General features: G+C 44.8%; 1 protein-coding gene across 1 annotated transcript; it reads right to left on the reverse strand.

The window, feature by feature from the left end:
- Positions 1-12,553: 12,553 nt before the first annotated feature.
- Positions 12,554-52,909, reverse strand: LOC310798960 (arginase-1-like). Its single transcript, XM_083661518.1, has 8 exons — positions 52,722-52,909; positions 51,100-51,172; positions 35,175-35,349; positions 33,419-33,581; positions 27,914-28,008; positions 25,153-25,257; positions 16,564-16,700; positions 12,554-13,191 (listed from the first exon to the last, which is right to left on the reverse strand). The coding sequence occupies exons 1-8, from the start codon at positions 52,854-52,856 to the stop codon at positions 13,028-13,030; spliced, it is 1,047 nt and encodes a 348-aa protein (XP_083517644.1). The 5' UTR covers positions 52,857-52,909; the 3' UTR covers positions 12,554-13,027.
- Positions 52,910-72,089: the final 19,180 nt, after the last annotated feature.

Below are 72,089 nucleotides of genomic sequence, written 5' to 3' on the forward strand. Positions count from 1 at the left end.
AGTTGTTATACCGTACATAGTATAACAACATGACAGTTTTTTCTAACATGACAGTTTTGAGCCTGTGACATTCAGAGACTGTTGCATCATCCTACCTGTGCAGTGAAGGCGTGAGAAAACGAGATCATTCTGGCCAAACATTCACTGCCTGGCTGCCCTGCAACAGCCACACGTGAAATCTCCCAGCATGCATTGGGCTAATACATTTTGATAATAAATCGCATCCAAATTAGCCTAAATAGATAGAAAGGTACATCGAAATAGATCAAAATAATGTGTAATGGTCCACAACATGCAATTGCAGCACATTTCAATATTGGACAAAATAAAATCGCAAAATCCAAACACAGCCATATGTGAAACATATTAACGTGATTTAGATAAGTGACAGTGTAACGCGGTTCTACTGTCATGTGCTATACTGTGATGTCTGCTCCAATAAATTGGCCCTACTTCACATTTAGTTTTACCAAAAAAAACACATTTCTGCAATGACTATACATAATGTAGGCTATATTTATATGCATCATCCTACCTGTGCAGCAGGGGAGAGAAAACTATATCATTCTGGACAAACTTTCACCAATCTAATCTCATCATAGGGATAGGCTACACTATTTTTCTTCTAGCCGATGCGTTTAGAACATTCTTTTCACTTTGATCTTGCTATAGTGTAGCGTATTTACATGCTTGCAGTATTTAAACTGCAGTTAGATTGGTTTGAGAAGCATAATAATATGGAATAATAGCCTATATATTTAGAGACAGACAGAGGGGGATGAAAGGGAGGGGGGGAGCAGAGCGCTTGGGGATGAAAGGGAGGGGGGGAGCAGAGCGCTTGGCTTTGACCGGACTGGATCGCTCCGTGGAATTGGAGCTTAAAAGGCAAGCTGGGGACTGGTTTACTGCACTTGTCCAATGAGCAGACTGTGCATAATTTTACGCTTAAAAGGCGTGGTTGTAATGCTAAGGCTGCGTGTAGCGCCGATACCAAAATATTGAGTGCGCTGGTCCACGCCCACTACTCTGGGCTGCGTCTGGCGTTGGGCGCAGTTCATAGGCCGATGCAACGATAGAGCCCCTTGTATCCAGCAGTTAAAGTTGTCTAACTATTTGCACATTCATATATCATGGAAATATTAATGAGGGAGGACTAGATGTGATTTTAATGGGGGGGTTTTTGTGTGGAAAAAACATAGCACACTATTTATAGAGTTTTAAGATGTGTAAAACATTTGTAGGGGGTCATTTATCCTCAAATTATATTCTATGATGTGAGGTTCAGTCATTCAGAAAGATACGGTAAAAATACTTTTACTTTTACTTTTACTCGTTGGGTACATTTCAGAGCCTGTACTTTTTTACTTTTACTTGAATAAAATAATTGAATCAGTGCTTCTACTTTTACCAGAGTAGTTTTTTACACAAATAACTGTACTTCTACTCAAGTACAAGTAGTAGTGTAGGGTTAGCACCCCTGGTAAAGAAAAAAAAAAAAAAAATTTAGAACTTCCTCAAAAGGGATACTTCCGCTTTTTTGAAAAGGGGAAGTGGTTTCTTTTTGGGTAAAAATCAATTTCTCAGTACTTCTGCAAAGTGTACTTCTCCATTTTTTTGTCTTGTGCTTAAAGTCATTTTGCGCAAAAAATGCTTTATTCCACTTGTTCTCCAAAGGGTACTTCTGTTTTTAAATCACTTTTCTTTTTGAAAAAGTGATTATTTCAAAAAAGCCCTCCAAAGGCTACTTCCCCATTTTACCCCATAACACAGCTCACGACAAATACCACCGTTTTTTTTTGATCTCGGGGGAAATACATTTGAGCAATCATTATGCAAACCCAGCTGGATCATTTATACTGTCTACAAAACACCTCTCTTTTGCTCGCTGTTGTTATGGACGCGGCTTGTGAAACACCAACGACTTCCGCAGCACGCACCACGTCTCTTCGTGACAAGAGACGTGCAGCACGCAGCACGTCTCTTGTCACGAAGAGGCGTGCTGCGTGCTGAACGCCTCTATGACGCAACTCCACGACAGGAAGCACCTCCCTTTTATAAGCAGGAGGGCGATCAGCTGAGTACAATCACAAAGCCATAGCTGTTAGTTTTTTGAGAGAAGCAGTGAAGGCAGAGCGCAGCAACAGCAGCATTTTTGATCCCAACTAACAACAATTTTTTGGTCTCGGCCAAAATGCATTTTGGGCCCATTTTAGGAGCTACTAAACTAATATTTGTTAACAGCGGCGACCATTTTTTTGATCTCAATCAATCTCTATCTCACCCCACCCCAGGTTGTCCCTCCCATCCCATCTCACCCCCAACACCAACGACAGATTCCACTGTCTGTTGATGTTTTCTCTGACTCAACCGGCCCCCAGGTTCCCCTTTCCACCCCCTCCCCCACATGACATTGTCTATTACCACAGCCGGTGTTCTGTCGATTTCACAATCTCACCCCCACCCCCAGGCTTCCCCTGCCACCCCATCCCACCCCATCCCCCACGTTTTTTATCACTTCTGTTTTAAATAAACTTGTTTGTTTTTTGACCGTCAGGTGGGGGGCGTTCCCGGCAGCACGTAACGCCCCTTGAAAGCTACGAATAGCTGCGAGATCAGGTGGGCGTTCCCTGCAACACGTAACACCCCTTGAAAGCTACGAATAGCGGCGAGATCAGGTGGGCGTTCCCGGCAGCACGTAACGCCCCCTTGAAAGCTATGAATAGCTGCTTGCTCACGTATTTCTCTGACTCACCCATAGAGGCCCCACAGTTTTTTCCTCCCATGCCCCGCTTATATGTATGTACAATACAATGTACAATGTATCCACCATTCAAATATTCCATATTTGCATGTTGTACATGCAAATATTCCATAATTGCATGTTGAGCAGGCTATCTTAGCTAGTATAGCCTACTAATGTATAGCAAAGCATTCTGGGTATTCCCAAGGCTATTCTGTAGATTCCATCGGGCAACACACACACACACACACACACACACACACACACACACACACACCCACCCACCCACCCACTCACACACATATTCACAGCCAGCCACAAACACACGCACCCACAAATTCACAGGTAAACATGACACACTGAAACATTCCAGTCAACTTCATCATTCATGTGTGATATTATGTATTTTCCCATGTTTTTCCCACTCCGGATCCAATTGTGACATCACCATTATGTTTTTTTTTGATAGGCTATAAGCCTATTAAGCTTTGAATATGATCAATACAGATTGAGGTTTCAATTTCAGGTTTGAATTGAAAACGATTGAATACAGACTATGGTGTATGACTATGCCGTTTGCCCTGTCTCCCTTATCGCCGTAATGCATTATGGGTAGTCAGATACTACCGGTACTTTGGCTAATGTATCAGCTAACGCTACTTACTTTGCATTACAGTAAAACGACACTGAATGATCAAATTGATTTATCTTGATTTTTGATTTAACCCCAGCGCTGGTTAGCTGTTTATAACGTGACTATATTTATAACGCTATAATGTACTCTGTTTTCTGGGGCTGAATCCAATGGTCTGAATACAGAGTTAAATCTGAATACGTTAAATGGTCCACCATGTTATGCACGTTAGGTGTGTGGTATATATATATATATAGTGACGTGTGTCTACTAACATAAGATAACATATGATAATTTGCTCGAGTATTACTTGTTACCTGATGACTTGCGGTGTTCTTACTGTTCTTACTGTTCTTATTATCCGATGTTTGTCGTCAATTTTACTCGAAATGGGGAGGGGCCCGTTGACAGAAGAGGTCCTTTTGGCTGATGGGGAGGAGTTTGAGTGTGAATAAGTAGCCATACCCCTATACGATTTCTGCACGTTACTAAGCATGGCATGCATGGAAGGACACGGTTGTAACTATGAAAAACGCCACATGCATAGCTTCTACGTTAAGGCGGAGAATAGCGTCATTAGATGGTCGCGTTCGTGCGGAAAACCCTGTACCATCGAGAAATCGATACAGCAGCTGAGAATCGGCGCCAATCCCTCTGGGTTGTATCCTCTGATTACCAGAGAGGATGGAAGCATGCTAGCGCCACATGCTCCTTGTGGTGTAGTCAATGTTGACGAAACGCTCACCATCAAGCTGATTAAGTTCGATGACATACCAAAGCATTCTGACAAGCTGCTGTACCCCGACGAGCCGTTGGATAGTTACAGCGCATTCTTTGTGAATGTAACGTGGAAAGACAAGGGGCGCCAAATGCTAAACAGCAAGGTGCTGAGGAAGATGTCCCAGCGGGAAAAGCTGACTCTGCAAGTGTATGCGCTAAAGGGAGAAGAGCTTCAAGAGGCATTGAATCGGGATGGCCGGTTCACCGACCAGGTGAACCATAGCGGGTGTTATCTGGTGAAGGAGGAGCGAAGAGACGGTTCATGTTTCATGGGACGTTTTGCCGACTTTTACCAGGACCGGCACTTCCGATTCCGGTACGAGCGGAAAAAAAGAAAAAGAAAAGAGCTGACGCAGGCTGACGCAGGCTCTGTGGCGACGGCGACCGATGAGCAAGGAGAAGAAGCTCAACGTAACTGTATATGCCCATGGTGTATTTGAAGACGTAGGTTTGCACCTGTGGTGGCAATATTTTTATATGCAATATATTTTTATTGTATACGGTCCCTGTTCAAATAAACAATAAAGATAATAAAAAGAAATAACTCTTTTTCACGTTGTTTTCACGTCGATACCCCAAACCTCTGGAAATCCCTGACCCAAACCCTGACTCAAACCCCAACCCTAGCCCGTGACCAGTTCCCAAGGGTAAATGGAGGCTGTGTACGTACAATGTTGAACAATGAGAGTCTGCAACTTATATATTAGAGGAGCAATATTTAGATATTTAGAGGAATATTTAATTTTAAATTAACATTAGGATTATATTGTGTAATAATGTTATTCATTATTTCATTACAACAGACATTTGTACAACATTATTATTAAGGAAAAACCAGATTATGATGAGAATCAATTTTATTTTTATTGGCACAGTATACAAGTTACATACAAGGAATTTGTATTTATATTTCCCTCAGTTCATACAGAAAAGCTTCCGAAGCATCCTGCACTCTTGAAGGGGTAGCATGCTGGTGCAGGCTTTTATAATGTTCAGAAAAGTAAAACTGAGCAGTCCATCTGGCTGGTCCAGAGTCAGGGGCGAGTTCGGAGGAGAAGGAAGGTCTTCCGGTGAGTTAGGTGGGGTGGGGAAGAACATTGGTGACGACGACGGGGAACATCCGTACATCAGACGGTTCAACTCTTCAAGGTCTACCTGTGAGGAAGGAGGTGAGGTAGGTGGGGTAATGAAGAACAAGGGTGATGACGACGCGGAACATCCGTACATCAGACGGTTCAACTCTTCTTCCTCCGATTCAGAGTGGCTGTGAGTTGTAATGAAGGACAATGGTGACGGCGACGGGGTCTCCATGATGATATCTGTCTTTTTTATTGTGTAAAATGGTATGAGTCTCTTTTGAACCCGTCTCTTTTATCCTTATGTTGTAATGAGGAGGAGGAGCTAGGTCTAGGGGAGGGCGTAGCGTAGGGATATGGGAGGAGATCATCAAAAATGGCGCTGACCGGAATTTGTTAGAGAACAAATGTGAACAAATGTGAAGAAAAAAGTAAGATGGAGGGCGTGGCTTTTTAAAAATTGGGTCCTGTTAAACGTTCGGCTAAATCGCCCCTCCCGATCTTCCGTAAAATGTGTGCGGTTATGTCCATGGCGTATTTCTCGCCGTAGGTTTGTTGTATTTGATCTATTGTGGCCAGGATGGCTGCCTTCTTCAAACATCTTCTAGGGATGGTTTGAATTATGTCGATATCATCAGGTAACATTGCGATAGCAGCTGCCTCATCACAGTCCTCAGGATTCCTTTCTGTATTGCCATCTACAGCTACAGCTGCAGTAGCATGGCAGGGAGGCCTACGAAAACACTGAATGAGTGTCGTTTGAGTCGTTTGCTTTCGCTTCATTGTGTACCTATCAAATACGGCATCTCCTCCCCTGAGCAACTGTTTTGGTTGGCAGCAAGCAACGTCACAGTTACGTCACGCTCGTCATGTTCGAGTCGGCTCGACGGAAGCCGCTAGGGTTCAAAAGTCCGCATTTTGTAACACCGAGCGCACAGGGTGAATTTTTCTTTTCTCTTTTTTCTTTCTCAAAATCTCACTTGAGATTTTATATGTGGTTGTGTGTTTCAAAAACACATTAAATTAACACACAGTACAACTTAGCATGTTTTAGTTTAGTTTATTTACAGTATTTACAGTATTTTCAGGTTTTTGAATAATAATAATTAACAATTAACAATACTTTGAATATATTATACAATTATATTTACTATATATATATATATATATATATATATATATATATATATATATATATATATATATATATATATATATATATATTGTCTGTAATATTTTTGATCAAGTCATTACAAGGACTGATCTTGGGCCACATCCAATGTGCCAAGTCTGGGTATACACCAGTGATAACAAGGTCCTCATTACAATGTCTGATCTGGGTCACACCAAATGTGCCAAGTCTGGCTATACACCAGTGAAGGTCTTCGTTACAAGGACTGATCTGGGTCACACCAAATGTTTTGACCAAAATTATTGAGAAAAAGGCATTACATGTTGAATTTGTGGTAATTTGGTCATTTGTATCAGTAAAACATACATTTGTTTGATACATCTGTGGATCATTGAGTCCAATGTAGTATGTACCTTGTACAGGATGTGCCTTGTACAGGATGTACCTTGTACAGGATGTACACATACAAGGAAACTGGATCCGGTTTGCTTAAAAACCGGGATCACATAAAACAAACAAGAATCACTATGAATCACAATACGAAAGAGTGTCTATTTTGAAAAGTGTGTGTGTGTGTGAAAGGAATATATGTACAGTTATAGACAGTTACGTATATATGAGAGGGGTCAATGTGTGGGTGTGTGTGTTTCAAAAAAAAACACGTTAAAGCTAAATTAATTGACATTAAGACCTGTTGGATTTGACTTGACTTGACTTTATTTAAAACTTTAACATGCTGTACATTTGTTTTGATAAGGCAACCAAATAAGGTGGGCAAAACAATCATCTATACTTTAATATGTATAGCTAATAACCCCTAATAATAATAATAATATAATAATATAATAATAATTAGAATAATAGTAGATAATAATTAGAATAATAATAATTAGAATAATAATAATAGAATAATAATATAAATAATAAGTTAATATAACCAAATCTCAGAAAATATCTTGTAAAATACATCTTACAAAACTACATTGCAAAAGCATTACTTGCTTTGCTTAACCAATTTACCAATTTCATTGTCACAATATTTATGCCAATGCTTGTGATCACCACACCTTGCCTCAGGCCCGTTGACAGAAGAGGCCCTCTGAGGTCAGGGGCAGGTAGAGTGTGTTGAGTTAAATACAGACTGTATAGTGTGAGGGGCAGAATGATAAACAAAGTTGTATCATACACACAATGGACAATAATCATATAATTTCCCCCGGTCATTACCGACCTGACTGATAATAGTTTGGCCTAACTGATTCAGTTATATTATATCCAGTTTTTTTATTCCCGGTTGAAGATTTCACAACCTCAATCTTGTTACTTTTGTACATCAGTACAGAGACTAACAGTTCATTATAGTTCTCAAAATCAAATGTAAAAATAATGACAGAGTAGAACTCTGACAGAGTTCTTCAGATTATTACACGCTACATATTATTTATGTACCATAACACATCTTGTGTAGTAGCATAGCATGCTGCCACCACTTGTCATAAACTGTTTACTGTTTAGACATTGCTTCTAAGCCTGACAAAGACAATGCTGACGCACCAAGAGGTACAGAAAATCATTGGCACAGCCAACTGATATGGTGGCTTGTAGGTATGTATGACACACTTACAATCACCTGACATCACAATCACCTTACACAATTGACAATTGACAATTGACAATTGACAATCACCTTACACATTGGTTAATTAGTACCGCAAATCACATGCCATTAAAAACAACCCACTTGTAAGTATGCAGGTATGAAAGATTGCGACTATGCAATAACTTACAATAACCTGAAATAACACATTGTGTAGGCTAATTAACTGTTTTAAAAACTGTTTTACGTGACGTGTAAAACATTTCAGCACATCAGAACATGAAAAACCATGTTTGGCTATTATGTGTAAACTAACATGTATATATGCAACACACATTTCACCAAGTCAGAACATGAAAAAACATGTTTGACTATTATGATAAACCCATACGGTAGAGGCATATATGTATATATGCAGCACACATATATGTGATGCATGTACTTTTGGGCCAGGTCTATGACACCAGCCCAATATTGTAACACATAGTGGCTGACATTAGTGGTACAGACGACCCTTGCAGGCACCAGGATAAGGGTTTGGTAAACAAATCTGACAATCTGCGTTCATTCAATCACAGTCCCTATAGGTACTATGAATTTCACTCAAGTGCTTGTGTAAATTCACTGTCTAGAAATTGTTAGAAATGGTCAAAGTTACAACTGATCCAAATTATGTTTGAAGCAAAGAACAAATGGTGGAACTAAAGTTACTTCTGTGTAGTAATCACTACTTCTGGATATTGGATGTTGGATATTTTGCATGAGAGAACGCCAAATTAGTGAATCAAATCAATCTAGATTCTAGATTGATATTGACCCCACTTTCGAGACTGCTTAACGATTAGAGTCTTTATCGATACAACTACTTAGTTTACAACTACTAAGTTTCGTTTAACGATGGTTGACAACCAAATTAATTGATTTGTAAAACTTTATTAGACAACCAATGTATGTTTGTACACCGGAGTGATCTGATTTAAAGTAGGCTACATAGCTCTTGTCTTTCGAGACATAACATTATGTATGCAGTTAACATTTGGAAAGTGTAGTAAGAAAGAGTTGTTGTGTTTGATGTGTGTTAATGTTTGGAAAGTGTAGTAAGAAAGAGTTGTTGTGTTTGATGTGTGTTAATGTTTGGAAAGTGTAGTAAGAAAGAGTTGTTGTGTTTGATGTGTGTTAATGTTTGGAAAGTGTAGTAAGAAAAGAGTTGTTGTGTTAATGTTTGGAATGTGTAGTAAGAAAAGTTGAATTAAGTTGTAATACATACAACAAACATATTGTAACAATGGACACATTGTCTGAAATCCCTCATCTATAGGCTTGTAAGGAGAGGAGAAGAGAGGAGAGGGGAGAGGTGAGGAGACGAGAGGAGACGTGAGGTGAGGAGAGGGGAGGAAAGGAGAAGAGGGGGAGGGGGAGGAGTAGAGGTGAGTTGATGAGAGGAGAGAAGAGAAGAGGTGAGGGGAGGTGGGGAGAGGAGACGAGAGGAGACGTGAGGTGAGGAGAGGTGGGGAGAGGAGAGGAGAGGAGAGGAGAGGAGAGGAGAGGAGAGGAGAGGAGAGGAGAGGAGAGGAGAGGGGTTGGGAGGGGAGGAGAGGAGAGACAAAGTTGAATTAAGTTGTAATACATACAACAAACATATTGTAAGTGTGATATACATTTTAATTTTATAACAATTGTATTACAAAGATTATTATTATTATTATATACCATTATTATTATTATTATTATTATATATATATATATATATATACTTGGTGCTTGTCTACAAAACATAAAGTCTCACAGTAAATTAACCAATTCTGTGAGGAGGACTAGTTAGTTATATAATAATATAGTTAGTAACTATTAAAATAATCATATAAAATACAGATACATAAAACTAAGATGTTTGTTCACGTTCCAAGATTCATATTCAATCCATATTTTGAAATAATACCTGTAGGTCACGGATATCCGGGGTCTGGGTTGTAATAAGATTGAGAGTGGTTGAGATTTGTGAAATCTTCAACTGTAATAAAAAACGAGAGGGGTCCATGCTACTGTAACGTTATATCAATTTTTGGTCATATCGACCAAGACCAGGCCAATTCTACAGATCGTAGTGTATGCTAGCTAGCTAGCGCTAAGCTAACACTGATTCAATGTCGCCATATGTTTGAATCAAATGCTGTACAACACAAACAAGTTGTAAACCATTAATACTTACGCTCACACGTATAGTGATGCAGCTGTGTTTGAACCAAATGCTGTACAATAACGTAACAAACTCTGATAGGACACATAGGCTGGCGTGTGTATGTATTCCAGTAAATATAATAACGCATCCGTTATTGCATACGCATAAACAACAAACTAACTTTTATCAATGCATCAATTTGGTCATTCAGTGGCATTTTACTGCCATATAACATTTTACAACGTAAAGCAATGTAGTTCACACGGGTACAAACTCTAGTAGTCATCACATAACATTGCAGATAACTAATATCGCGTAGCACATATAATCTCCAAAAACACAGTGTTGAAACACACTAGTGCATGCTGGGTAACTCTGCTCTCGTTGAGAGACGGGCAACCGGCATAGTCATACACCATAGTCTGTATTCAATCGTTTTCAATTCAAACCTGAAATTGAAACCTCAATCTGTATTGATCATATTTAGTTCAAAGCTTAATAGGCTTATAGCCTATCAAAAAAACATCATGGTGATGTCACAATTGGATCCGGAGTGGGGAAAAACATGGGAAAATACATAATATCACACATGAATGATGAAGTTGACTGGAATGTTTCAGTGTGTCATGTTTACCTGTGAATTTGTGGGTGCGTGTGTTTGTGGCTGGCTGTGAATATGTGGGTGGGTGGGTGGGTGTGTGTGTGTGTGTGTGTGTGTGTGTGTGTGTGTGTGTGTGTGTGTTGCCCTGATGGAATCTACAGAATAGCCTTGGGAATACCCAGAATGCTTTGCTATACATTAGTAGGCTATACTAGCTAAGATAGCCTGCTCAACATGCAATTATGGAATATTTGCATGCACAATATGCAATTATGGAATATTTGAATGGTGGATACATTGTACATTGTATTGTACATACATATAAGTGGGGGATGGGAGGAAAAAACTGTGGGGCCTCTATGGGTGAGTCAGAGAAATACGTGAGCAAGCAGCTATTCATAGCTTTCAAGGGGCGTTACGTGTTGCTGGGAACGCCCACTTGATCTCGCCGCTATTCGTAGCTTTCAAGGGGTGTTACGTGTTGCCGGGAACGCCCACCTGATCTCGCAGCTATTCGTAGCTTTCAAGGGGCGTTACGTGCTGCCGGGAACGCCCCCCACCTGACGGTCAAAAAACAAACAAGTTTATTTAAAACAGAAGTGATAAAACGTGGGGGATGGGGTGGGAGGGGCTGGCAGGGGAAGCCTGGTTGAGTCAGAGATTGTGAAATCGACAGAACACCGGCCGTGGTAATAGACAACGTCACGTGGGGGATGGGGTGGAAAGGGGAACCTGGGGGCCGGTTGAGTCAGAGAAAACATCAACAGACAGTGGAATCTGTCGTTGGTGTTGGGGGTGAGATGGGATGGGAGGGACAATTAGTTATAGACATATTAGTTTAGTAGCTCCTAAAATGGGCCAAAAATGCATTTTGGCCGAGATCAAAAAATTGTTGTTAGTTGGGATCAAAAATGCTGCTGCTGCGCTCTGCCTTCACTGCTTCTCTCAAAAAACTAACAGCTATGGCTTTGTGATTGTACTCAGCTGATCGCCCTCGTCCTTATAAAGGGAGGTGCTTCCTGTCGTGGAGTTGCGTCATAGAGGCGTTCAGCACGCAGCACGCCTCTTCGTGACAAGAGACGTGCTGCGTGCTGCACGTCTCTTGTCACGAAGAGACGTGGTGCGTGCTGCGGAAGTCGTTGGTGTTTCACAAGCCGCGTCCATAACAACAGCGAGCAAAAGAGAGGTGTTTTGTAGACAGTATAAATGATCCAGCTGGGTTTGCATAATGATTGCTCAAATGTATTTCCCCCGAGATCAAAAAAAAACGGTGGTATTTGTCGTGAGCTGTGTTATGGGGTAAAATGGGGAAGTAGCCTTTGGAGGGCTTTTTTGAAATAATCACTTTTTCAAAAAGAAAAGTGATTTAAAAACAGAAGTACCCTTTGGAGAACAAGTGGAATAAAGCATTTTTTGCGCAAAATGACTTTAAGCACAAGACAAAAAAAAAATGGAGAAGTACACTTTGCAGAAGTACTGAGAAATTGATTTTTACCCAAAAAGAAACCACTTCCCCTTTTCAAAAAAGCGGAAGTAACCCTTTTGAGGAAGTTCTAAAAATTTATTTATTTTTTCTTTACCAGGGGTGCTAACCCTACACTACTACTAGTACAGAATGTCAGCACTTTTCCCATCTCTGTCTCTCGGTTACCTCTTGTTTAACCAAAAACCATGCACTTTCATGTTGTCTTGCTAATACTGCCAAAAGTTACACCCCGAACGTAAAAGGCTTGTTATGAATAGGTAGGCTAGGATGACCCAGTCTAGGGGTTTGGATCATAACATGAAACTATACACGGACAACCATGAAAATATTTGTGATTTTATTTTCACACATACAAAAAAGCAGGCAAGGACACTGGACTCACTACACTCAATATCTAACAATATCACAGTAAGCTGAAGACTTGTATTCGACATTTTAGACATTTTATTCACTTACAGTAACTGCTACATGGATTACACATTATGTACCTATCCCGAATCGAAGAGTGGCACCTGGTAATCCATTTCATGGTGTAGCATTGTGGATAATCAAAACAGTTTGAATAATTAATCATTAATTTTCATACAGCTTGGTTGCTGCCAGCAAGACAACAGCACGCATCAGGTTTTAATCAGCAGGCACTGGCAGACAGCACAATTGCTGCGCACCAACTCCTAAATAATAGTGGATGGAAACATGCAGACTATATCATTTTGTTTTGCCGATTTTCAGAAAATTCGGTTCAAATTTGCGATACATTTTATGGAAACCCAACTTCTGTCTCCCTGCCTCCCTGTGTGGGTCACTGCTCGGGCAGGCGATAGTCCGGCGCATGGTTCCCCTCTCGCCGGCGGCCGAAGCAGCCCAGCAGCAGATCCACGGCTGTGCTCACCGTGGACCGCACCTCCCGCTCCGTCGGGCCCAGCAGAGGGTTCACCTCCACCAGGTCCACCGCCGACAGGAGGCCTGTGTCGAGGAGAGCACAAGGAATTAATTCACACATCCCTTTATCTGATTGATTGATTGAATAACCGCAACCTTCGTGTGATATCATGAGATCACGATCATCTTGCCCCGCTCCAATCTATTGGTTTAAATCTGAACCACCAGTGGTTTGCACCAATCAGCGTCCGATGAGACACCTACGGGCGGGATTTAGGTGTGACGCCAGCGAGAGCGAGCCCGTGATAGGCGTGATACGTGACAGATGGTTCATCCAATCACCTGTCAGGTATTTGTTGAAAGTGCCTGCCCTTTGAAACGGTTTACTTTTACTTTACTTTACTTTATTGATATTTGGCAGACACCTTTATCCAAAGCGACATACAACCGGGTTATAACACAGTACAGCAATAAAAAGAAAAAATAAATACAAGTTTTAAACGAACAAATGTATAAACAGCAATTAAATTAAAACACATTTACAGACAATAGAGGTGCGGATAAGAAGAATAGGAGGATAGCAAGGTAGAAGAGAGAAGAGATAAAAGTGCATAAGAGTCAAAGTGCATAGGAGCTAGAGAGGGTTTACAGGGGGGCAACATGAAGTCTGAAAAGATGGGTTTTTAACAGTTTTTTGAAAATGGGTAGTGATTCGGCCGTTCTTATTGTAGAGGGGAGCTCGTTCCACCATTTGGGTGCAAGATGGGGAAAAAGTTGTGATCGGGAGCTGTTAAAACCACGTAGGGGGGGAGGGGCAAGGCATCCTGAGCTTGTGGAGGGTCGGAGTGAGCGGTGAGGGATCTAGAAACTGATGTATGGTGGGGCTGTGTGGTGAACTGTGTAGGCCAGAACTAGTGTTTTGAATTTGATCCTTGCAATGATGGGAAGCCAGTGAAGTTCATGAAAGAGGGGGGTGATGTGGGAGAATTTTGGTAGGTTGAAAACAAGGCGGGCTGCAGCATTTTGAATAAGTTGGAGTGGTTGAATGTCAGAAACAGGCAGACCGGCCAGTAGAACATAGTCCAGACGCGATAGGATGAGTGATTGGGTGAGAACTTGCGCTGCTTGTCTGGAAAGGAACGGAGGGATTTTGCGAATATTGAAAAGGGCGAATCTGCAGGACCGGGCTATTGCTGTGATGTGGGTAGTGAAGGACAGTTGGTTCTCAAGAGTGACTCCAAGGTTTCTGGCTGTTTGTGAGGGAAGGACAGTAGTGTTGTTGAGGGAGATGGAGAGGTTGGTTACAGGACAGGCTTTGGGGAAGAGGAGGAGCTCAGTTTTTGCTGATGTTGAGTTTGAGGTGGTGGTTGGACATCCAGGTGCCAATGTCTATGAGGCAAGCCGAGATCCGTGATTCAACTTGAGTGTCAGAGGGGGGGAAGGAAAGGAACAGCTGGGTGTCATCGGCATATGAGTGGTATGAAAAACCATGGGATGTGATGATGTGGCGGAATGAAGTCATGTAGAGAAGGAAGAGAAAAGGACCAAGGACAGAACCCTGAGGGACACCCGTGGAAAGAGTGCAGGGGGTCGAAAGGGATCCTCTCTAGGAGACCTGATAGGAGCGGTGGGAGAGATAGGAAGAGAACCAAGAGAGTGCAGAGCCAGTGATACCCAGGTCGGAGAGAGTAGCGAGGAGGATTTGGTGATTGACGGTATTGAATGCAGCAGATAAGTCGAGAAGTATGAGAACTGAGGAGAGGGATGCAGCTTTGGCGGAATGAAGAGCCCGAGTGACAGAGAGGAGAGCAGTTTCAGTGGAGTGGGCGGGTTTGAAGCCAGATTGAAAAGCATCGGATAGGTTGTTATGGGAGAGATGAATGGAAAGTTGATTGGATACTGCACGTTCGAGTGTTTTGGAAATTAATGACAAGAGAGAGACGGGACGGTAGTTCTGAATGACAGTGGGGTCGAGGGATGGTTTTTTCAGTAGGGGTTTCACCCGTGCAGTCTTCAGTGCCGGAAAAACACCAGAGGATAGAGAGGAATTAATGAGGGAAGTGAGAAAGGGGGAGATGTCGGGGGAGATGGATTGAAGCAGGGAGGAAGGGATAGGGTCAAGAGGGCAGGAGGTGGCACGCTTTGATGATATGAGTTTCAGAACTTCTTCGGAGGAGAGGGGAGAGAAGGAAGAGAGACTGGAAATAGGGGGTGGAGAGATTGGATTGATGATAGGAAAGACTGGGGGTGGGAAGGATGAACTGATGTGTTGGATCTTTTTGGTGAAGAAGTTTGAAAAGTCGTCAGCAGAAAGGGAGGAGGGAGGAGGGGGGGAGGGGGGGTCGAGGAGGGAAGAGAAAATGGAGAACAGTTTGCTGGGGTTGGAGGCAGAAGACTGGATTAGCGAGGTGAAGAAGGAGGTTTTAGCATGAGAGACTGCAGCAGTGAAATTGGAGAGGATGAGGTGGTAGGCTGTGAGGTGGCCAAGTACCAAGGTTTATCGCGTGACTCGTTCCCATATGGTTATGTGAAAACAAACCATATGACAGTGTCAGGTTACACATTTATACAGCCTTCACAAGACAACACTGTAAGAACACATGGACGGCCCGCAAGGCAGCTTGTTGATAGTCTATGCTAGTTTATATTTTCGTTGTGCACTGTTCACCCTCTTTATGTTTTGTCTCATAGGACTATCGGAGCACGTGAGGAGTACCCCGGATCCCTCACGTATCCAACCGTCAGAGCTGTTCCAGGGCTGGGATCACTCCTGGAGACCACGTCAGCTAAAGATAATGAGTGAGTCTGCATCTCAATCCAACAGCCTGATTAATTGTTTCTGTTCACATGTTATACATCATAATGCCAGTCCTAGACTATGAGCAAGAATTTGAGCAAACGACTGTGCCGATCTTGTAACTATATATATATATATATATATATATATATATATATATATATATATATATATATATATATACTGTACTTTTTAAATCAGTGTTTCTCACATTTTCTCCCCAATTGTACTTGGCCACTTTTCCCTGGTGTCCTGGTCATTGCTCCACCCCCTCTGGCGATCTGGGGACAGTTGTAGAGTAGCAGATGCTTCCTCCAATACATGTGCAGTCGCCAGCCGCTTCTTTCCACCTGACTGGCAGAACGCAGCGCATGGGAGGATCATGCTATTCCCCTCAGTTCACCTCCCCGCGAACAGGTGCCCCGATCGACCAGAGGAGGCACTAGTGCTGCGATCAGGACTCATACCCCACCAACTTCCCACCCGCAGACACGGCCAATTGTGTCTGTAGGAACATCTGACCAAGCCGGAAGTACCGCTGCCGGGAATTGAACCCGGGTCTCTGCGGTGGTAGGCGAGTGCTTTTACCTCTACAGTACCCAGCAGACACCCCCCAGAAATGTCACTTTTAATTAAGTATCTTGCTGCTGTGGTCCCACCTGTCTGGCAGAGGGCCTCTGTGATGTAGATTCCCTCCCTGTAGCTCAGCCCGCCCACCACTGGCGTCCCGGTGGCCGGCGTCACCGACGGGTCGATGGCATCGATGTCATAGCTCAGGTGGAGCGGCTTCTTCACTCTGTTATGGAGGTAAACAAGTCAAGTCAAATTTTATTTATATAGCACCTTTCATACACAAAGGCAATTCAAGGTGCTTTACAAAAAAATAATCGAAAAAACAAGCAGCAAAGCAATGCACATATAAAAAAACACATAAAAACACAGCCGATAAGTTACAAGGCATTCTTGAGTATTATTATTACATGTACAGTCCATTTGTTGGAAATGTACAGGAAAAAAAAATAAAAAATTACAGGCCGAGAGAGGCAGTAGTTTAGTAGCAGTTAAAAGCAAGAGTAAACATAAAGGTCTTTAGCTTGGATTTAAAAATAGGCAGAGTAGGGGCAGATCTAATGTGTTCAGGGAGTTTGTTCCAGTTATGAGAGGCATAGTGGGAGAACGCGGCTTCACCATGTTTTGATTTGGTCCTCGGGACAATTAGTAGACCAGTGCCTGAAGATCTCAGGGATCTGGATGGTTCATAGTGTAGAAGCATTTCAGAGATGTAGTGTGGGCCTGACCCGTTGAGAGATTTGTAAACTATTAGCAGAATTTTAAAGTCTATTCTAAGATTTACTGGCAGCCAATGCAGGGATTTGAGAACTGGTGTAATGTGTTCAGCTTTCTTGGTTCTTGTTAGAACTCTAGCAGCCACATTCTGAATGAGCTGTAGTTGTTTAATAGCTTTTTTGGCAAGACCATTGAAAAGACTGTTGCAGTAGTCTAGCCTGCTAGAAATGAAAGCATGAATTAGTTTTTCAAGATCTTGTTTGGACATATAGCCTCTAATCCTTGCTATATTTTTTAGATGATAGAAGGCAGATTTTCTTATAAGCTTGATGTGGGAGTTGAAATTTAGATCAGAGTCAATAATAATGCCAAGATTTTTTACCTGGTCCTTTGGCTTCAAAGATAGGGATTCGAGGTGAGCAGTAACTTTGAGCCTATCTTCTTTTTTGCCGAAGACAATTATCTCTGTTTTGTCTTTATTAAGTTGGAGAAAATTCTGGCACATCCAATCATTAATTTGCGCAAGGCACTGACACAGTGTCTCTATGGGGGCATAGTCATCCGATGAGAGGGCTATGTAGAGTTGGGTGTCATCCGCATAGCTATGATAAGCTATTTTGTTTTTTTGCATAATTAGGCCCAGAGAGAGCATATAAAGGTTAAACAGGACAGGACCTAAAATTGATCCTTGTGGTACCCCACATGTCATTTTGGTTTGGTCAGATGTGTAGTTGCCAATGGAGACAAAGTAGTTCCTGTCTTGCAGATAAGATCTGAACCACTCTAGGACCGTGCCGGAAAGCCCGACCCAGTTTTCCAGTCTGTCCAATAGAATTTCGTGGTCAACCGTATCAAAGGCAGCGCTGAGGTCTAGTAACACTAAGATTGAGATTTTACCTGAATCAGTGTTCATTCGGATGTCATTTATAACTCTGATAAGCGCAGTTTCGGTGCTATGATGGGGTCGGAAGCCTGATTGGAAAGGATCTAGGAGGTCATTGGAGGATAGAAAGGTATTGAGTTGTTGGTAGACAGTTTTTTCGAGTATTTTGCTAATAAAGGGAAGATTTGATATTGGTCTGTAATTGCTGATTATAGAGGGGTCGAGGCTACGCTTCTTTAGCAAGGGCTGAACAACTGCAGTTTTTAGAGATTTTGGAAAAATGCCTGTAAGAAGAGAGGTATTAATTATCTTCAGTATGTCGGTCGCCAGGCAACTGTAGACATTTTTTAGAAAGCTTGTTGGCAGGGTGTCTAGGCAACACGATGAGGATTTAAGGCCTCGTATCGTTTCTTCTAGTTTCTTGTGGTCAATGACATTGAACTGAGTCATGTTAATTAAGCACCTATTCTGTGGGTGCGGCGGAGCCACATTTGTTCTTGATGTGGAAATAGTTAGTCTGATATTTATAATTTTATCCCTAAAGTAGGACTGTAAAGGCCGTGTAATGGCTGGACACAAGGATGCAGAGACAAAAGGTGCGTTTAAAGTCTTGGTAACACTTTATTTGGATAATCCACCTACAGAGTCTACAGAGTATTTGTAACATTTGGTGGTGTTGCCTGGAGACAGTGAGGACGCGTGGTGTTAACTGGAGACAGGAGTCAGTGAGGATGGGTGGTGTTGGAGACAGGAGACAGTGAGGATGCATGGTGTTGACTGGAGACAGGAGACATTGAGGATATGTGGTGTTGACTGGAGACAGGAGACAGTGAGGACACATGGTGTTGACTGGAGACAGGGAGGATGCGTGGTGTTGACAGGAGACAGTGAGGATGCATGGTGTTGACTGGAGACAGGAGTCAGTGAGGATGCGTGGTGTTGACTGGAGACAGGAGACAGTGAGGATGTGTTGTGTTCTTTTTTTTATTTTTTATTTTTATTTTACATTTTCAGAACATAAAGAAAATAAAACAAGAACAGGAAAAAAGAAAAGAAAAAACATATATACATACATTCAACATTACAATGCCACAAAATGGTGCTACCAGTCATAAAAAAAATGTGCTTACAAAACGATAAAAAAAAAAAAAAATGTGCAAAGGATCCAAAAGAAACTCAATTACCGCCCCTAGCCCGATCGAAATAGGTCAGGAACGGGTCCCAAACAACAGAAAATCTCCCTAAAGAATTTGTCCTCTGGAATTTGAGTCTCTCCATACGTATAACTGAGATCATGTCTGTCAGCCACAGCTGAAAAGAAGGTGGAGAGGAGGACTTCCATTCCTTCAAAATTAGTTTCTTGGCAACTGTCATTCCCTGTGTCAGAGATTGAGGCACGGCCGTTGGGAGGAGCAAAGAGGACTCCGAGCAGCCGAAGATGGTGAGTTCCGCCTCCAGTTGGAGGGTTATTTGTAGGCCTTGGAGTACCAGTCAAATATTTTGGCCCAGAATCCTGATAGTGAAGGGCAAAACCAAAAAGCATGGGACAGGGTGCCCTCCGACACCTATCACATAGTGGTGAGACCGAAGGATATATCTTGTGTAACCTATGCTTGGAGTAATGAAGACGGTGAGCAACTTTAAATTGGATAAGTTTATGTCTGTTATTAACTGAGTAGAGCTGGACCACAGACAGACTCCTGTCCCATATGATTTCAGACAGATCCACATCAAGTTCCTCCTGCCATACCTCTCTGATCCTCTCAGTGGGGGCTTTAATGCAATCGTCGAACAAACACACAAACTTAGAAATAAGATGCCTGGAGTTTGGAGGGCTTAACAAAACCTTAAAAAAAACATGTTGATCTGGGAGAACTTCAAAATTGAGAATCTTGGATCGGACATAATGTCTAGCTTGTATATATCTATAAAGATGCCTTTGGGGCAACTCAAATGCTCTCTTCAGAAGATCAAAGGATGCAAATTGGCCATCAATATACAGGTCACTGATGGAGACCAGCCCCTTTTCACTCCAGGCATGGCAAATTCTATCTGACCATGAGGGCAGAAAATAATGATTAAAACAGATTGGTGTGAGGATGTGTGGTGTTGACTGGAGTTAGGAGACAGTGAGGATGGATGGTGTTGACTGGAGATAGCAGACAGTGAGGACACGTGGTCTTGACTGGAGACAGGAGACAGTGAGGATGTGGTGTTGACTGGAGATAGGAGTCAGTGAGGATGCGTGGTGTTGACTGGAGACAGTGAGGACGTGTGGTGTTGAATCAAAACTCAGCACTTACAGTCTGTGGACCAGTGAGGATGTGTGGTGTTGAATCAAGACTCAGCACTGACAGTCTGTGGATAGTCTCGCTGGCCAGCCTCCCCTCCCTACCGTTAGATGAGTCTGGCGGCGCAGGTCTCCATTGTGGGATTGCGATGGGTGGCGCTTGGCGGCAGTGCCCTTGGAAAATAGTTTCCAACAATCCAACTTGCCATTTTCAGCGTGTAGCAACGAGCTAGCGTGTAGGTTTCTGCCATTAGCTTGCTAGCTAGTTAGCGTTGTTGTTTTCACTGATGCGGCAGGGTACTATTTACAGCCACACACAGGGAGGAGGGAGCGGAAGCCGCTCTGATTGACATGGTCAGAGCTCTCCCTTCCGTCCGAGGAGTCTGGCGCTGCAGGTCTCCATTACTGGGATAAACCCTCCCCTGCTCTACTCTGCCCTCCCATTTGAGCGACTGTTTCGGTGGCAGCCGGATGTCCGCTCCCGGCCTATTACAAGCTCTGTCATTGGCTCCGACCATGTCAATCAGAGCTGCTTCCGCTCCCTCCTCCGTGTGTCACTGTAAATAGTGCCCTGCCGCCGCAGTGACGCTAACTAGCTAGCAAGCTAATGGCAGAAACCTACACGCTAGCTCATTGCTACACGCTGAAAACGGCAAGTTGGATTGTTTGAAACTATTTTCCAAGGGCACTGCCGCTAAGCGCTGCCCATCGCAATCCCACTATGGAGACCTGTGGTGCCAGACTCCTCGGACGGAAGGGAGAGGATGCTGGCCAGTGAGACTATTTGCAGACTGATAGCTACCCATCTCCTATAGTCTGCTGACTCTCGCTGGCAGCAAACCAGCAACCTGCCTGGAGATCCTTCAGGTCCCCGGGGGAAAGCTGGCGCAGATTCTGCCCAGCAGTGGACGGGGCTGCCTTCAGCACGTCGGACAGTTCTCATAACCCAGCATGGGTTATGCACCGCAGTGGACATGGCTTCAGCACCTTGGAGAGTTCCCAACCATATAACTGGCTCGGGGCTGGGCAGTTGTAACAAGGACAGCATCAGCCTTGAACACATGCCTGGCATCATGACATCAGGAGGTTATCAAGGTGTTTTAAAGAATGATGTTGGACCCGAGGTCTCGAGGTCACAAGTCTTACAGCGAGACAAAAAAGATCCCAAAAAGCAAACGTTTGAAGGAAAAACTGTCCTGTCGATTATTTTCTCAATTAATTGATTAGTTGTTTGGTCTATAAAATGTCAGAAAATGGTGAAAAATGTCTTTCTGTGTTTCCCAAAGCCCCAAGATGATGTCCTCAAATCTCTTGTTTTGTGCACAACCCAAAGATATTCAGTTTACTATCATAGAGGAGTTGACTAAGGTTGGGGGTGATGGATGGCTTGCCCAGCTGGTATCTTATGGACCCCTTGCGTGGGATCCCTTGTCCATTATCTCCTACGAGCACATAAACACTTTGTACGGCTGTTAGCAGCACTAATGTTGAATGTTCATGATGTATGTTTTTTTTTCCTATCTTATGTACTTTCTTTTTCTGTGTATGAGCCTGTTTGTTTTGTTCGTATATTGTTCTAAAATATATATATATATATATATATATATATATATATATATATATATATATATATATATATATATATATATATATATTCACATTTAAGATGCTGGAATCAGATCATTTAGATTTTTTTTCTTTAAGATTACTCATTCACGCAGTGCCCTCCGAAGCCCTGTTCCTGCGCTATGGTGTCTGCGTCCTTGATCAATGAACCAATTCATAATTAATATAGCGCCAAATTATAACAAGAGCTATCTCAAGGCGGTTGACAGTGTCAAGTTGCCTGGAACTTTTAAGTCCATTTCCATGTCCAAAAGTTTTCTGCTGACAAACTAACGGACACCCTTCTCTCCGTCTTTCCTGAGGATTGTACTCCACTCATTCTTCTGGGTGATTTCAACATCCAGCCAGTAACCTTACAATCTCTGCACTTCCTTAACTTCTTCTCATCCTTCGACCTCTACCTCTCTCAATCTCCTCCAACTCACAAAGCTGGGAATGTGCTTGACCTGGTCTTCACCAGATCCTGCTCCACCTCTAACCTCACTGCGACTCCTCTTCCTGTATCCAACCACCACTTTATCACCTTCTCTCTTCCCATCTCCCTGCCCTCCTCCCCCCTCACTCTACCACCACCCGACGCAACCTAAAAACTTTCTCTACCTAACTCCCTCTCTTCTACAGTCCTCTCCTTGCTTCCCTCAGCCGAGCAGTTTGCGTCCACCACTCTTCTATCCTCTCTCTCCTCCGCTCTTGATTCTCTCTGCCCACTCACCACTAAGCCTGCCCGATCCTCTCCCCCTGCTCCTTGGCTGACCGAATCTCTGCAAACTCATCAAACAGAGCTTCGGGCAGCTGAGAGAAAATGAAGAAAATCACATCACCCTGAAGATCTCTTTTGCTGCACCTTATCCACTCCAACTTCACCTCTGCTGTCTCCAAAGCAAAAACATCCTTCTTCATCTCTGAAATCCAGTCCTCTGCATCCAACTCCAGTAAACTGTTTTCTACCTTCTCCACCCTCCTCAACCCTCCCTCCCCTCCCCCTCCCTCCTCCCTCTCTGCTGATGATTTTGTAACCTTCTTTACCAAAAAGGTGGATGACATCAGCTCCTCCTTCCATCCTCCAGTTACACTCACTAACACTCCTGACTCCAATCCTCCTTCTCTGCCCCCGTCCCCGGATGTACTTCCTTCTCTCCCCTCCCGATGTAGTACTTAAACTCATCAGCTCTAACCGAGCCACTTACTGCCCCCTCGATCCTATCCCTTCCTCTCTCCTCCAAACCATCTCACCTAACATATCTCCCTTCCTCACTACCTTCATAAACTCCTCTCTGTCCTCTGGTCTTGTTCCGCCTGCTCTAAAGACTGCAAGCGTCAAGCCTCTGCTTAAGAAACCCTTCATTGACCCTACTGCTATTCAGAACTACAGACCTGTCTCTCTTCTCTCATTCCTTTCCAAAACCCTCGAACGAGCAGCGTCCGACCAACTTTCTCTCTATCTCTCCCAGAATGACCTCCTGGACCATCTGCAGTCCGGTTTCAAGGCCTCTCACTCTACTGAGACAGCTCTTCTTGCAGTCACAGAGGCCCTTCACACTGCTAAGGCCTCATCCCTCTCCTCTGTCCTTGTCCTCCTTGACCTGTCCGCTGCTTTCGATACAGTCATCCACCAAATCTTTCTTTCCACTCTGTCTGACCTCGGCATCTCAGGTTCTGCACACTCCTGGTTTGCTTCCTATCTCTCTAACCACTCATACCAGGTCTTATGGAGAGGACCCATCTCCAGATCCTGCCCTCTTACCACCGGTGTCCCCCAGGGCTCAGTCCTGGGCCCCTTACTTTTCCTTCTCTATATCAGATCTCTTGCCCATGTGATCTCTCATCTCATGGCTTTTCTTATCACTGCTATGCTGATGACACCCAGCTTTTCCTTTCCTTCCCCCCCTCCGACACCCAAATCGAGGCTCGCATCTCTGCATGCCTCAAAGACATTGGTGACTGGATGTCTGCCCACCTCTAGCTCAATCTTGGTAAAACAGAGCTACTCTTCCTCCCAGGGAAAGACTGCCCTCTCGCAGATCTCTCCATCTCCATTGACAATACCACTGTGCTTCCCTCCCAAACGGCTAAGAACCTTGGGGTGATCCTTGACAACCAGCTGTCTTGCTCGGCCAACATAGCTGCGACAGCACGCTCCTGTAGGTTCTCCCTCTACAACATCCGCAAAATCCATCCCTTTCTCACAAGGGAAGCGACTCAACTCCTGGTCCAGTCACTTATCATCTCCCGACTGGACTACTGCAATGTGCTCCTGGCCGGCCTACCTACCGCCGACATCCGACCACTTCAGCTCATTCAGAAGGCTGCAGCCCGTCTGGTATTCAACCAACCCAAATTATCTCATGTCACTCCCCTCTTCCGGGACCTTCACTGGCTTCCCATCCCGGCACGCATTAAATTCAAGACACTGGTACTGGCCTACAGGGCAGTACACCAGACAGCTCCTCTGTACCTGCAATCTATGGTCAGGTTCCAAACCTCTCACCGCTCCCTTCGCTCCTCCACTAGTGCAGGACGCCTCGCCCCTCCTTCGCTACGGGGGCTAAAAAGTCGCTCATTCCGATCGCGACTCTTCTCGTCCCTGGCACCTCAATGGTGGAATGAGCTTCCACCTTCAGTCAGGACGGCTGAATCACTGCCGATCTTTCGGAAAAGACTAAAGACACACCTTTTCATGCTCCATCTGGGCCCTTCTTGAACTAACTTCTTTCTCTCTCTTAAAAAAAAAAAAAAAAAAAAATGACTAACTTAACTTTACCACTATTCCTTCAGATGTTGTAGTTGTCATAGACTGTGTTGCATAGTTGATCGCTCTATTGCTGACAACATGTGTTATTGTAAGTTGCTTTGGATAAAAGCGTCTGCCAAATGACATAATGTAATGTAATGTAATGTAACGGGATGCTTTTATTTGTGAAGTAACTTTAGGAAGTGAAACGTGTTTTGCTTGCTAGCTTGATTAGCGGTGCAATTAGCTACTTCGCTCACTGAAACAAGTCGAGACAAGAACATTTTTGTGGAGTAATTGGGGGAAAGTAGCAATATTTTTGGACATGACTGATCTGCAGCAGCTCACAAGCTGTTAGAACGTCTGACAGTGACGTTCAGGTCCAGACCACACAGAATGTAATGAGGAACCAGACCAACACGTGGGCCTACTTGTCACAGAGATAGTCACAGGTCTCCTCCATCACTCTGGCTATGCCGAGTCCATCCACCTCCGTCATGGAGAATGCCTTGATGCCCAGGAGCTTCAGGATGTAACTGGAGAAGAACACACACCAGACAGTTCCAATCAACCAAGAGCTGCCGTTCAGAAGATGTCACATATCCATTTGAGAAAAATCTTGCTGCATAAGATTAATCAGTAAATCAAAAACATAAATCCAAATATCGCATAACATACTACGCCAAAGTGTTTTTGCATTTCATCATATTCATCAAAGCTACGAAATAAATGATTTCAAATATCATCATTGGACAGAATATTTATTATTATTTACTTGTCATAGTCTTGGTTTAAAGGAATGCAAAAAAAAGTTTTAGTAAGTAAGTCGTTTATTTTTTGGTGTTATGCACCAAAAGGTGCCCAGCCCACATGGGCTTACAAGACACTATATCATACATACAGGAGCAATAGCATGAAGAAAATAACATAATTACATCTCCATACATGTCAAACAATATCAAATGACTATGAGCAAGCTCAACTGCGCATTCTCAGAAAGGCTGGCTTGAGTGACATTACTGATGATATCAATTTAGGTGGTCATCAACAAATATATCAACCACCCACAGTTTGAGGGCATTTTGTGCTATGGGGCAATACAAATCTTACTTATTGCTGAAGAGCCTGCATCTGCACTGTTGGAATCAGAAACCTCTCTACTGTCTCTCCTGTAGGCTATACCACAGATGTAGGGTAAGCATGCAGATCCAGGATCTGTCCCTTGATCTGGTTTGGCTTAACCAGATCATTGCCATCCAGCATGATTCTAGTTAAGTCATACCACGAATGTAGTTCTCAACTCGTTAAGTGGATCCAGGTTTTTATAATCAAGTTGAGAGCGTGTGCACATGAAAATGCCTTAAAAGCACCAGACACCCCTATTTCCTCATTCATTCAAAGCGCAAATCGTGAAGCTTTACTATGTATGTCAGAATCAAAATCCGCGTTGGATATTATTAGTCTGTTCCCGAATGACTGTCTAAAGTTACTACTTTTATTCACATCAGTAATTTCTTTGAAGAGCGGTTTCTGCCTCCAAATAGGCTATCTACAGCAGCTCAATTCACCCTCTCAATAAACTCAATAAAACCTGCATGTCTTTTTTGCGAGTGGAAGTAATGTGCAATCTATTTCAGTCTAAATTTCCAAAGTCCGTAGGTGTATTTAGACCATTTATAGGCTCAATAAATAATAATGATCTCATGATGTGTCTCAAATTGCCATTTGAGGCAAATTGGAAGAAATTCCGTCAAGGCGCTCATGAGATGTTGCATTACAGAGCTTGGAAATTGGGTGTGTGAGGTCACAGTGACCTTGAACTTTGACCTTTGATAACCAAAATGGAATCAGTTCATCCTTGCGTCCAAGTCGATGTTTGAGCCAAATCAGAAGAAATTCCATCAAGCCATTCTTGAGATATCGTGTTAAGGAACTTGGGAATGGCGTTCGTGAGGTCACAGTGACCTTGAACTTTGACCACCAAAATGTAATCAGTTCATCCTTGAGGCCAAGTTAATGTTGAGGCAAATTTAATGAAGTTCCATCAAGGCATTCCTGAGATATTGCGTTAACAAGCTTGAAAATGGCGTTCGAGAGGTCACAGTGACCTTGGCCTTTGACTTTTGATCACCAAAATCTAATCACTTCATCCTTGAGTCTAAGTCGATGTTTGAGGCAAATTTGATGAAATTCCGTCAAGGCGTTCCTCAGATATCGCATTAACGAACATCGGACGGACGTACGTACGGACAACCCGGATCCATAATGCCTCCGGCCTGGCTATCGCCGGCGGAGGCATAAAAAGGCTGCTGAACTGAATCGACACGGTACGTGCGGGCATGGATTTAATTTATAAAAAAATATATACTATTTTGTGGTCACATATTATTGGCAGCAAAAAGCAACACAGTTGCAGCTGCAAAATGCAGGAGTAGCCTAGATATGAATCATCTGTGTGCAGGCGATCCCATATTAAATTGCTTAGATGTAGTAGGGCCTACTACATCTAAGCAATTTAATATGTACTAATATGTACTAAGTAGGCTATTCTAGCATGTATGACCATGTCCAACCCAACGTCAGCCTCATCTCCATTGCGCACACGGCACAGTGCGCTTTGAAGACATTTATGTAACCTTTTTACGCCGGTTTAGTGATATTTCTCCACTCACCGTTCAGCTGCAATCGATCGGCGGGGTCAAACATATCTAGCCTACTTGGGAGCACAAAAATGAATATATAAAAACATATTCCAAAGTGGTAAGTAGGGCTTAATTTAAATGTGGCCGGCAACAACTGCAAGGCTTCAGTCCTCGATTAATTCAACAGGAGCCATGTTTTTTTTCCTTTTTCCTTTTTTCTTTGAATGCAATGTATTTTTCATATGGGGAGCATATGAATGGGGACTCGCTGTTTCCAGAGAGCTGATTGGTAAGAAGGTGGGTCTTTCATGCGTTTTGATCTTATCCTCTGAACTTAACCTGCTACAAAGCAGGTTAGCCGTAGAGCATAAGTTGCTATGGTGATCTATATCGCTAAGAAGTTAACTAGCGTTGTGGTACGGCAAACCTGGTTAAACCTGAAGTTACCTCGCTAAGCCACTAATCTTGTTTTGTGGTACAGGCATCTGTTCTCTACCATCAACAACAACAACAAATACAACTTTCAGTTGAAACAAATGCAGAAACGTACTGTTCCCCTGGATCCACGTCTCTCAAGCCGATGTAGACGATATCTTTGGCTGCTAGGCAAGGCTTGACCCAGGAGAAGTTTGGCAAGGCAGGAATCTGAAGGCACAGATATTCACAGATAGTCAGTGACATAAGGTCCGCTTTCCCAAAACCATCCTAACATTATAGTCTTTGATATAAAAAAATATATATACATATAATCTTTGTTCTGTTATCTAAAAGCATCCTAACATTATTTATATAATTATATAAATGTAATCTTTGTTGTGTTATCTAATATCTATTAAATCCAGAGCAAATATCTTAATGCAGACACATTTGATTTACCACACTTTGAATGCTTTGTTCTCTGATGGAAGTTTGTTCATTTCTAAACAGAAAGTTCTAAACATAGTGAAATCTGGTGACAGATCGCTCTCTGTCCAAATATTATTAGATTAGAACAGTGGTTCCCAATTTTTTTTTTAAATAGATACATGTATCAGTTTTTACACATAGATGTACACAGTAACCCTCAAGAGTATTGAGACCGATTTTCGGAAATATTGCGATATTCGGGAAATATCATGATTTTGAAAATCTATGTTCAGAGGCTAGCAGGCTCAGTTCTAAAGCCAGAGTGAAGTTTCTGACTGACTGAAGATACTGTACTGGTATCATATGAAACTAGAAGACCTAAGGCGGTATCAACTATGTCATGCTATCTTGTCAGGAAGGTAGCTAAATAATGCTGCAAATTTCGGCTAAATGTTGGGGCCTTGTTTTTCACAGCCTGTGTGTGTGTGTGTGTGTGTGTGTGTGTGTGTGTGTGTGTGTGTGTGTCTTTTGAACCAGTAGCCTTATGTTGTTATTTAGCCTTTCTGATGCCATTGCATGTTAAATCAGAAAATTGTATTTAATGGGGGAAAATAGTTGGTATCCACAGTGGAAGTGCTCCCTGGGAAATTTGGTTTGGTACATAGTTAGCCTGGTAAACCAGCCGGTCACGTGAACTCACATTTCATTTCATTCTTCGTTCCCGTCTGGCCTGAAGCCTTCACCCTGTGTTTTGCAGTGGGCAGAGGTTGGGCGGGTGTACTTGCCTTGACAGACAACTCCTTCAGCCAATCAGCGTTGGATCCAGTCAAACCCAAATCCACTCAGGAGAACGGCAAAAACATATTTTCCGCCGAGAAACTCTGCGGTTGCGGCGATACTTGTTTGATTATTATTGAGTCTATTTCTGCAATAACTGCACTTTATGGGGACAGGCAAGGAGGCGGCCATTATTGTTTTGTTAGTGCAGTGCTGGTGTTCCTGATTGGTCAACTTGCACTGTCAATCACAGTGCAATTGGCTCTTCCACTTTGCCGTTTCTGCTTAAAGCCCTCCCAGGGCTTGAGGCCAGACGGTCCCGCAGAACTAAATGAAATGTGAGTGCACGTGACCAGCTGGTTTACCAGGCTAGTACATAGTGGTACTTGGTCTGAAAAGTGTGGGAACCCCTGTATAATCCGGGCTCTGTGTGATATGAGGGTAGCGTTACCTTGGCATGCAGCTCGTTGAGCAGGTGGGACACGGGCTGTCAGTGTGATATGAGGCTAGCGTGTAGCTCGTGGAGCAGGTAGGACACCCAGTGTGATATGAGGCTAGCAGGACACGGGCTGTCAGTGTGATATGAGGCTAGCATGACCTCGGCATGCAGCTCATGGAGCAGGTAGGACAGGTCAGTGTGATATGAGGCTAGCGTAACCTTGGTGTGCAGCTCGTGGAGCATGTGGGGCACGGGCTTTGAGTGTGATATGAGGCTAGCGTGACCTTGGCGTGCAGCTCGTGGAGCACCTCTGTTGATCCTGTATTTCTTAGCATAGTCAGTCTACAGCGGCAGCTGTAAGCGGCAGCCTCTGGGCACAAAGACAAAGGGAGTCTATCTGCGGGAGTCCATCAAGGGTAGGCCAGAGAATAGGGCTTTGTGTTACTTCTCTTTTACTAACTACCTACTCTTCTACCTATGTGTCTTTCCCCCATCCACGTTATAACATCAGCCCATAGACGGCGTAGATATGGCAGCTTCAGATGTAGTAACCCATGTAATTTTTCCTCCTCAAAGTGCACAAGTCCCTTTACTATTACTGCAGGACTCTGGAACTGTCAGTCAGCTGTTAAGAAAACTGAGACCATCTCAGCTCATGCTCTATCTCAATCCCTCCACTTTCTAACTCTCACAGAGACCTAGATCATATCTGAGAATACTGCTACTCCAGTTGCACTCTCTGTGGCTTACTCTTTCTCCCAAACCCCCAGAGCCTCTGGGCGTGGGGGTGGCACTGGTCTCCTCATTTCACCAAAATGGACCTACACGGTTACTCCTCTCTCTCATCTCTCTATATCCTCTTTTGAGTCCCATGCAGTTGCTGTTTCCCTACCTGTCAAACTCAACATTGTGGTGATCTACCGCCCGCTTGGTCCGCTTGGCAACTTCCTTGATGAGATGGATACCCTCCTCTCCATCTTTCCTGAGGATGGCACTCCACTCATTCTTCTGGGTGACTTCAACATCCAGGCAGTAGCCCTGCAATCCCCCCTCTTCCTTAACTTCTTCTCATCCTTCGATCTCTCCCTCTCTCTATCTCCACCCACTCATAAGGCAGGGAACCTGCTTGACCTGGTCTTCACCCGATCCTGCTGCACTTCCAACCTCACTGTCACTCCTCTCCCTGTATCTGATCATCACTTTATAACGTCCACCACTATATAATCTCCCTCCCAGCTCCCACTCATACTATCACCACCCGACGCAGCCTAAAAACTCTCTCACCGACAGCCCTCTCCTCGGCTGTCCTGTCCCTGCTCCCTTCAGCTGAGCAGTTCTCTCTCCTATCCACTCAGGAGGCTTCCACTACTCTTTTATCCTCTCTCTCCTCTGCTCTTGACTCTCTCTGCCCTCTCACCTCGAAACTTCCTCGATCCTCTCCCCCTGCTCCTTGGTTGTCTGAATCTCTGCGAACTCATCTAACAGAGCTTCGGGCAGCTGAGAGGAAATGGAGAAAAACACAGAACCCCAGGGATCTCTCTGCTTACCACCTTATCCACTCTAACTTTACATCTGCTGTCTCAACAGCAAAAACCTCCTTCTTCATTTCTGAAATCCAGTCCTCTGCCTCCAACCCCAGCAAACTATTTTCCACCTTTTCCTCTCTCCTCAACCCTCCCTCACCTCCCCCACCATCCTCCCTCTCTGCTGATGATTTTGTAACCTTCTTTGCTAAGAAGGTAGATGACATCAGCTCTTCCTTCCCCCCTCCAGTCAATAGCTGCAATACTCCCGACTCCAACTCTCTTACCCCTGCTACTGGGCTCATCTCCTTCTCTCCCCTCTCCCCCAAAGAGGTCCTTGAGCTTGTCAGGTCTAACCGTGCCACCTCCTGCCCCCTTGATTATATCCCTTCCTCTCTTCTATAATCCATCTCCACTGATATATCTCCCTTCCTCACTACCCTTATCAACTCCTCTCTGTCCTCTGGTCTTGTGCCAGCTCCTCTAAAGACTGCTAGAGTCAAGCCACTCCTTAAGAAACCCTCCCTTGACCCTACTGCCATCCAGAACTACCGTCCTGTCTCTCTTCTCTCATTAATTTCCAAAACCCTTGAACGGGCTGCTTCTGAACAACTTTCTCTCTATCTCTCCCAGAATGACCTACTGGATCCTCTACAATCAGGCTTCAAGGCTTCTCACTCTACTGAGACAGCTCTCCTTTCAGTCACCGAGGCCTTACACACTGCTAAGGCTTCATCCCTCTCCTCTGTCCTTGTCCTCCTTGACTTGTCTGCAGCTTTTGATACAGTGAATCACCAGATTATTCTCTCTACTCTCTCTGATCTAGGCATCTCAGGATCTGCACTCTCCTGGTTTGCCTCCTATCTCTCTAACCGCTCATACCAGGTTCGAGGTACCATGGCGAGGATCCCTATCCAGATCCTGTACTCTTAGCACAGGTGTGCCCCAGGGCTCAGTCCTGGGCCCCTTGCTATTCCTTCTCTATATCAGATCTCTTGGCCATGTGATCTCATCGCATGGCTTCTCTTATCACTGCTATGCTGACGACACTCAGCTCTACCTCTCTCCCCCCCCCCCTCAGACACCCAAATCGAGGCACGTATCGCTGCATGCTTCAAAGACATTGGTGCTTGGATGTCTGCCCACCACCTCAAGCTCAATCTTGGTAAGACAGAGCTACTCTTCCTCCCCGGGAAAGACTGTCCCCTCACCGACCTTTCCATCTCCATTGACAACACTACTGTGTTTCCCTCTCAGACAGCTAAGGACCTTGGAGTGATCCTTGACAATCAGCTGTCCAACTCAGCCTACATCGCAGCAACTGCCTGCTCCTGTAGGTTTTCCCTGTACAACATCCGCAAAATCCGTTTCTCACAAGGGAAGCAACACAACTCCTGGTCCATGCATTTGTCATCTCTCGCCTGGACTACTGCAATCTTCTTCTGGCTGGGCTACCTGCTGCAGCCATCCAACCGCTTCAGCTCATTCAGAACACTGCAGCCCGTCTGGTATTCAACCAACCCAAATTCTCTCATGTCACTCCCCTCTTCCGGGACCTTCACTGGCTTCCCATCTCAGCACGCATTAAATTCAAAACACTGGTTCTGGCCTACAGGGCAGTACACCAGACAGCCCCTCTGTACCTACAATCTATGGTCAGGCTCCAAATATCTCACCGTTCCCTCTGCTCCTCCACCAGCGCAGGACGCTTCGCCCCTCCTCCACTACTGGGGCTCACAAGTCGCTCATCCCGTTCGCGACTCTTCTCGTCCCTGGCACCTCAATGGTGGAACGAGCTTCCACCTTCGGCCGAATCACTGCCGATCTTTCGGAAAAGACTAAAGACACACCTTTTCAGGCTCCATCTGGGCCCCTCTTGAACTAACTTTTTTCTCTCTCTCTTAAAAAAAAAAGAAAAAAAGAAAAAAAAGCTAAACTTTTACCACTATTCCTTCAGAAGTTGTAGTTGTCATAGACTGTGTTGCATAGTTGATTGCTCTATTGCTGACAAAAATGTGTTATTGTAAGTCACTTTGGATAAAAGTGTCTGCCAAATGACATAATGTAATGTAATGTGGAGCAGGTAGGACACGGGCTGTCAGTATGATATGAGGCTAGCATGACCTTGGCATGCAGCTCATGGAGCAGGTAGGACATGGGCTGTCAGTGTGATATGAGGCTAGCGTGCAGCTCGTGGAGCAGGTAGGACACGGGCTGTCAGTGTGATATGAGGCTAGCGTGCAGCTCGTGGAGCAGGTGGGACAGGGGCTTTGAGTGTGATATGAGGCTAGCATGACCTTGGCGTGCAGCTCGTGGAGCAGGTAGGACACGGGCTGTCAGTGTGATATGAGGCTAGCGTGCAGCTCATGGAGCAGGTAGGACACGGGCTGTCAGTGTGCTATGAGGCTAGCGTGCAGCTCGTGGAGCAGGTAGGACACGGGCCATCAGTGTTATATGAGGCTAGCATGACCTTGTCGTGCAGCTCGTGGAGCAGGTAGGACATGGGCTGTCCATGCAGGTTTCCTGTGGACGAGGTAAATGCCGTGTTGATGTCAGCGTGAGCGTCCACCCAGACCACGGCCAGCTGCTGCTGCAGCGCCGCCGCGTGACCCAGCACCGAGCCAATCGCCAGGCTGGAGAGAGAGAGACAGAGAGAGAGAGACAGAGGGAGAGAGAGACAGAGGGAGAGAGAAACAGAGGGAGAGACAGAGGGAGAGAGCAAGATGGAGAGCAAGATTGAGAGTGAGATAGACAGAGAGAGAGAGAGACAGAGGGAGAGAGACAGAGAGAGACAGAGGGAGAGAGAAACAGAGGGAGAGACAGAGGGAGAGAGCAAGATGGAGAGTGACTGTGAAAACACACCGCACGCGTCTGTCTTGTGCGCAGCTCCGCGGACGCTCAGGGCGCGCAAGATAGCCTAGATTTCTATTTTTGTGCACGGACCTCTGCGCCCGTGAGCGACTCTGTCAAGCTGAACAGATCAGATCAGGGCAGGCAGGAACTCGGAAATCGGACATTCGTCAAATAAAACCAATTTCAAAGTAAAATAATGTTTATTTACGTTGTTGATTGCCCCTTTGGAAGTGTGAAAAGAGAGAAAGAGCAGTTGGAGAGGGGGAGTTGCTTCTAGGGGCTCGTTGCCTGCGAAGCAACAAGTAGAGAGCTAGGACTCGCCTTCTCTCTACAACAGCACGCACTGGGAAAACAAGAGAACAGACTTAAATATGATGCAATTGCATTTTATAACGCCGAAGGTAGCCACATTAACAGTTATCCCAAACATATTACTTTATATATTTATGTCGTTATTTACTATCCATGATAACGAAGACAGTAGATCTGGGGCAAAATATATAGCGGACGAGCAGAGCGTGCAAGTGTGCTGCGCTCTCTGTGTGGACACAGAGAGCGCCTTCTGCGCGGAGGTGCGCTGCACGGCGCATGCGCGCAAGTTCTGCGTATTGGTGTGTCCCCAGCGTGAGAGAGAGAGACGGAGAGAGAGCAAAAGGGAGAGAGAGACAGAGAGACAGGGAGAGAGAGAGAGAGATGGAGAGAGAGCAAGAGGGAGAGAGAGACAGAGAGCAATAGGGAGAGAGGCAGAGAGAGACAGATGGAGTGGGAGGGAGAAAGCCAAAGAGCCAGACAGACTGAGAGAGACACCTCAAGACAACACACTCTTGACTTACAGATGACCAATTCAACTTTGCTTGAGGCCCAAGTCAATCTCAAGTCTTAAAGGCTCAAGTCTCACCTCTAACATTGACACAGTAGAACAGCAAGTCAAGTCTACTGACATAAAATAATATGGACAAACCATCCACTATTTTTTGGGCTCAGGTTTTGCTGAAAAGTGTTGTCTGTCGCCATCTGAGCGGGCTCCTACTCTGAACCCGTGCCGCGTGCGAAGCCGGCGTCTGGGAGCACGCAACACACACACACACACACACACACACACACACATTTCCCATTCCCTCCCCACCCCATCACTCTCTCACATTCCCCCTGCTCTCCTCCCTTCTCCTGCTCTCTCCTCTGCTCTCTCCTATATTTCTATATTTTCTATATTTCTCTATCAATTGTTCAAAGTGTTAGCTTTATTCTGTAATTTGCTACTGTTGTGTCAGCTAGAATTAGCTAGACATATTCTCTGTGAAGCCCTCTGAGACATGCTTGTGAATTAGGGCTATATGAGTAAACTTGACTTGACTTGACGCACACATACCCACCTGTGGTCGCCTCCCAGCATCACAGCAGTGTGTCCATCTCTCTTCACGGCGCTCACCGCCTCGGCCAGTCTCTGGTTGGCTCCGCCCACCGCTCGCACCCGCTTAGCCCTGCCCACTGGCTCGTCAGCCACCGGCTCCTCAAACTCCAAGTTCCCATAATCCTTCACTGCACAGCCTGTCCACACATACATACACACACACACACACACACACACACACAGCTCGTAAATCACTGAATACACCGGTGCAATCCTGAAATGTGTGTGATTATGTCAGTGGTTCAAAGACTCTTATCCCTGAAATATCTTATCTGGCACTGGGGACAACTGTTGCCAAAAAATTAATTCTGAAAGAATGGAAGTCCCCCTCTTCACCTTCATTCCAACTGTGGTTGACGGACATGATCTCTGTTATAAGGATGGAGAGGCTCAGATCCCTGAGAACCAACTCACTTAAAAAGTTTCTAACTATTTGGGACCCATTTCTATCCTACCTCGACGAGGTTGGGCTTGCCCGGCTGGTTGCCCGGCTGGGTCCTGTTGGGCGCCTTGCATGGGACCCCATGCACGACATCTCTTACAAGTACATAAGCACCCTATATGGATGGGAGCACCCCATTATAATGAATGTTGATATTTCTCTTTCTTTTCCTATCCTGTCTCTGAGCTTGTTTTGTTCATATATTGTTAAAATTGAAAATATAATATTTAAAAAAAAATGTATGTGAATCATTCCCGTCAAGCTTGCAACCGTTGGTTTCCATACAGCCTGACGAAAACCAACGGTTGAAACGCGTTGCGTTTTGTGTTGTTGCCCGTATCAACTATGTGAAGATGTACACTGTTTGTTAATATTCAGTGCCACAGCGCTTCAGTAAAATTGTCTGGAGCCTGTGCCAGATTCACTTCCATTCAGTTGAAAACAGCTATAGAATTTTTTCTATTATGGCTATATTAACGGGGCTGGACTTTAATGAAACATTGAACACTCCTGCTTCTTCCAAAGAAGAAATTTTGTTTCTAGACAGTTCCATTATGAAATTACAGCCTCTCAAAAAAGTGCACTTTCAAGGGTTTTCTGTCGTTTTTTTTTTCTTTCCAAGATATAGCCCCTTTTATGAATACCTTTTGCACCCTAATTTCGAGCACATTCACTGACTCTGGCTGGTGTTTTCTGATGTGGTGGCGTGTGGTGTGGTTTCTGTGCAGCCACACACCCCTCTATTTTTTTTAGGACGTGCACAGACGTCCTTGGCACTGAATGTGTTAACTGTGAAGTACGCAGGTACAAATTACTTCTTATTAAGTTTATTTATCTTTAAACTCTAAGCAGCTCATTTTTTTGCTTGGTCAAATAATGTATACTGTAAATATGCAATTGGCTGATATATTTGCTTCACTCACCACCAGCCAAAAACCAACAAACAATATAATCTATTGAGTGGCTGGTAACATTTGAATTAGGGGTGTGCCACCTTAGGCACCTCACGATTCGATTCGATTACGATTAAGGGTGCTACGATTCGATTATTACGATTATTACGATTAATCACGATTTTCGATGCATCTTTTTCACCAAACAGGATTTTTTTTAAGCAAGGTATATTTGTCAGTATCCATTAATTAAAGTAAACAAACAAATGTACCTCCATTATCTTCAGTTGCGACTGAAGTCCATGCATCACATGTTACAGCCACCCTGCATGCTTTCTTCAGTGATTCCAGTTTCCAGTACTTCGGTTTTGGTCTCGTTTTACAGTTAAGGAACTGCTTTCCGGGCGAAATACCGTATTTTTTGCAAATAAAGCAAAAAAGAAATTGCAAAAAAAATAAAATAAAAAAAAAATATTTGCAAATCGATAATCGAACATTGTGAATCGATTTTAATCGTCACGTGACTCATCGCGATGCATCTAAAAAACGATTAATTAATTTGGCCGGTGGACAAAAAGGTTAATTTTGTACCATGTATGAAAGTCATGAATAGGCTAATGAAATAATGTCCTAGGAACTTGAGGAATTCTAATTATTATGTAATGTCTTTTTTGTTGGTGTCAGGTTATTTATAAAATAATGGCGATGAATGCTGGTTGGAGGGGCCCCCGGGGAATCTTTGCCTAGGGCCCCAACAGACTCTAGAATAGCCACTGGTCTCCCTCTCCTCTCTCTTCCTCTCATCTCTCTCCCTCAGTCTCTCCCTCTCTCTCTCCCCCTCCTCTCCCTCAGTCTCTCTGTGGGTGTGTCACTGATGACATCAGTGATGTCACAATGCCTATGTATGGCATCACTGTAGAAATCATCAGCGATGGTATGACATCATTGATGACTTCACCGATGACATAGGTAATTAGGGCAATCACGTAATAAAAATAATCTGGCCCCCTCAGGTCACCTGCACGCGTGCTCTTTACACCCCCTCAAAGTTTTAGCCCAATCGCACATAAAGTGGCATAGCTGTGGCCGGCACAAACATTTAAACAGCGTCCACATTGAAACTAGCCTGGCTACAGACCTTCAAAGCCACATCCACTCCACGGTTGTGGATTTTGCTCTTCTTGTTCTGGCATCGCCATGTGCAAACAATATTTTTCCGGTTGAAAATCCAATCACGGGCGCTGATTGGCTAATGCTGTTGTCATGCACAACAGAAACACTACTACTAACACTACTACTACTAATGTTAAGCAGCCAAAGTCGTCCGACTTTGTATGTTTGGTTTTAACGATTACCAAGGTACTGCAGCGTACGATAAGACATTCTTGGGGACTGTGGACAACTGTTGCCAAAAAATTGTTGCTAGCTACGGTCGAGAAGCTGGCTAGTATTTGCTAGCTATGTTAGCTTGAGCTTGTGACTAGTAGGTGGGCCAGAGGGGTTGTATGGAACATGTCTCCTAGCAAAGGCTATACAGACAAAAGATAATTAGGACTTGGAGAAGTCAGCAAGTAAGTTGGACCATTGTTACAAGTTCTGAAAATGTGTGCCTTCGTTAGGATTCCAGCTAAATGGCATCGGTTGTTCATATTGTCTATGAAAGGCAGCTGTGCTCGGCTAACGTTAGCATTAGCGAGCACTAACATTAGTGCTTTACAACCGCCGTACAACCGCCGCTGGAATGAGATACATATTTTCAGATCTTACCACTTCAGTCCTACATCCTCGCTCACTCCCAAATCAGTGTTAGCCAGGGAGCCCAGAGAGATTCTGTTCCAGCAGGCAGAGCAAGACTGCTGCGGCTGCCCTAGTGCCCTGCCGGCCGGTTGCCGTAGGCACCTTGGTCTCTAGTGATGCAATCTCAGACTAGAAGAGGAAATGAGTTGACGAGTTGACGATGCAGTCTGAATATCAGGCTACATTGAAACAGAGTCCACATTGAAACAGAGTCCACATTGCCAAATGTATATATAGATAGATGATCTAGCCCTGGAGATCAACATTTTTGGTTTAGGGCTACAATTTGACAATGTCGTTTTAGGAATGTTTACTTTATGCGGATGATATAATCCTGGCAGAGTCTGGAGACACCTTGCAGAAGATGTTGGGCTCTATCTTCCCAAAAGCGCTAATTTAGCGTTTGCGCTTGTTTAACGCCGTGCACAATGCAAATTAGGGGCGGACACAAGCGCATGCCTGTGATAATTGTACTGGGCATTGGCTGCCACAAGCCAAAGCAGGCATTTCAGCACTAAAATGTGGTGATAGATGGCATTATGCTATCGTCAGAAGCGCACAATTACTTTGCGCTAAGAGCTTTGAAAAGGACCTCTTACGCGCAAATACCTCTCTGTGCTGGGTGCGCTGCATGGAGATTACCGTTGCGCTCCCAGCGCAGAGAGGTATTTGCACAGTGGAAACTGGAATTTGTTTTGGATATGTCATTACGCACAGCCTTGCCACGCCAAGACATCAAATTATGCTGCTAAAATTGGGTATTAGCAGATAATTCAGTGAGGCAATCAACTATAACTCACTGAGAAACTTGTATCACATTGCACATTTGAGAAAACTTGTTGGACAATGGACATAGGCTATTTACCTTCATAAGCCGGAGGTTCGTTGGCACCACAGGCGAACTGTCAATAAGCTCTCTCTGTCCTCGCACGAGTGAGTACACTCTATTACGCACTTTGCTGGATCCTGAACAAATATGAACAAATATAAACTTCCGTTTATCGTCTACCTCCTGGATGACTTCCTCACGGTAACACCACCGTCGGCACCCCCATCACATGACCTCTCCACCCTCAAGTCTGCCTTTCTGCAGCTCGGGGTTCCAATGTCCCCGGAGAAGACAGAGGGGCCCTGCATGTCCCTCGAGTTTCTCTGCATCACCTTGGATTCCGTCACCTTCCAGGCCTCCCTCCCGACCGAGAAGCTCCACCGCATTTCATTCTAGATCTCAAACCATCTCCTCGCCCGCTGGTGCACCAAGCGCCAGCTACTTTCACTGCTTGGGCACCTGAATTACGCCATCCACATGATCCCCCAGGGCTGCTCCTTCATTTCCCACTTGTTGTCCCTGTCCGCCGCCGTTCCGTCCCTGCACTGTCACATCACCCTGGACGACAGCTGCAGGACTGAGCTGACTCTGTGGCATGACTTTCTTTCCTCCTGGAATGGAATCCACTTATTCTATGAGGACTCCATCACCCACCCAGAAGACATCCAACTGTTCACTGATGCTGCCCCCTCCATCGGCTTTGGCGGGTACCATGGTGGTTTGCCTCTGCTTGGCCGCCGGAGATTTCCCTTCTCAATCCATCTTCTGCACTCTTCGAGCTTTACCCGATCATCGTTGCAGCTATCCTTTGATTGAGAGATTGAGATTAACTTTATTGTCACTTCATGGTACAAGTATCACGAGCGAAATTCTGCTTGGTTCGCTCTCAGAGTCGGAGAGCAAAACCGGGTCGCCATTGAACAGCGCCAGCAATTTGGATTGGAAAAAAGCATATAAATGAAATAACTCAGAATTCACATTATTACTAATTAGAAAAGTAATAGAGGCACACTTCAATATTATACAATACAGATACATTTGTTGTAAATGTACAGGGTTACCAGCAAAGACAACCCACACCACGACACCAGGGAGGCTGCCATTACGGCGCCGGTTTGGTTCGTCGTGGGAGGGAAGGGGGGGGGGGGGGTTGCAAAGCGGGGGGAAGTTGCTGGAGGCGGGGGGGGGGGGGGGTTTAGGGGGGGGGGTTGGAGACAAGAGCTCAGTTGCAGACGAAATATCAGGAGAGCTGCGTCCTTGGCAGTACGAGAGTCCAGATTAGAGATGTTTTGGTTGCCTGGAATTCCTTTCAGGTCACACAGACCAGAAAGTCAACAGCAGGTGTCAAGTCTCTGATTCTCAACTTAGTTCATTTCTCTTATTGCAGATCGGTGGAATTTCCATGATATATCCAGATATAATCCATTTTTCACAGTTCAAATTCACTGACCGCCCATCTCAATTTTCATGACGCCACAGCCTAGGGTCAATCGCTGTTGTCTTCCCGTATCCCGCGGCGAAAGATCCGTCTGGGCAGAGAGTGGGGGTTCCCCGGACCCAGCAAAGTTTAGTTGATTTGCGTTGAGAGACCAGCTTAGTAAATCCAATAAATCCATATTTGTCATTTCGAGTAGACGAATGCAAGTTTGCTCTGGGTGTTATTGGCTCCAGGTAGCAGAAGCAGAGGGATGAGGGGGAGAGGGGAAGGGAGTAGGAGTAGGGAGACGAGTAGAAAATGCGACCGCCTCCGTTGGTAGCTTGTCCATGTAGGAGTGCCCATGTTTGGGGGCACGAGTGGTCCACCAAAGTAATCCTCCTCCACACAGACAACCGGACCACTGTTGATATCATCAACAAAGGTCGCTCACAATCACTCCACATCATGAAACTCATCCGCAGGCTCACCTTGGTCTCAGCAAAACACCAGTTCGTCTTCCGAGCCGCCCACATTCCCGGGTACCAGAATTCAATAGCTGACTCCCTCTCTCGTTTCTCCTTCCAGAAATTCAGAACCTTGGCACCAGACTCTGACCAGCATCCAACTCCGGTCCCACCGTTTTCAGCAACCATCTTCCACTGAACCTTCAGGTCCTCCACCTTGTCGCCACCAAACATCACATCTTAAACAGCCTGGCCCCAAAAACCCTATCAGCTTACTACTCCGGATGGTGCTCTTTCAAAGCCTTCCACATCACGCACCACCTTCCATTCCCTTCGGTCGACATAATCTCTGTAACCAGCTACATCATCTACGTTCACTCAGTCCTCAGGATTAGATCATCCACCATCCAAGTCTACCTCTGCGGTATCAAATTTTTTGTTAAACTGCTCACCGGCGCTCTGGCCCCCTCTATTTCTCACCCCCATGTAACTAGTTAAAGGCCTTCACAAGGATGAACCTCGGCTTCCACCGAAACGCCTTCCCCTGACAACCGACCTCCTCACCCGGTGCGTCCAAACCAGGGTATTCAACCCCCATCATCAACTCCACCCTGGAATCCATGTTCCTCCTGGGTTTCTTCGGCTTCTTATCTTGCTCAGAATTCACAACCAATTCTTCCACCTATGACCCCTCATGGCACACCAGTCTCTCTGACATCTCCATCCACACCCCAGACACCTTCCAATTCAACCTCAAACTAAGCAAAACCGACCAATCCGGACTGTCTCATCCCATTTTCCTTTTCCGTCTAAAATCATTTCTGAGCCCCTACGAGCCCATTCTAAACTACGTCAACAGGAGACTAGCACAACACTCCTCTCCCCAAGATCCTCTCTTCACCACAGAATCGGGCAAAGTGACTACACGCTTCTGGTTCCACCATCACCTCTGCCAAGTCATCCTCAGATCAAGAATTTCTCCAGATTTGTACTCCGGCCATTCATTCCGCATTGGCGCGGTGACGACCGCTTCCACTCAAGGTCTCCCGGACTGCACCGTCCAAATCCTAGGCCGCTCGTCTTCCCAAGCCTATCACAGCTACATCCGCGACAACCTCAACGACATCCGAAGAGCCCATTCACTTTTATGTTGAAGCACTCTTGGGCTGATGGAGCCAGGACTCCATCAGCCAAACACACTGCCCCCACCCTGAGTTTCAACCCACGGGTTCCTGTCACTGTCACACAACACTCACTTACAATAAATCATATTTTCGTTCAAACTATGGTGTGGTCTGTGTTAGTGAAATGGAGTTAGTGTGATAACTGAAGTTCAGGAACACAAGAGCACACCATGTAATCACCTACGCCTCACTACTTTATTCACCTGCACTCTATCCAATCACCTCACTGATGCTGTGTTCTATCAACTTAATCACCTGTAGCATATATAAACACAACCATTCCATCTTTCCCCCATTTGTCTGAGTCGTCACGACTCTCCCCCCCCAACCCTAAGTTTCTTCCTCCGTTAAGGGCAGCACACGTGGAGTCTGCATGTTCTCCCTGTGCCTGCATGGGTTTTCCCCATGGTACTCCAGTTTTCTCCCACAACATCAACAGACATGCTAATTACGGGCAGCACACGCGGACTTTGCATGTTCTCCCCGTGCCTGCGTAGGTTTTCTCCGGGCACTCCGGTTTCCTCCCACAAAGAGCTAAAGACATGCTAGTTAGGGCTGCATAATCCTGCATCTCTATCTTCTGCTCACAGGAACCACGGTGGCTGATGGAGCTGGGACTCCATCCGTGAAGCCGAGCTGCGCTCAAGAACCGAGCTTCACCCAAAGACGCTACCCCCACCCTGAGTCTCAACCCCCGGGTTCCTGTCACTGCCGTATACATATATAGACACATATATAGACAGAAGATATTTAACATGGCTAAAAGGGTCAACCCAACTTTTCTCTAAGAAAACTAGGACTGATACAGAGAAACATGACTGCAACAATAACACCATCACCTCAGCAGCAGCCGGCGGCAGCAGCAACATTGTTCTCAGTTCGGACGACGAAGATGAGGGGGGAAGCGCGGCGGTGGACGACCGGTGAGTGACAACCACGCAGGCTGCGCCTGTCACACCCCCGGCTCTGACTACCGCAGCAGCCGGGTCTGAGCCCAACGTCAGGGACCCATGCCTCGGTCCGGAGAAGGCACGTGAACATGTGACTTCTGGGCCGTATCAGTGGTTGAGAAACACTATCATGCAGATAGAATAGGCTAAGGAGACAATTATTTTTTCATCATTGTAAAGCCACAGCATACTTAAGAGGATATTAATGTGATGTGTGTAGTTCTTCATATATACTAGCCTCTTCATTTTGCTCTCAGAGTGCCCCAGATTAATGCATTTTATTTTAAAATTTACCAAATTTCTTTATCCGGAAAGCCCCCAATCGGAGTAACATTTGACTTTGGGGTTATGCAACCCCTGTTTGAAAGGTCTAGAATCACCTATGGCTGCAGCCTATACCAGTCGACATGCAGGGCTAGTAAAACAGCCTAGAGCCTACATGCCGACACAGAGGGCTTTTAAAGGTGCACCAAAAGCAATGAACCCAGGTGGTTCTTGACACTTCTCTAACTCTTAGTGGAAGTAACTGGCAGTAAAACAGCAACAGATTGTGACAGGTAATGTTAATATGTCAGTTTACTATAATATCAACTTGATTAGCTACTGTAGCTTGTGTGTGTGTGTGTGTGTGTGGGGGACACCTCGGCATTCCGAAATGTCGGCACTCCGAAATACCGGCATTCCGACAAAATTGAGATCTGCCTCGCCATTGCGAAAGAACCCTCCCCCAGACCCTAACCCTAAACCTAACCTCTCCCACCCCCCATGCCTAAGCCTAACCTCCCCCAGAACCTAACCTCTCGGCGAAACATTTTTTGGAGATAAAAAGGGCCGCCTCTCCGAAAGCATAGAAGTCAATGATCGGAATGCCGACACTTCGGAATGGCGAGCTGACCCCGTGTGTGTGTGTGTGTGTGTGTGTGTGTGTGTGTGTGTGTGTGTGCTTGCATGCGCACAATGGGAGAGAGGTGGGCAGTAGGAAGGAGAGGGTGAAACATGTAAAAATAAAAATTTAAATAGGCTAAAAAGAAGGGCGGATAGAGAAAGAGAGAGCCGGAGAAAGTCAGGGTAGTCGCGCCAAGGCAGCCAAGTAGGCCAAGCCGGGAAGCGCCAAGCTAAACATTAACGTACCAAGATCGAAGGCCCGACCGAGTTGGGAGCGCCAGCCGCAAATAGCTGTAAGTCGCTAAAAAGGTCGAAGGCCGGAAAAGTACAATCGCGAAGCGCCAAGGCGGCCAGGTAGGCCAAGCTGGGAAGCGTTGGGGGGGATAGAGAAAAAGAGAGCCGGAGAAAGTCAGGGTAGTCGCGCCAAGGCAGCCAAGTAGGCCAAGCCGGGAAGCGCCAAGCTAAACATTAATGTACCAAGATCGAAGGCCCGACCGAGTTGGGAGCGCCAGCCGCAAATAGCTGTAAGTCGCTAAAAAGGTCGAAGGCCGGAAAAGTACAATCGCGAAGCGCCAAGGCGGCCAGGTAGGCCAAGCTGGCAAGCGCTATCGCGAGGTGCCCAACCGAGTTGGGAGCGCCAGCCGCAAATAGCTGTAAGTCGCAAAAAAGGTCGAAGGCAGGAAAAGCACGTACCAAGTAAACATTAATGTATCAAGATCGAAGGCCCGACCGAGTTGGGAGCGCCAGCCGCAAATAGCTGTAAGTCGCTAAAAGGTCGAAGGCCAGAAAAGTACAATCAACTACTGGCGCCTGCAGATCTCAATTAACCTCCGGTAATCAGATCTTCCTTTTGGGGGATCTCCTAGGCTATGCAGGTGCCCTCCTCTTGCCTCAAGAGCAGCGCCACTGGCCAATGGAGTCAAGCGCCAAAGTATTTGCCATGCATGCCGATTGCTAAATAAAGTTTGTCTAATCCTACCAACTGGCCTCTCATGATTGAAGTGAGGTCTCCAGACCATATTTCAAGCTGAAGGCCACTCATGCATAATCCGATCATCCCCTGACGACAGTCAAGCCCTAGCATAACGTGGTCAGTCAAAGTCCTAGTATGACGTCTGCTATGACTTCAAATATGACGTCAGTTAATCCTTATATATATAGCAAGGGTTCTACGTCACCTCTCTCTCTCTGGCCGATCATAGCAGCAGTAGCTTCACGGCAGTCCATCTCCCTCGAAGCCGTCCTCTGAAGCGTTGTTTTGCCCCACCCACCTCCCCAGTCCGCCACCAACGAGTCTTGACTCCTGATCCCCCATGGGGGGGGGGGGGGGGGGGATCTCCTAGCCTATGCAGGTGCCCTCCTCTTGCCTCAAGAGCAGCGCCACTGGCCAATGGAGTCAAGCGCCAAAGTATTTGCCATGCATGCCGATTGCTAAATAAAGTTTGTCTAATCCTACCAACTGGCCTCTCATGATTGAAGTACATGTTGCTGTGGATGTGAATTTTTAATTGATTAAATGCATTCCATATAATTATTTCAATCCAGGTGTGTGTGTTCTTTGGATTTATTGATAGTTTACTAATTAAGATCGATTTCATGGCAACTCATGTATATTCATGAGTTTGGGTCCCCAGGAAACATTAAAATTATCTTTTGGATCGAAAGCTGAAAAAGTTTGGGAATCAACCCCTGCCCCAAACAATTTATTTTATGTGCATAATAAACTGAACCTTGCAAGGCAGCTTTATTCGTGCGAGATCATGAGATGAGATCACACTTGTGAAAACAAAACCATGTGTCAGGTTAGAATAAACGTAACCTTAACTGAATGTAGACAGTCCATTAACCATAGTTTGTAAGTTGCCTTAATTTGAGCAGGTATACTTGACAATCAACTTGTAAATTGCATCGTTTGTTGAAAATGTGTTAATTAAAAGTACCTAGCAGATAGTCTGTTGAAATAATTCTTATTGACAGTCTGCTGATACAAAATTTCACAGGCTGGATGCATAACTTTTGCACATAGTGGGAAGCATTGCTAGAGCTTCCTCCTACAGACCACAGCAGTTCCCACACTGACATGCACGGCACTCCCCAGGAACACTATACACAGCAAGTTGCAGACAGCATCCAGACCACAATCACCACTACTGCAGTCAATAACAGGAAACAGACATGAGGCCACGCCCACAGCCATCTTTACTCTTTCTCTTCAGACTTTTCTTAGTGTGTGTGTGTGTGTCTGTGTGTGTGTGTGTGTGTGTGTGTGTGTGTGTGTTTGTGTGTGTGTGTGTGTGTGTGTGTGTGTGTGAGAGAGAGTGACAGCTTGTGCAGATGTCTCGATCCCTCCCGATATGCTATAGTCTCGTCTGACACTTTTCGTAAGACACCTGTCGACACTCTAACCATAAAACAGCCTTAAACCTACTGGGCAGCTAACCACGGTATCCGAACCAGCTATTCTGGACACATAATTAATAAATTACTCAGACATATTCAAACCCAATATGTAAGCTAATGATTAATAGTTGTATGAAATACTTTTTCTAGCCTAATTGTTCGCTACACTTCTCTCTTGTATTACACTTCTACTTTTCGTCTCCTCTCCTCTACTTAGTAATTTTGTGGTGTTTTCATGTGCATGCAATTTCCCATTCACTCATCATCAAATATGTAGCCTACAGAATGTTAACTAGAAATATTACACGCTCATTTCTAGTGTGCTTTGCACGCTTCACGACCTCCCAATAAGTGACCCGACCAATGTCAAACAGGCACACGTGTGCAGCTAAGTCCTCTCTATACTGTAGTGTATAGCGATTGTCAAACCTTTTGTCAAGGACAAAACTGACACAAATTAGAACATGGACCCCCCCATTTGATAAGATTTTAGCCTTTAGATGTTTTATTACAGAAAGTGTAAGGAACCAGTGACCAAAACAGTCATCCTGTCATGGGGTTAGATCTGTCATGTACTTCTAATTGATATTTTGTTTCCTCCCTGTCTGTCATGTGACATGTGTGTGTTTGTGCTGTGGTTTGATCTAGGCAATCACCACAAATAGTGTAGTAGCTGTACTGTACCGTACTGTAGCTGCTACCATTACGTATGTCTAATGTTTAATTAGGTACAGTATATGCTATTTGCACCTGTGCAAACAGAATGTCGAATTTAAAATGTTTAAGTGCGTCTAAAGTATACACATGCCATGTGCAAACACAATGTCGAATTTAAAATGTTTAAGTACGTCTAAAGTATACACATGCCATGTGCACCTATGTGCAGTGAATATGCCACTGTCTCTGACTTGTCTTATCACTCTACTGCCTTATTGCTTGTTGTGTCTCTTGTTGTTTTTGCACTCATATGCCCTGTTATATTTTGTACTATGTTGTAAACGGAGTCCACAGCACAAGAATTTCACACGTGATACTTGTACTACGGAGTGACAATAAAAAATCTTGAATCTTGAATCTTGAGATAGTATGTGACTGTGAGCTCATGTGTCTTGCTGGATTGTCTGATGTGCTTAGCTTGTTGCTAGCTGCCCTTTTCTGACTGCTTTTATCAGCTTGGTCTAACTCTTGCCAGATGCATGCATTTTTATGCGTCTGCCGGTGATAGCCAGGCCGGAGGCATTATGCATCCGGGTTGTCCGTCCGTCCGTACAGTACGTACGTCCGTCCGTATGTCCAATGTTCGTTAGCGTGATATCTGAGGAACGCCTTGATGGAATTTCATCAGATTTGCCTCAAACATCGACCTAGACTCAAGGATGAACTGATTAGATTTTGGTGGTCAAAGGTCAAGGTCACTGTGACCTCTCGAACGCCATTTCCAAGCTTGTTAACGTGATATCTCAGGAATGCCTTGATGGTATTTCATCAAATTTGCCTCAAACATCGACTTGGACTCAAGGATGAACTGATTCGATTTTGGTGGTCAGAGGTCAAAGGCCAAGGTCACTGTGACCTCTCGAATGCCATTTTCAACCTTGTTAACGCAATATCTCAGGAATTCCTTGACGGAATCAAATTTTCCTCAAACATTAACTTGGACTCAAGGATGAACTGATTCGATTTTGATGGTTAACACATTCAGTGCCAAGGACGTCTGTGCACGTCCTAAAAAAAAGTAACGTTCAGTGCCAAGGACGTCTGTGGACGTCCTAAAATCATAATTCATATTATTCCATAATTCTGCTGTTTAAGGTCGTACCCAGCCAGTGAGCATGAATCCCTTCAAGGGATCACACGGCGCCACCTTAAACATCGTCACAGGAGCTGCTCCACCCACCTCAGATCCTTTACTTTGTACAGGAGACAGCGGAGAAAGCCGTGGAAACCGATGCATGCTTTCTGCCAGAGCCGTATATATTGCTCCGTCTACAGCGAGAGTGGGCTCGGCTGCATCCGCGCTCACAACTGAGCTCTTATGCTTCTATCTATCTCCACACGATTTCCTAGAAAGCCAGCATCCGAACGGCCAAGCCTTTTCGTTCAGTCGCGTTTGCCAGCGCGCATCATTTCCTTGATGCCCATCAAGGAAATGATGCGCGCAGCAAAGCTGGGATCTGTCCGGGGCAAAAACAGAGTCGAGAAAGCAAACTCTGTGCGTGTGGGAGGAGCCCGCAGCTCAGAGGTGGAGAGGGGGGGGGGGGGAGAGGGGTGTGTGGCTGCACAGAAACCACACCACACGCCACCACATCAGAAAACACCAGCCAGAGTCAGTGAATGTGCTCGAAATTAGAGTGCAAAAGGTATTCATAAAAGGGGCTATATCTTGGAAAGAAAAAAAAAACGACAGAAAACCCTTGAAAGTGCACTTTTTTGAGAGGCTGTAATTTCATAATGGAACTGTCTAGAAACAAAATTTCTTCTTTGGAAGAAGCAGGAGTGTTCAATGTTTCATTAAAGTCCAGCCCCGTTAATATAGCCATAATAGAAAAAATTCTATAGCTGTTTTCAACTGAATGGAAGTGAATCTGGCACAGGCTCCAGACAATTTTACTGAAGCGCTGTGGCACTGAATGTGTTAAAGGTCATAGTTCAAGGTCACTGTGACCTCACACACACAATTTCCAAGCTCTTTAACGCAACATCTCAGGAGCGCCTTGACAGAATTTCTTCCAATTTGCCTCAAATGGCGATTTGGACTTAAGAATGAACTAATGGCGGAGGCATAAATCCGCTGTGCGGTCGTTCTAGTTTATGTCTGTCTTCTCTTTTTGGATTTGCCTTGTTGGATTGGACTTGTACTACTCTCCATCATTCCAAGTAAATCCTTTGAAACCATCTTCAGTCTCTCAGTCTCTGCATTTGGGTCTCTGTCTGGTTACATTATCACACATACATTCTGTCATTGTGTTACTTATGGATGGGTCATTATAAGACCAGGGACCATGCTGGTGTTTGCACTTTCGCATGTTTTATCCCTTTGATTGTGTTGTCTTTTAAAATCAATAATAAATCAAATCAAATTAAAGTGAAAATCAATTATCCACCTTTTGGCTGAGGACCCCTTGGGACCCCCTCAAAGACCCCAGCGGGTCCCCGCACCCCACTTTGAGAACCACACCACTGCTCTGTTAACAGTCATTCTAAACCTTTTTCATGTCAAGGACCCTAATTTAGTCCACATTTGAGCCACAGACTCCTGTTTGAGATTTTCTCCCCCAGACCCAAATCAGAGAATATGTTTGTATTTTGTCCAGAATACCTGCAAGAATCCCATCAATGAACCCTGGTGGTTCCTGGACCCCACGTGGAGAACCACTGCTCTATAATGCTTTTCCTAGTACCGGCATGACATGAGAGAGGGCATGGTTTCACAGGCATGTAGGTCACACACGCACACACACACACACACACACACACACACACACACACACACACACACACACACACACACACACACACACACAGAGCTATGTTTAGTTTAGTTTAGTTTATTATGTTTATTTGTCAGGGACCATGTGCAAAATATAACATTGATCTCATAGAGAAAATATGCTTTGCACCACATTATAGCAAATTACTATTTTCCATCTGCAGTCCCAGGGCAGGGTTGCCAGCACAAACAAAACAACAATACAATAAATAATAAATTGCATGGTACACAACAGATATCATATTGTTGGTTATTTATAATCCATTTCACGTGAGAAAGTGTTAAAATGTGTACAGACTTTCAGGTCAGTGGGGAGTTTGTTCCAATCCTTTATGGCTTTAAATGAAAAGCAGGATGTGTAGGGGGAGTGGCCCAAGTTCCTCTATTGCCTCATGTCTGCTGTGCTCCATTAATGAGAGAGAGAGAATGTGCATGACTCAGATCTCTCATGAGGTATACACACGCATGCACACGCACACACATCCTGCTCAGTGATCCTCTCTTCTATCCCAGCTCACAGCAACACAGAATGTAAGCGCAGAATGATACCATCATAATGCACTCTAAGTATAGTTATAATAATGCATAAACAGTTAATGTGTTTATAATGTTATAACAGTATGCATGATTATACCTATACTTAGAATGCATTGTGATGGCATTATAAGGTGTACGATCAGAATGTATATTATATAAACTTCATAGAAAGTGTTGCAAACAAAAAAGCTTGTCATCATCAGTTCAAATTTAGTTCAATAACTAAATTTATATATATATAGTGTGTGTGTGTGTGTGTGTGTGTGTGTGTGTGTGTGTGTGTGTGTGTTTGTTGTTGTATGGAGAGTCTGTATATCCTGTACCAGACATTTTCCAATATATTTCAAATGAGAAGCATCGGTCTGGTTTCTACCTGGTGAGAAACATATCCTGTAACATCACATTCAACACACGTGTATCTGCAGCACATATCCCTGCAGACACACACATACACACATGCACGCACGCACGCACGCATGCACACACACACACACACACACCCACACACACACCCCCCCACACACACACACACACACACACACACACACACACACACACACACACTCACACACACACACAGAGACAAAGGGGGGTGTCACCTTGCGCCTGCAGCCTCTCCACCAGCCCTGCAGCTCGGATTAGGTCGGGTCCCCGCTCCACCCCGCCGCGGGGCTACAGAGAGAGATATCAAACACACAGTCTGATTGATTGTTTATTTGGATCTCGTTTAGCCCTATTGGACAATTCTTCCAAGAGTCTATACCATAAAACAACATTTAATATTTATTTAATATAGTATAGAAATATAGAAAAAGCATACATTCAACACATTCACACACATTGATGACATAATACACACAACAACACAGCCTATACAGATAATGCATACAAGCAATACACCCAATCACAAGCCATACCACCCAATCTTGTAGTTACAGAATATCCACACCATAGACACACAAATCTTCAATTCAGGTTAAATTGCATATAAAGGCATTGCGTTTAAAACTACATCACAAAATACAAATATTAGAACACAATTCGCTATGCTTAATGTAGCATGACAAATACCTAGACCTTATATAATTACTATACCCATTACCCACAATTAAAAGTTACACAATCTACTGAGCATAGTTTTAGACTACTTCCAATGTTCTTTAAAATGCCTAATGTTTTGTAAGCTGCTAATGGGACGGGCAAACCATTCCCAGTGGTGTAGTGCCTGGAGAAGTGGGTCAACTTTTTGAAGCGGCAAAGGATAAACACCCTGTTTTATGAATGAGACACTACTCTTGCACTCTTGTAGTTCACACACAAAAAAGGACCAGTAGTATTGTCACTTAACTTCACCTGTACTGCTTGACTTCAGGGAGTAAGGATGATTACATTTCAGATAACCACATGGCTCTGACAGCTTCTTATTACAAGGATGCCAAGTAGGAGATGGGCATCACTTTCATGGCATCAAGAACATATTTAGCAAAACCAGGAAGACACTTATTTTAGCTTTATTAATGTGTCCACATTGAGTCGGCTGAACTGTGGTCTGTCTCCTCTAATAGCCTATGTGACTCCTGCCTCCATTTGGCTCTGTTAAACACACCAGTGCATCTATTCAGAAGTTACATCACTGATGGCCGTCTATAGTGGTTCTCAATGTGGGGACGGGGACCGCCAGGGGTCCTTGAGGGGGTTCCAGGGGGTCCCCCAAAAAATGGTGAATAATTTATTTTCACTAGAATTCCATCCATCCAAGTAACACAATGACACAATGACTATTTTGGTCATGGGTTTCATACACTTTCTGTAATAAATCATCTTAAAGCAAAACATCTTAATCAGATGGGCACCCAACATTTTATCAAATGGGGGCCCGTGGTTTAATTTGAGTCCTTGATGTGAAAACGTCTGAGCAATAGGAGACTTTTTAGGGTATTCAGTTTAACTCAAAGATAATAGGCTCTTGTGCTGCACGTATGCAAATTATCAAACAATATTGCGTCTTCACTCTCCTTGTCCTGAAGTGTATAACTCAATGCTCTACTCTAAGCCATAACACTTAATACAATAAGGGTCACTAAAATAAGTGTTACGTCATGTTTATTAAGCATTAATTAACCTAAGTATTTAGTGACCCTTATTCTACAGTGTTACCCCGCTGCACTACATGAGTCCATGTCCATGCACAGCTTGACAGGCTGCAGACATGATGCCTCACCTGTCCTTTAGAGAAAGGCGCTCCTATGATCCCCACTGAGGTGGACTGATGATGATGATGGCGGTGATGAAGATGATGACCCACACACCGTGTATAAAGAGTCAGCGCGCGCTGTAGCCCTGCGGGGCTCCTCATCTTCACCGTTATTATGATCCGCAAAGAGAGGAAGGCTGTGCCACACGCACAATCTGATTTCACCAACTAACAGTTGTTCCTGGATGATAATGAAACTTGTTTGTCCATGACTCACATTCCAACCACCCAATCAGCAGCAGTGCTCCGATTGTGATGTAATTTATATGGGACTTACAGCATGGAGGAACCGCCCATTTGCAACAGCCTGCAGCATCTTGCAAAAGTGAAAGTAAAATATGCCTAAAGAGTAGCTCTGCACTGCTGAAGCTGAACTGAAGAACCAAAATATAAATTGCAAGTCAATGAAGGAAAATGAAGAGTTCTATCCATTCTCTTCTCCTCTGCCTTCTCTTAAGTTCCCCCTGCCTATCCCTGTGTGTCTGTGTCGTGTTTGTCTATTGTCTGTTACACCTTTGTCGCCCCCGCCCTTTTAGTGTTTAGTGTAAAGCGTCTTTGAGTCCTTGAAAAGTGCTATATAAATTCCATAATTATTATTATTATTATTATTCTGTCTGACTGGCGCTGAAAAGAAACAGAAGAAAAGAAAGAAAGAGGGGAAAGAAAGACAGTGGTAAGTGGAGTAGATCGCTTGATTAAGTAGCCCCTTTCAGGACAGTGTTGTCACTACCTCTACCAATGTCGGTAACGCTTTAGAATACAGGCCGCAAATAACCCTGTAAGTACAGGGTAACAAGATCTGTGTTGTACCCCGTACTTACAGGGTACTTCCGGGGTACAACGTGTTTTTCCCTGTAGTGGACCAAATATGTACTTACAGGGTACTTAAGGGGTACAATGTGTTGTACCCTGTACTTACGGGATACTTACGGGGTACAAGGTGTTTTTCCCTGTAGTGGACCAAATATGTACTTACAGGGTACTTACGGAGTCCAAGGTGTTGTTCCCTGTAGTCGACCAAATATGTACTTACAGGGTACAGGGTACAAGGTGTTGTAGCCTGTATTTACAGGGTACTTATGGGGTACAATGTGTTTTTCCCTGTAGTGGACCAAATATGTATCCTACTTACGGGGTACTTAAGGCAGGGGTGGGCAACTGGGGGCCGAACAAATATTGTCATGCCGTAACCCATGGATGGGCAACTTTGATGATACACATCAAGTTCTGCAGATCATTCCATCTGCATTTCAGTGATACTGTACATTAAGTAATTGTATTGACTGTCCTGCTATTCCATTGAGTTTATGACACAATCTGTGTGTCTGTGGATTTTGTAGGAGTCGGAAGACAGTGATCACGATGTTGACATGGCCAGTTTCCCTGCTGCTGACCTCTTGGTAAGACTTTACTCCATACAGTGATGCATTGGACATCATCTACAACAAACGCTGCAGCTGTGTTTCACTGAATATCTCTCTCTCTCTCTCGTAACGGACAAGCCCGTCTTTTATTGTCACACAAACACCACAATACATGCATGCGGCCACAACACACTCATGCTGACGGTGGCCGGTGAAAAGTGCCCTCTGCATTTAACCCATCCAGGCATGTCCTTTCCTCCGAGGGGCAGGCCAGGACCAGTGGTCGCTTTCTCGTACAGCGCCCGGGGACCAACTTCGGATGTTGTCGTCACTGGTCGGATGACGATGACGATCTGATCTTCTGCATGTTTTTAGTGGGGGGGGGGTTATATACGGAGGAACCCCCTGGGGGGTATGGGGAGAACATGCAAACTCCACACAGAGAGAAAGGCCCTTATGACGAGATAACCCACCTGGGCAGTAGGCACTGAGGATATGGGGGGGAACACAACCACAGCGCCCACAGTGTCCCAGGCGAGGATCGAACCCAGGACCTTCCAACTGTGAGGCGACAGCGCTTACCACTGCGCCACCGTACCCCCAACGGGGTCATCCCTATGTTCCCCGGGTCCTATGTTCCCCGGGTCCTATGTTCCCCGTTTTTAACACTCTCCGTAACATTTGGGGTGTCTATCCACTATGCCGACCACCCGCAATGCCGACCTTAGGTTTAGGCGTGAGGGGTGGGAGAGGTTAGGTTTTGGGTTAGGGTCTGGGGGAGGTTAGGAAGGGTTCTATGTTCCCCGGTCCCACAAAAACGGGGAACATAGGACCCGGGGAATATAGGACCCGGGGAACATAGGTACGCTCCCCCCCCAACAACATTATGTTTCCTGCTTTTGGATTAAAATACCCAATCTTATGTTTTTGTAGGACATCGCTGAGAGACAGACTGATGGGGATAGTGAGAGCCAAACGGTGACTATTACATTTACGGAGAAGTTCTCTCTTCCTCTCACCTTGTTATTGTAACTTCCTTTACTTGTGGCAACTGAACTTTTTTGTAGCTACATAGGCGGTGGGGGGTGATCATCTGGATGGTTATTAAATCATTTCAGCACATGGTGCTACTGTTTTGATTATATGCTATGTTTATATGAAAGCATAGTTGAATCCTGTCATATCACTTAACATCACAAACCAGACCTTAATTTTAATTTACTCTGCTGTCAGGGTGTTTAGTTATTGATTCTCTGATTTCAGGGAAGTCTAGAAGAGCGCCGAAACATCATTGCAGAACAAGACGCAGAATACCACAGAAGCTTGGCGATTGACAGAGAGAGGGTATTGGAACTCAAACTTCAAGAGTGTGTGTGTGTGTGTGTGTGTGTGTGTGTGTGTGTGTGTGTGTATATATAAAATGTGTTGATTGCTGTAACTTTATTTGCTGTGCCTGTAGACACGTCTAAAGGAAGAGGCTCTCCGGACCACCAGATTTGCAGAAGAGGCAGAAAGGAGGCATCTGGATGTAAGTAATGTCTTAAGTGCTTAGATAATTAAAGAGCCATAAAGCTTTTTTGTTCAAAAATGTAATGATGTTTTCCATAGCCTTAAAGCCCCATTCAGCAACTTTTCCAAGTTTTGCAATTGGAGAAACTGCGCCCTCTGGGTACAACAGTATCCGTCTCGATATCGGCGTTCAAAGTCAACAAAACACAGCACCAGAAAGCTCTATGTACATGTGACATCGGGTACTCACTACGTGATGAAATAATAACCCATAGTTACGTGAAACATAATTTTCGTAGCAAATCCAGACAGTTACTTCGTTGTTTTTTCATGAACACGCTTCCGCTTTACAGCGCATGCGCGCATCTTGCCTCCGGGGCGCAGGCACCAAACTGCTTAGTCCCAGGAGAGGCCTTTGGAGGGCGGTGTGTGACCAATAGTGGTGACATTCTCTGTGTTACAAGACAATGTACTATATTCAATGGCTAAAAAGCTCTTTTATTAAGGTGAAAATTTCTGATTGGGGCTTTAACATCCTAATTAATGTACATATTAACCCATATAATTAGTCATACCATTAATGAACAAATTTCATAACGGGATAGCTATTTCAGATCATAGGGATAAATCCCCAAAATTCTTAAATTTCTTTGTCAGCTTCTGTTATGATAGCAATTCAAATCTGTCTCAAACTTTATAGATTGTGAGGCAGAGAATAGCTGAGGCAGAAATGGCGACCCATCCACTGACGGTACACCATTCCAGTTTCGCTATGCAGATGGCAGCCTTCGTAGAAGGGCATTTAGGCTTGATAGCCCTATCCAGGTAAGTCAAAGGTGCTGTAAACAACATGACTGTACTGTGACATGTGGCAAAAGGAAAATAAAACGTCATGACATTTTCTGCTCTAAACTTTGTGTATGTCAACATTTACAATTCGTTCAAATGTATGTATGACACTGTACCAATTCTGTTTTTTATCCTGTTTGAACTAAGCAGGTTTGTACACATCTGCCATGAAGGTCATGTGGCTTGCCAAGTGTCATTGCACAGTACAGTTGGATGCAATAATTAGCCAACTTATTGATAGTAACTAGAGTCATTACTATTAAAATTTGAAGACGACTAAGCCAAGCTTCATAACCTTATTAAGCTACCACTATGTAAAGGCTAACACTGTGTTTCAGTGTGTACTGTGTGTTAACAAGTCCTTGGGCACGCACAGTGATGACAGATAAACATTAGGGGCCCTATTCTCCCACAGGCCATCGGCGCTATTACGGGCCTTAACCGCAAAAAAACGTGCCTAGCGCCTGTTTCGGGAAAATAGCAATAGGCTTTAGGCTGCCAAATGCGCTTTAGGCCGATTGGGCGTGGCGGAGTCCCTGAATGCGCCAAAGTGGGCGTGTCGGCGCTAAATACCGGCGTACTCCTATCTTCCGACCTGCCGTTAATTTAGCGCCTTGCGCCTTTGAAAAGCAGGCCTATTCAATGGGCCAGTCCGTCCCCTCTCTCCTCTGTCACCCTTCTCTGTGTCACTCTCTCCCTCTCTCCTACTGACAGGAGCAGGCATTGGTGTGCGTTTACCAGTTTATTGTGAAATAAATCCTTCCGCGTTGAGTTACTGTCACAAGCCTGTGTGACAACGCTTCCAGCCTGGGTAAAACAACTCCGTCCGTACCGCTTTGAGGCTGCAGGCAGTCTGACAGGCACAATACGACTGTCTCTCTCTGACTGCCTGTGAATGCCCCAGCATGCAATTGGGTACTAAATTTCGCTACTAAATAGCAACCAAATGAGGCGAAATAGATATAAAAGGTCGATCTAAAATAATGTGTAATGGTAACACAGCCTGCAATTGTAGAACATTTCAATATTGGACCAAATAAATCATCGAAATTAAAACACCACCCTAAGTGAAACATATATGTCCTCCTGGGCCTATATATACCCCTTGTCGAGTTAACGTGATTTAGAGAAGTAACAGCGGAACGCGCTTCGGAACGCGCTTCTAATGGCATCTGCTATACTGTGATGTCCCTCCAATAACTTGGCCATATTTCACATTTAGTTTTACAATAAAAACACATTTATGCAATGACTTGACATAATGTAGGGTATATTTATGTGCATCATCCTTCCTGCAGCAGGCGAGAGAAAATTATATCTTTCTGGACAAACTTTCACCAATCTAATAGGCTATATTTTTCTAGCTGATGCATAGAACATTATTTTCACTTTGATCTTGCTATAGTGTAGCGTATTTACATGCTTGCAGTATTGAAACTGCAGTTAGATTGGTTTGAGAAGCATAATAATATGTAATAATAGCCTATAATGCAGACAGACAGGCTGGATGAAGGGAGGGGGGGGGGGGGCAGAGCGTTTGGCTTTCGTCTGGTTTTGCGGGATCACTGGAATTGGAGCTAAAAAGGCAAGCGTGCGATTCGTTTATTGCACTTATCCAATGAGCATGACGGTGCATAATTTTACGCCTAAAAGGCGTGGTTGTAATGCTTTGGGCTGCATCTAGCGCCAGCACGACGATATCAAGTGCGCCTTTCCACGCCCACTGCTTTGATCTGCGCCTGCCGCTCGGCCTAGAAACTGCGCCGATGCAACGATAGGGGCCTAGGAGCTCCCACTGTCAGAGAGCCCCAGTAAAAACAAACTATCACATTTTGGAACAATACAAAAATAACTAATTGCTTTTAAATGAACAGCATCAGATAGAGAAAGTGGCAAAAAAATTAGTATGACTAATCTGCCAACTTTTTCAAACAATATCATTTTCTGTGAATCCACAGCAGATATGGATCTAGCTGCTAAAAGCGAGTTCAGAATAAGAAGCTTCTTTCTGAAAAGTACACAATTATAAAGAGACATTTCAAGATGTGATTTTAATATCACATCGACAACACTTTAATGGTGTCTGTTATGTATGTATGATATGTAACCATGCAGATATAGCCTGACAAGGATGAGGTTTCAAATTATTTTATTTATTTTTTATTTCACACCACCAGCTGGGACTGGGAGGGCCAACTTTGAACCCTGCTTCATCTGTAATGTACTCTGTTGTTCTTCATTTATAGAGTCTAATGTCCTTTGTGGGAGGAGTTTTGTCCGGCACTGAGACGTTTCTCTTAACGTCCACAACTCCACTGGTGCAGCTTCACAGTGAGCAGGTTGGAACCTTACAGGACTGTGGTTTGCTAGATCCAACAACACTGTTTGTTCAGTGGATCGAAGATGAGGTTAGTTCACTTCACTGACGGTTAACAATGACAGTTTTGTGTATTATATTTTGAGTTCATGTTTCAGTCAATGTCATTTATAAATTAATGGTTCATTAGGAGAGACATTTCTTAATAGGGTCATTAATCAAGTTTTGAGGAAATGTCAGTATAGCTCTGTCTATAAACAAACACTGTGTCCACAATGGTAACGTGTGTACTTTAGAGTGTTGTGTAAAGTCATCAGCAACATCAGTGATGTTGGTCAATCAATTCCCCCAAACCATCTTTATGTCCTATTTCAGAATTCTCCCAGAGAGACCGCTGTAACATCAACCATACATTGCTGTGCCTCACCAACTCCAGCCACTGAAACAACACATCGGTCTTCAGCAAGATCAGAAACGGCATCCACCAGTAGCTACCAACCACTATTAGCTGTGTCCCCTCAACGGCAGTTATCTCCTCCAACCTTACCAGCGTCGCCTTCTCCACCTCTGCCTGCTCCTAGAACGCCCACACCTGACCAAACATCTCCAGCATCATCTCCCCCGGTTTCACCATCTTCTTCCAGATCTCCTCCAGGGCCCCAACGTGACCTACGGGCAATATTGAGTACACTACTATTGAATGTAGATTTGGAATCACAGCCACCATCAGCAAACAGCATAAATGTAGTGAGATCTGACATTTTGGGAAGTGCTTTTAGAGCATTTAGAAGAGCCAAATTCGACCCCAAATTCAAGCTAGATGTAGTGTTTGTAGACACCTGTGGTCAGGGAGAAGGAGCAGTGGACCTTGGTGGACCAATGAGGGAGTTTCTCACACTACTGATGAAGTCACTTCTGAACTCACGCTTCTTTGTGGGACCTTCCGGGAGCAAGAATCTTGCACTGGATGCAGTAGGTATGTACATGAGATGACTCCACTTTACACACAGACACACATTGAAGAAAACATGCATTGAAGAAAATTAGTTTACAAATTCTGCACATTCGAATACAGCGACTAGGTGGCAATTTGAAGCAGATACAGTCAATCTAAAAATGTATGCACTAACAGAAGTTAACTGTTTCCAAACTAATCTAAATGGGACATTACATTATGTACTGTAACAACGGTAACTCAGAAAACAAATACAAGTTATCAACCACTGCAACCAGTGTCAAACTGTATTTCTAGCATAACTTGTCATCCTGCAAAACTGCAAATGTCTGTTATACCTTCAGGACTTGCCAGGGGCAACTACAGAGCCATTGGATCCATCATTTCCGTGTGTCTAGTGCATGGAGGAGTGGGGCCGCATGTGTTTTCACAGAGACTACTTTGCCAGCTGACAGGACAACCAACACTGTAGATGATTTGATAATCGCATGTCATATTTGTCTACTATGAGCCGCCGTAGTATTTACATGCTAAGCCAATCAGCGTGCCTCTAGTCCTGTTTGGGTCTGGGTACCGATAGCGGGTAGCCAGTCTGTTATCACATGCCAATGTGTCTGTACGCAGCTCTTGATTTTAAAACCAGTAATCGGTTCACAGTGTGATCATTGACTCACACACAACACAAAGTAGGAGACTTTACAAACACCACCTGTGGAAATATCGGAGCTTGAGGACGACGAGCTGAAGGCCGAGTTGCAAAAGGCAAGTTAAATAGACCAAATAATTGTAAAAAAAAAAAAAAAAAAAAAAAAAATGCAAGTGATCGACGATACTTGCTTGAGGTCATGTGTAAAAGGCGTGATTCACATTTGTATGTTGAACTGACGAAAAGCTGCTTTATGTCTATGCAGTGCACCGACGTAATACAGCTCTCTGACCGTACGATGCAATCAACTTGGTGTCCCTCTCCTGTGATACCTCTTGACAAAGTTGTTTCTCACACTGGTTTTACTTTGTGGTCAGAGGAAAAACAGTACATCACAAGGCTAACTTTATTTATGGAATTGAAAGGTTTATCTTCCATTGCAAGGAGCCAACAGAATATGGAAATGTTACATTAGCTCTCAAGTGCAACAACTAATTTTTGGATTCATTACAGATACAACAAGCAGACACTATGGAGGGAATCCGTGCTGCTGTGGAAGAGGCAGCCAAACACATGTCCCTGTTAGGCGGTTGCAGCACCGTGATCCGGACACAGAGCGATAGAGATGAACTATTATGTTCATCACTGGAGTACTACTTTGATGGCAGACTGAATTTGCCTCTGCAACAGTAAGTGTGTGTAGTACGCTTGTGCCTGTGGAACAGGAAATTACACCTCTATTCTATTTTGAAGATTGTAGTAAATATTTGGTAATTATGTTGTTCAGTGTGTTCATTCACTAGAAGAATACAAGTTACACAAAGCAATACAAAACATTTACATGCACTGTAGTTACATGGTTCAGGGCTTAAAATTCACTTAGCAAACAGGGTGGGGAATTACCCTCTTATGTTCTTCAGATAGGGGGATTTATAGATTTTGGCGGGGGGGGGGTCTATTAGTCTCAACGCCAGACTCATGAGAGTTATTACGCTGGTACACTACGTTACTGCATGCTGCAGAGCTCTCTCTGGGACACTTTCCCTCAGAGGGCTGGTTATGGGAGGGAACCGTTCACTTGGCCAGTCATATGCCAGTGATGGCTTCAGGCCTCTCCAATCAGTAAGGACTTCCATTTTTTGAACTACTCTCATATCGGTGCTACGACCTGTCACTCATTCAATTTCAACCCGCCTTCAAAAACCAGCAGTGGCTGTGAACTGGCACAGACTCAGTATGTAGTATGCAGGTTTTTTTCAGCCGATACTATAACCAACAAATATTTGCTTCTCATGTCCGATAAGCGATAATTTCACATTTTTGTATTTAACACATTGAGTGCCACAGCGCTTCAGTAAAATTGTCTGGAGCCTGTGCCAGATTCACTTCCATTCAGTTGAAAACAGCTATAGAATTTTTTCTATTATGGCTATATTAACGGGGCTGGACTTTAATGAAACATTGAACACTCCTGCTTCTTCCAAAGAAGAAATTTTGTTTCTAGACAGTTCCATTATGAAATGACAGCCTCTCAAAAAAGTGCACTTTCAAGGGTTTTCTGTCGTTTTTTTTTACTTTCCAAGATATAGTCCCTTTTATGAATACCTTTTGCACTCTAATTTCGAGCACATTCACTGACTCTGGCTGGTGTTTTCTGATGTGGTGGCGTGTGGTGTGGTTTCTGTGCAGCCTGTGTGCCACACACCCCTCTCCCCCCCCCCCCCCCCCCCCCTCTCCACCTCTGAGCTGCGGGCTCCTCCCACACGCACAGAGTTTGTTTCTCGACTCCGTTTTTGCCCCGGACAGATCCCAGCGCCCATCAAGGAAATGATGCGTGCTGGCAAACGCGACTGAACGAAAAGGCTTGGCCGTTCGGCTTCGGATGCTGGCTTTCTAGGAAATCGTGTGGAGATAGATAGAAGCATAAGCTTGTGGCATACTCTTCGCTCAGTTGTGAGCGCGGATGCAGCCGAGCCCACTCTCCGCTGTAGACAGAGCAATATATACGGCTCTGGCAGAAAGCATGCATCGGTTTCCACTTTGATCCAACATTTCTCCGCTGTCTCCTGTACAAAGTAAAGGATCTGAGGTGGGTGGAGCAGCTCCTGTGACGATGTTTAAGGTGGCGCCGTGTGATCCCTTGAAGGGATTCATGCTCACTGGCTAGGTACGACCTTAAACAGCAGAATTATGGAATAATATGAATTATGATTTTAGGACGTCCACAGACGTCCTTGGCACTCCTCGTTACTTTTTTTTAGGACGTCCACAGACGTCCTTGGCACTCAATGTGTTAAAAAAGGAAGTTCTTAAGGTGTAGTTTATGCACACCTGAGTCTAAATTACTATGGCTTTTGTCAATGTTCGGCTAACATTATAGACATTGGTGCGTAAACAATTGCGGGACTTCTCCCATATTATAAATTACAAATCTGCAGGAATTGGCAAAATTATGCGTGATTCTCGCAATCCCGGCACAAATTTTAAGCCCTGTGGTTAGTGCAAATTTGACAACATGGTTGCTCTGAGTAACTGTCACAAGCCTTATGTTTTTTTTAAGGTTGCTTTACAACTAGAGCAGGGACTCAGGTTGTATGCCTATGTATTAATGACAGAAATCCCTGATATTATCTTTATATCTAATGTCTCAAGGCTATGCGATGGCATGGAGCAACTTGGTGTGCTACAGGCCCTCAAAGATAGCCCTGCCTTACAGAGGTTGTTTGTTGGAGGCCCCCCTGCGCCGGTGACTGCAGTGGAAGTCAAAGACCTCTTCAAGGTGGTTTACTCAGTTGAAGGCAGCTCTCGTCGCCCGGCAGAGGAGCGAGCAGTTGCCTATTGGAGGGACTGGCTTGTCGACGTAGAGGGTATGTGTTACACTTTAGCTACTGCAAACAAAAATGGCGAATGATGAACATAATTCACAATCAATTACACAGTAATAATGCTGTCTGGAAGTTATGGTTCGTATGACATAATGATATTATTAATGCTTAAATACCTATTATGTGCCACTTCGTAGGACCTTTTTTAAATGCACTAAAATGTCTGCCTTGTGTCTAAAATCATCACATCTTTATCTTTGCAGAAGGAGAAGCCGTCCTACTGGCAAGTGGAGAGGAACCGGTCCAGTTGTGTTATGCTGTGTATAATGGTTTGGACCCAGGAGCAGAGACGACAGAGTCAGGAGTCAAAAATACTTGTCTTTTACTTGAGACTTTGAACACAGGAACAAAATAAACAATAACAGCAATTAAGCCTAAAGCTAATTCTAGCCTATACAGTAGTCGAAGACCGACGAATAAACTAATATCTTGAGACAGATGAATTAGGAGCTCAGTCCAGCATAAAGTTCAATGAGGTCCATCCAGAGAGTCTCGAACCGGAGTAGCCAGAACACAGCAGCAGCTTGGCAACGATCAGCACTGGAGTCTGCAAGCAGAAGAGGTTATAAAGACTGCCAACCAGGTGCAAACTATCACAGTAATTAAGCGAGTGATGTCATGGCCTTTCCCTATAGGCTAGTTTCTCCCGCCGCTGTTATGAGCGCGGGACCTCTGTTCAGCACCCTGGACAGCAACGGCCCGGCGCGTCCTGGTTGCCAGCGCTCCAGCTGCTTCAGCACCCCGGATAGCCCCTTGACCACTGCTTGATGCCTCCTCCCTGAGTCGCGCTCCCAAGGGTGTGTCAGAATCCCCCCCTCTAGGGGAGCCACCTGGCGACCCAACGGCTTGTCCACGACGCCGAAAGTCTTGGATTAGGGTGCGGTCCACGATGTGCCGAGCCGGCACCCAGCTCCGCTCTTCCGGACCGTAGCCCTCCCAATCCACTAGGTATTGTGTACTGCGGCGCACCCGGCGTGAGTCCAATTATCCTCCGGACCGTGTACACCGGACCACCATCAACCCAACGAGGAGGAGGAGGGGGTGGGATAGGGGGGGACAAGGGACTAGACACCACAGGCTTTAGTAGGGACACATGGAAAACAGGGTGATTTTTCATTGCCGCAGGCAGCACTAACCTGTACGAAACCGGCCCAACCTGTGCTTCAACCTCGAACGGACCCACGAAGCGTGGTGCTAGTTTCCTGCTCTCCACCCGCAGTGGAAGATCCTTGGCGGACAGCCATACCTTGTCTCCTGGCCGAAACGGTATCGATGGTCGCCGCCGTTTGTTTGCCTGCAGAGAATGTCTGCTCCTCGCTCGCAACAGAGCCGCCCGAGCCTCCCTCCATGTGTGTGCGCAGCGCCGCACAAAATCCGCCGCCGCCGGGACCCCTACCTCCGGCTCCTGGTCCGGAAATAACGGCGGCTGATAGCCTAGTTGACACTGGAAAGGAGACATGCCTGTAGAAGAGGACTGCAGAGTGTTATGAGCATACTCCGCCCACAGGAGTTGTGAACTCCAGGCCGAGGGGTTCGAGGCGACCAGACAGCGCAGCGTGGTTTCCAAGTCTTGATTGACTCTCTCCGTCTGTCCATTGGATTGAGGATGGTAACCAGAGGAGAGACTGGCAGTGGCTCCGAGAAGAGAACAGAACGCCTTCCAAAACTGGGAGGTGAACTGGGGACCCCGGTCCGACACGATATCCTGTGGAAGTCCATACACTCGGAAAACATTATTCATTATAAGTACAGCAGTCTCTCGTGCAGAAGGGAGCTTAGTTAAGGCAATAAATCATGCCGCCTTGGAGAATCTGTCCACCACCACCAAGATGGCCGTCTTTCCTCCAGAACGGGGCAGGCCAGTGATAAAGTCTAATGAAATGTGGGACCAGGGCCGACGTGGGACAGGCAGCGGACACAGCAAACCTGCAGGACGCTGACGCAGCGTTTTATTCTGGGAGCAGGTGACACAGGCGGCCACAAAGATAGTCACATCCGGCCGGATTGTTGGCCACCAGAACTTACGAGCAATGAACTCTAATGTCCGTTTCTCCCCTGGATGCCCCACCAACCGTGACACATGTCCCCACTCCAACACCCCGGCCCGTTTCTCAGGAGGCACATATAGCCGGTTGTGGGGGCAGTTCTCCGGACCTGGATCAGCCTGCTGCGCTGCTCTCACCTCGGTTTCGATTCCCCACAGAACCGGGGCGATGATTCGGGCTGGAACCAGGATGGGCTCAGGCTCTGCACCTTTATCTGTTGGATCAAACTGGCGAGAGAGTGCATCTGCCTTTGTATTTTTGCTTCCTGGTCGATACGACAATATAAATTCAAAACGATTGAAAAAGAGAGCCCACCTGGCTTGATGTGAGTTCAGCCGCCTTGCACTGCGGATGTAGGCTAGGTTTTTGTGATCCGTCCAGACCACAAACGGCTTCTCGGCCCCCTCAAGCCAGTGCCTCCACTGGTCCAGTGCCTCCTTTACGGCCAACAGCTCACGATTGCCCACGTCATAGTTGCTCTCCGCTGGACTCAGTCTCCTCGAGAAGAAAGCACATGGATGGAGCTTGTTGTCTGTGGGAGAGCGTTGGGACAGGATGGCCCCTACTCCCACCTCTGATGCATCTACCTCAACCACAAAAGGTAATGCTCGATCCGGGTGGGTGAGGACTGGACCTGTGGTAAACAACAGTTTTAATTTGGAGAATGCCTCTGCTGCCTGAGGGGTCCAGCGGAACCGGCCGGAGGCCTTCTTGGTGAGCGCATTCATGGGTGCTGCGATGGTGCTGAAACCTCTGATGAACCTGCGGTAGAAGTTAGCAAAACCCATAAAACGTTGGACATGTTTTATTGATGCAGGCTGAGGCCACTCCATTACAGCACGTACCTTTTCTGAATCCATCGTTGTTCCGGAGGGAGAGAGAATGTAGCCTAGGAAAGGGACTGTGGCAACATAAAAGTCACATTTCTCCGGCTTCACATATAGGTTGTTCTGTAATAGTCTTTTTAGCACTCGGCGCACATGCTGAACATGTTCCTGAGGAGACTGGGAAAAAATCAAAATATCGTCCAAATAAACAAAAACAAACCTGTTCAGCATGTCTCGTAGAACATCGTCAATGAGAGCCTGGAAGACTGCTGGTGCGTTGGAAAGGCCGAATGGCATCACTAAATACTCGTAGTGCCCTGTGGGGGTTATGAAACCAGTTTTCCACTCGTCCCCCTCCCGGATCCGAATGAGGTTGTAAGCACTACGCAGGTCAATCTTAGTGAAGATGGTAGCCCCCCGAAGCTGTTCGAAAGCAGAGCCTAGCAGAGGCAGAGGATAACCGTTTTTTACTGTTACATCATTCAGTCGTCGATAGTCTATACAGGGCCGAAGCGAGCCATCCTTTTTCCCCACAAAGAAAAACCCCGCTGAAGCAGGCGAGGTTGAAGCTCGGATAAACCCCATCTCCAGGGCTTCCTTTATGTAGCTTTCCATAGCTAACGTCTCTGGGGCAGAAAGGGAATATAAATGTCCCTTGGGTGGACTAGCTCCATCTACCAGTTTGATCTCACAATCGTAGGGTCTATGAGGTGGCAACACTGTGGCTCGGCCTTTACTAAAAACCTCCTGGAGGTCCAAGTATTCAGACGGAACATTGTCCGTATTAACAGGTTTATTTTTCTTTTCCACTATACACCGGGATGCTTCCTCAGGAGTCTTTAAACAAGAAAATTGACATAACGGGCCCCATTCCTCCACTTGACCTATGACCCAATCTAACCGGGGATTGTGTCTTACTAACCAGGGGTAGCCTAATACCAACGGAAAAGCCGGTGAGTCGGTAATATGGAAACTAATCTCCTCCCGGTGTTTCCCCGCTAGAATCAACGTCACAGGACTAGTAGCGTATCTGATCTTACCCGCGCCCAGGGGACGTCCGTCTAAGGCTGTAATGTCCATTGCCTCCTCCAGCTGACGTGTGGGAACCCCCCACTGCCTAGCCCACTCTCTGTCCAGAAAGTTTCCCGCTGCTCCCGAGTCAACAAACGCTTCTACCTGATGAGTATGAGAACCCCAGGAAATGGTGGCAGGCAAAATGATGCGGGCTTGAGGCGAGGAAGACACAGAGACATGACCCGTCAGTAGCTTCCTTTTGACTGACGGGCCCCGTCTTTTACTGCCCGCTTTGGGCAGTGGGCGATGAAATGACCAGTCTCCCCACAGTATAGGCAGCAGCCCTCCTTCATGCGACGGGCTCGCTCCTCCTGGGACAGCCTGGCTGCGCCGATCTGCATGGGCTCCTCCGTGGCGAGGACCGGCGTGGATGGGTTGAACCGAGCACTCTGTGGGCCCAGAAACGCTCCCCGGCTCCTCTTCTCCTGTCGTCGTTCCCGAATTCGATTGTCCACACGAATAGCTATTTTAATAAGCTCCTCCAAGTCGTCTTGTTGCTCCCGTGCCGCTAACTCGTCCTTGATCTCCTCAGAGAGTCCCTGCTGAAAAGCAGTCAGGAGAGAGGCCACATTCCATCCGCTCTCGACAGCAAGCGTACGAAACTTTACTGTGTACTCTGCCACAGTCCCGCCTCCCTGACGTAGAGCATAAAGTATTTTAGCTGCTTCCTGGCCTGTAACTGGGTGATCAAAAACCCGGCGTAATTCAGCCTTAAAAGTCTGGAAGTTCTGACAGGCCGAATTATGCTGTTCCCATAGGGCCGTGGCCCAGGCTAATGGGGGTCCAGTTAACAGTTGAGAAACAAACGCTATTTTTGCCAATTCATTTGAAAATTTCACTGGCTGTGCCTCTATGGCTAATTCACACTGAAGCAAAAAGGATCGGCATGTCTCTGGATTGCCTGAGTATTTCTCAGGGGGGGGCAGATTCGGCTCAGAGAAGCGGACTGGAGCGGACGGAGTGCTGGAGATAGGAACGGAGGGACTCGGAGCTGGAGTGGCCATGGCTTGCAGATTGGCGGTGAGAGTGGTAAGTGCTCCTCTCATCTCCTGCTGGTGGACTCCGATCTGCTGGATCTGTCGGAGAGCAAGAGCAATCCCCTCCATAGATTGCGAGAGTACCCGGATCTTTGTCTCTAGTGATCCAATGTGGACTTGTTGCTCACCCAAAGTTTGTGTCTGCATGGCAAATGCAGCGTGCCACTGTTCCGCCTCTGCTGGGTCCATTTTCTGGCTGATCGTTCTGTTATGCTGTGTATAATGGTTTGGACCCAGGAGCAGAGACGACAGAGTCAGGAGTCAAAAATACTTGTCTTTTACTTGAGACTTTGAACACAGGAACAAAATAAACAATAACAGCAATTAAGCCTAAAGCTAATTCTAGCCTATACAGTAGTCGAAGACCGACGAATAAACTAATATCTTGAGACAGATGAATTAGGAGCTCAGTCCAGCATAAAGTTCAATGAGGTCCATCCAGAGAGTCTCGAACCGGAGTAGCCAGAACACAGCAGCAGCTTGGCAACGATCAGCACTGGAGTCTGCAAACAGAAGAGGTTATAAAGGCTGCCAACCAGGTGCAAACTATCACAGTAATTAAGCGAGTGATGTCATGGCCTTTCCCTATAGGCTAGTTTCTCCCGCCGCTGTTATGAGCGTGGGACCTCTGTTCAGCACCCTGGACAGCAACGGCCCGGCGCGTCCTGGTTGCCAGCGCTCCGGCTGCTTCAGCACCCCGGATAGCCCCTTGACCACTGCTTGATGCCTCCTCCCTGAGTCGCGCTCCCAAGGGTGTGTCAAGTTGACTCTGGAGGATGTTCTCCGCTTCGCTACTGGAGCTGAGAAGATTCCTCCTCTTGGTTTCAGTGAAAAGCCTGTGCTGGAGTTTTTTCATCACCCAGTGAATAACCAGATGAGAGTTTTTCCAGAGGCGAACACATGTGCCTTTATTTTAAGGTTACCTCTCCATGCATTGTACGATGACTTAAGTGATCACATGGTGTCTGGCATTGTGCAATCTCCAAACTTTGGGACAGCCTGAGGTGTTTTCTTTAGAGATCAAAAATGGAAAGGAGCTGTTAGGAATTTAAATTACAAGATTTAATAGGAAGTAATTGTACCTGTGTACTGCAAAGAGTTTAACAAACAGAGTACATCTTCAAAAAGGTGATACGGGGTTATTAAATCTTGTAATTGAATAATTATCCTTTCCATTTTTGATATTCTACTGTGCCTGCTGAGCTGTTTTGGTCCACACATTGTGTGTTTTTCCTCCTTCTTTAGAGATCAATAATTTAATTTGCCCAATTACATCTCTGCCCTGCCAACTGAATGTGGAAGACCTAACCTTGTTGTCTGTAGCATAGCGGGAACCTTAACTTGGACTCAAGAACATCATAATAAAGTTTTGGAACAATGTTGACAATTTTACAGTGTGACTTTTATTTTTTCATGGCAATGCAATGTTTAATTGTACTACCATTCAGGATATGCCAAAATGTGTGTTGTAAATCTCATTTTATGCCTCGTCTGGGTTAAATGGTAAATTCAAACCCTATGCATAAGTCTGTCAACTGTGGAGCATAAAAAGAGATGACATCACTGAGACCCCTCCTGTCTATAATAGAATTATCTCATGGGTCTCAATGCAGATGTCAGTACAGGGCCGTTTCAGACAATCTGACTGCTCATAGGCAGGACTGCTGTTCTATATAAGGCTAGTCATTAAGCAAGTTGACTTCTTGTACTGTAGCAACATTTCTGTACCTACACATTGAAAATGTTGTGAAAGGTTACAAAGGGACTTATGAAATTGAACTCAATGCCTGTATAGCCTCACTGTTGCAGCTGAATTTGCCCTAATTGGACCAGTAACTTTCAGTCAGTTGACTCAACAAATTTGTAGCATACTGTTGGCTCTAAAGCTAGTAGTTTGTTCAGTTTCCATAAACGGCTGTGAACAGTAAACATTGATATCATAAAAATGACGCATTAGATCTGTATTGGTTGACCGCGTCCATGGAGTCTGTTATGTAGTGGCAGAGCATTTTTATATTATGTCATGGCTTGGATCCACTTGTCCCCTGCCTTAGATGAAGGATTCACTTATCAATGATGTGATTGTCAACTGTATCCTGTGATGTATCCTGATGGGAGTGCTTTCTTCCAGGTGACCCAATCCACAAGGGCGTGGGGTGTAACTGACAATTGATGAGTATAAAAATGATTTCAGTTATAATTGATATTCTATGGCCTTCATGCAGTGACCAGATCTCAAACCAGTGGGAAACACACAACATTCTCCTCCACCGCCATCAAAACACCAACAGGGAATATCTGTTGATACAAAGGTATTACAGTTTACAGTTATAAAGATGACTGCAGTACTGTTGTTACAGAGACTTGTACAAGCTATGCCAAGGTGCATTAAAGCTGTTCTCATGACTGGTTATTGTACTATGCAGAAATTGTATGGGTTCTATGGGAACATTTGATCGTCGAGGCAATTATAAAACAAATTATATTTTTTGTAGGCATATGTCTAACGTTTAGAGTGATTCCAGCATAGGGAGTATAGTCAGAGTAGATAGACATTAATTGTGACTCAAAATATTACCCCATAATTTACAGTAGCCTATACACTCTTAGAAGTAGAAGAGCCTCGAGGAACCTTTTGGGGTTCCTCACCATTGCCACTGTGGAGGAACCTTTTCAGTACAAAAAGGTTCCTTGAGGAACCCCTGCTAAGAGGTTCCTCAAGGAACCTTTTTGTGGGGTTTGGGGTTCAAATTGGAACTCTTTAAAATAATTTCTATTCTTGTTAAAATGATTGACAATGAAAATGTTTTCTCACAGACATTTTATTTAACAATGCATTGAAACAAGTTTATCTATAAAATATTAATACAATTCACAAGTCCATTCACAAACAGTAAAAAATAAAAATATATTACAAATAATATAATTATATATATATATATATATATATATATATATATATATATATATATATATATATACATATACACACACACACACACACACACACACACACACACACACACAATGTATATATATATATATACAGTATGTATATATATACAGTATGTGGATATATATATATATAAACAATAAATAAATACAAATATATAACAAAGCAACATTCATAACATGCAAGAACATTGGAAGTGATATATGTAGCACATATAATTTGAGTAAATATAATTCACACAAAAACACATCTTAAATATACATTACATGACACAGACTGATAATTACAGATCAACACAAATACAAGACTGGATGTCACATTAAATCAAAGAACACTTGCAATGATTGTCAGCAAAACCAAACAAATAGCAATTATTTTCTAGATCTGTATACAGACACATTCTGTATAGAATTGTTGAGAGTTGTTGAGTAGAGATAGAAACAAACCACGGGGACTTTATTGCTGTCATTACTACAGCCGTGTGTAACGCAGGTCACCATCCGAACACAATTGGAATACAGGTTACCCTAACGGCGGCTAGCTTCCTATAAACTCTGCTCTTACATAGGCTGTCACTTAAAGCGGCTGCACTATGTCAACAACATGGCGGCAGTGGGCGTGCCCGTACGTGAGTGACGTCAATCGAATAAGGTCTATACAAAAAGGGTCACATGCTATGTTTTGAGTGGAGAAGTTTCTATACTACTTGGTACTGGGTTATTTCGGTTGATACCTTAAAAGTATTGGGTACCGATACCGAGCTCTACAGTAGATGTAGACTGCTTAAGAAAACAAGTAGTTGGCCATCTTGATGACAGTGGGCGAGATCTTTCCTTCAGGTGTATTTGACATTAGATACTTTTCAATGAAAGTA

The sequence above is a fragment of the Poromitra crassiceps genome, assembly GCF_964638095.1.
Source record: "Poromitra crassiceps genome assembly, chromosome: 26".
Lineage (NCBI taxonomy): Eukaryota > Metazoa > Chordata > Actinopteri > Beryciformes > Melamphaidae > Poromitra > Poromitra crassiceps.

Coding starts and splice junctions, on each gene's coding strand:
- LOC310798960 (XM_083661518.1), bottom strand. CDS start 52,856: ATGAGGAGCCCCGCAGGGCTACAGCGCGCGCTGACTCTTTATACACGG. Junction 51,173..52,721: donor CGCCTTTCTCTAAAGGACAG/GTGAGGCATCAT, acceptor CTCTCTCTGTAG/CCCCGCGGCGGGGTGGAGCG. Junction 16,701..25,152: donor TGTGACTATCTCTGTGACAA/GTAGGCCCACGT, acceptor CCTCCATAACAG/AGTGAAGAAGCCGCTCCACC.